This window comes from Protopterus annectens, chromosome 6.part1 (assembly GCF_019279795.1).
Source record: "Protopterus annectens isolate FY-2018-M chromosome 6.part1, PAN1.0, whole genome shotgun sequence".
Lineage (NCBI taxonomy): Eukaryota > Metazoa > Chordata > Ceratodontiformes > Protopteridae > Protopterus > Protopterus annectens.
In genome coordinates this window covers 386486463-386558551 of record NC_056738.1, presented here as the reverse complement: position 1 = coordinate 386558551, position 72089 = coordinate 386486463, and the positions used below count along the sequence as shown (strand labels likewise).

At 40.7% G+C, this 72089-nt stretch overlaps 1 protein-coding gene across 1 annotated transcript; it reads right to left on the bottom strand.

Moving 5' to 3' along the window:
• Nucleotides 1–20263: 20263 nt before the first annotated feature.
• On the bottom strand, nt 20264–47481 carry LOC122805574 (glyoxal reductase-like). Its single transcript, XM_044075799.1, has 2 exons — nt 47340–47481; nt 20264–21244 (listed from the first exon to the last, which is right to left on the bottom strand). The coding sequence occupies exon 2, from the start codon at nt 21219–21221 to the stop codon at nt 20367–20369; it is 855 nt and encodes a 284-aa protein (XP_043931734.1). The 5' UTR covers nt 21222–21244; nt 47340–47481; the 3' UTR covers nt 20264–20366.
• Between the last annotated feature and the right edge of the window lie 24608 nt (nt 47482–72089).

Sequence of the window (72089 nt, the reverse complement as noted above, 5' to 3'; positions counted from 1 at the left end):
AGATGTTCGAGTGCTAATACAGCTGCAGTCATAACAGATGGGTTCTCCTGCCGTCAGGCGGGTCCTCAGTTGGCCGAATTCCAAAGTCTAGGTCCGGCATTGGTTGTCGTCGCTTCTTCCCTAACGTCAGTGCGACAGGGGTATAAAGGAACCAGCCAACGCCATTTTCTCCAGTCTTTCTTGCCCCAGATGTCAGGTGCCCCCAGAAGGAAGGCAATACATAAATTTGTGTAATAAAGCAATGCAATATAATCAAAATACAGTAGTTGCAAGCAAATACACCATAAATGAATACCCCAATCAGGTTGTATGAGGATGTGTTAGCCTATAGGCCTGTCCCAAGAGGGGAAGGAGGGAGGGAAACCTGGACTGCAGCTGTATTAGCAATCGAACATCTACATTTATGGTAGGTACAAAACTGTACTATGTTCATCGTGCATACAGCTGCAGTCATAACAGATGGGTAGAATCCCAAAGCTAAGAAAGGGGTGGTAGGCACTAGGTGGAACTAGGAGGAGCCAGGATGCCCTGCAAGACTGCAGTGGCAAAGCCTGCTCTAGTTTTGGAGTATAATGGTAGGTGGTAGTGCTTGGAGAAGGTATGCACAGAACTCCAAGTGGCTGCTTCCAAAATATCTTTGGTAGGAACTCCTCTAAGGAAAGCTGCAGAGGTAGCTGTGGCCCTTGTGGAGTGAGATCTGATGCCTGTAGGTACAGTTTTGCCATGAAAAGAATAGCAAAAGTGTATGCAGTGGGCTATCCATTTTGAGATTGTCTGTTTGGAAATTGGCTTTCCTTGAGCTCCTACAGCCTAGGACACAAAGAGCTGTTCTGATTTTCTGAAAGGCTTTGTTCTGTCCAAATAATAACGCAGTTGTCTGTGGATGTCCAAGTAATGTAGTAATCTCTCCCCTTTGTTTTGAGGATTAGGATAAAAGGTAGGTAAGTGTATGGCCTGATTCAAAGCTACCCTAGATACCACTTTAGGCATAAAGGACGGGTTGGTTCGTAAGGAAACTCTGTCCTGATGGAAGATGATAAAAGGCTGCACAGCCATGAGAGCTTGTAGTTCTGAAACTCTATGACCTGAGGTAATAGCCAGAAGGAAAGCTGTTTTCCAGGACAAATATTGCAAATCTGATGAGGCAGCTGGCTCAAAGGGAGGCAAGGTCAGTTTTTCCAGAATGAAATTGAGATCCCAAGCAGGTATTGGTTGTTTCCTTGGGGGTCTTAGATTCTTAGCCCCTCTGAGGAACTGTTTTAAGAGTGGGTGAGAGAATAAGGGTGGACCAGTGTTGTATTCTGCAGAAATGGCTGAGGCATGGATTTTGATGGAGGAGAATGAAAGTCCACTGCTTAGCAGCTCAGCTAGATACTGTAGTATTTGAGGTAAATTCAATTTTCCAGGATTCTGGCCCTTTTTCTCATTCCAGACACAAAACCGTTTCCATTTTGCAGAGTAAGCTTTTCTAGTTGATGGCCTTCTGGCCTCCAAAATGACATCCTGCACCTCCTTGGAGAGTAGGGTCTGTTGTGATGCTAAGGAATCTTCCATGCGGCTAGATTGAGTGTTTTTAGCTGGCTGTGAAGAGTTTTGAAGCTGTGCTGAGTCAGGAGAAGAGGCATTAGAGGCAGGGTCCATGGTGGGGAATGCGTCAGGCTCCTCAGGAGTGGGTACCAGTGTTGTCTTGGCCAGTCTGGAGCAATGAGAATCATCTTTGGTCTGTCTGCTCTGGTTTTCAATAGAACTTTGGGCAGCAGAGGAAGAGGTGGGAAGGCATAAACTGTCATTGATGTCCAACTGAAAGAGAGAGCATCCACTCTCCAGGCCTTTGGATGGAAAATCCTTGAGCAGAATTTTGTCAATTGGTGATTTTTGTGGGAGGCAAAGAAATCTATGTCTGGCCTTCCCCATGCTTGGATTATTTCTGTAAAAACTTTTGGATGCAACTTCCATTCGTGTGGATCTGTCATATTTCTGCTTAGGTTGTCTGCCAGCGTGTTTTCCTTGCCTGGCAAGTACTGTGCTTGTAGTTTGATTTGTAAGTCCATGGCCATGTTCCAAAGTGACATGGCCAGTCTGCATAGGGGGTATGAATGTGTTCCTCCCTGTTTGTTTATGTACCACATAACTGTGGTGTTGTCCGTTCTTATCAATAGTTGACCTGGTTGCAGAAGGTCCTTGAAAGCTATAATAGCATTTATTACTGCTAGCATTTCCTTTTGATTGATGTGAAGGTGCTTTTCTTTTTGGGACCATTTGCCCTGAATGCACCGATCTGTCATGTGCACCCCCCAGGCATAGTCCGAGGCGTCTGTTGTGATGACTTGATTTGCTTGAGGCCTGCTGAATGGAAGACCTGTGTTTGTTTGGCATGTTTGAGCCCACCACAGAAATTCCTTTTGTAGACATGGAATTAGTGGTATTATTGTTTCCAAACTGTGGCTGTGTTGAGACCATAGGTTTTTCAGGTACCATTGAAGTTTCCTCATATACAGCTTTGCACATGGGATTAGTAAGATGCAAGATGCCATGAATCCCAGAGCCTGCAGGATTTTCCTTGCAGTCAGTCTGGTGCAATTTGCTAGTGCTCTGAAGTATTGAGTTAGTTGCCCCTGCTTCTCTGGCGTGAGGTAGGCCATCTGGGTGTTTGTGTCCAAGTTGGCACCCAGGAAAATTATCTTCCGAGAGGGCATTAGCCTTGATTTCTTTTTGTTGACTGTGTATCCCAGAGAGTTCAACAACATTATTACATAAGCCAGATGTTTCAGAAGAATGTGCTTGCTGTCCGCTTGGATCAGGCAGTCGTCCAAATAGGGGTATATTTGTATCCCTTGAAGTCTGCAGTAGGCAATTACTGATGCCAGGCATTTTGTGAATACTCTGGGCGCAGTAGATAAGCCAAAGGGCAATGCAGAGAATTGATAATGGGTTGAACCTGCAAGAAATCTGAGGTATCTTCTGCAATTTTGTCTGATTGGGACATGCAGGTATGCCTCCTTGAGGTCCAATGTTACCAGCCAAGACTCCTTGCCCAGCATGGGAAGACGCCGCTGTACAGTGAGCATCTTGAATTTTGGTACGAGTAGAAATGTGTTTAGGATGGATAGGTCCAAAATAGGACTCCAATCTTTCCCCTGCCTTGGTACCAGGAATAGTCTGGAATAAAAACCTTGATCTTGTTCGTGCGTAGGTACCTCTTGAATAGCTTTCATGTCTATGAGATCTGTAATTTGCCTTTGTGCCTCTGCCCTTTGATTGTGTGGCAGGTTTGGCATGCCTCTCATTTTTGGAAGGGTGTGAAAATGGAATCTGTAGCCTCTGTTTATAATGTCCAGGATCCATTTGTCTTTTGTGACAATATGCCAATTTTTTGAAAATAATGCCAGTTTTCCTCCTAAGGGGGCTGCCATTTGAGTCTTGCTTGGCATGCAAAGGGGGAAAGTCATTGGGCTTGCTTTCTGAATGATTGCGAGTTATCCTCACCACCTCTTTGTGTAGGATCACCAAACACTGAGCAACACAGGAACAACAATGATGGACTGAACGTGAATAACTGCTCGTATGACAAGGATGTAGACACGATTTATTCAATAACAAACACAGCAGCAACTCCTGGTTTACACGATTTATTCAATAACAAACACAGCAGTATGTATCATCTAATTATACGTATTCTTTTTTGAAAATAGATTACCCGGTGTTGGCAAAGATGGTTGGTATACCTAAAGTGCAGAAATCTATTGAGCATCCACCTTTTCAACCTATTGTGTCAGGATCTAGGTCTAAAACTTTTAATATTGGGAAATTGATTGACAGATGGCTCAAGAAAGTTTATGATAACATCCCACATATAATGAAGGACTCTTGGAAGTTTTTGGGTGAAATCACTGATGATAAATGGAGTCCAAATTTGATATATCTTACCGTTGATGTCATTGATCTATTTTCCAGTATCCCGAAGGAGGCGGGCTTAGAATGCTTTGAGAGGAGCCTGAAAAAGTATACTGATTTCTCATGGGATAAAGTGTGTTTGATTTGTGACATGATGTCACTAGTTCTAGATTACAATTACATTTCATTTCAAGGGGAGTTTTTTAGACAGACCAAGGGAGTGGCCATGGGAGCAGCCTGCGCCCCTATTTTTGCAAATTTGGTGATGGCGGATTGGGAATCCGAACATGTGTTTAAGAGTGAATTTTTTCAAGATATTGCATTATATGTCAGATATTTGGATGACATTTTTATTTTGTGGAATGCATCAGTGGAAAGATTACACAAATTCATGGTGTTCCTTAATAATACCGTAGATTTTCTAAAATTCACTTATGATTATAGCTTTAAGGAAATTTCATATTTGGATGTATTACTAAGCCATGATGGACGAGGTTTTACATCTAGAATTTATAGGAAACCTACATTTTCGAATGATTATGTTCATTATAGTAGTAATCATCCTCCATACGTATTCAAAAATGTGATCAAAGGACAATGCATACATGCAGCGAGAATGTCATCTAATAAACACATTTTGGATAATGAACTCAATGTCATCAGGGATTTGTTCATCAGTAGAGCTTATCCCGAAAGGATGGTTGTGGATGTCATTAGCTATGTACATAAGGAATGGGGAACTAAATACAAACCTCTATTGGGATGTTATAAAATGGAGAAACAGGTATGTTTGGATAAAGATACAAATGGAAGGGCATGTATACTCACATATACTCCTAATATATATATTATAAAGGAAATTTTAGAAAGATATTGGAAGACATTAACTATAATGGACTTAGAACAAATATTAGGAACAAAACCGAAATGTGTATACAAGACAGCCCCTAATATGAAAAATCTATTGGAAAGAGCTAGTTATAACAAACAAGTAAGTGACATATTTAAAGGCACATCTAAATGTGGAAGGTGCCATCAATGTAAGCATATAAACTCGGCCAAGGTTATTAAGTTGGATGACATTTGTCACACTATTATTAAATGTAGGACAGGAAATTGCAATACTAAGCAGGTGGTCTATATTGCTATATGCATAAAATGTAATTCACATTATATAGGTAAGACAGAAAGACAGCTGAAAAAGCGCATTTATGAACACCTATACAAAATAGGCAAATGTGATACAAAAAATGCGTTATATAGGCATATTCTAGAAAAGGGTGAAGACCACAGATTTGTATTCTCAATCATTGACCAAGTGACCGATGTACCTTTTGGAGGAAACTGGAAAATGAGATTGGCACAATATGAGAGTAAATGGCAAATTTTAACTGATACTACAAGACCACCGGGTTTAAATGACTTCATTAGTATCAAACCATTTCTTGCTTTAGCATAGTAGATCACAGACAATATTGCCATAAGTACAATTAGGGAAGTCAGTACCCATATAGGCAGTATTGTAGTAGTTAGCATCTATTATGAGTCATTATATCTATTTATATACATACTACTTGCACATATACATTTTTGTGATGTCAGCTTTGTTTTTGTCTATTGTTGTTAGTATTTTATCATATATATATATATATATATATATATATTTATATAATTATATTTATAATAGTATTTATATTAATATGTATAAATTTTAGAGTGGTTTTATGGATTATTTTAGCGTAGAACATTTATTTGGTAGTTTATATAATTGTATCATTTATCAAATACATAGGGAAAGTTTATATCATATGTGGAAATAATGAAATGTCTCTAATTTTTTTGGCGGACTTTTTAATCAATTATATCATTATGCAATTAGGAGAAGTGTATATAAATGAAATGGCTACTATATTTTATTGTTCTGATGAAGACTGTTGTACAGTCGAAAGCGCTAAACCAGGAGTTGCTGCTGTGTTTGTTATTGAATAAATCGTGTCTACATCCTTGTCGTACGAGCAGTTATTCACGTTCAGTCCATCATTGTTGTTCCTCTTTGTGTAGGAGCTTGCCATTGTCTGCCTCTAAACGATCCTTGGGATTGTCCTCTGCCCTTCGGGTGCCCGTATCTACCTCTTTGGGGTCTGTCCGTGGCTGGAAAGGACCAGTTTTTGGAAGGCCAATTTCTACTGAAACGTGGGGGTTGTACCTGTAGAAAATCTTTCACAGTTTGCATTGATTTAGCCTTTTCCTCCATTTTCCTTAATACCTCCTCAGCATTAGCACCAAATAATACATCCTTTTGTAGAGGGGCATCTAGTAATTTAGCTTTGACATGATCAGGCAAGGTTTGTTCCTTGAGCCAGGCATGTCTATGTATGACTGATCCTGTAACAGCAGCTCTACATGAGGCCTCTAGAGCATCAAAACCACATTGTAAGGTATGCTTACCCACTTGTTCTGCACTATGCATCAAATCCTGCAACTCCTTCAAATCTGGTTGTTCAGGTTGTGACATTTTACTTTTCAATTGTGATAACAACAACTGTTGGTATTTTAGCATATGGAACTGACAGTTTAAGGCCCTCATGGTTAAGGTAGCCGAGGTATATACCTTTTTTCCCCACCTTTCTAAGGATCTGGAATCTCTCTCGGAAGGTAATGGATTTTTAGCAGTGGAGGCCTTAATTCCCTTGGGGCCCTGTGAGACGGTTTCTGGGTCAGCAGCATGGCTTTTGTATAGAAATTGGTGTGAGTCAGGAACCCTGTAGTACCTGTCAGGCTTGACTGGGGCTGTAGGCAGAGAGTCCGGGTTAAGGCAGGCATCCAAGTAAACATAATCTAGGATGTCCAAGACAGGAGGTATAGCCAGAGGCCTGTGCTGAGGTAGCAAGAGAAATTCCCTAAGCCTTTTCTTGGAATCTGAATAATCTTGGCCTTCCCAGTGGAAGTGTTCCCTTAAGGTATGCAAAGTTTCCCCAAATGAGTAATCCTCTGGGGGGGATACAGAAGGAATGGACTCCTCCGCATCAGAGTCTTCAAAAGGCGAGTAAGAATGTTCTTGATCATCAGAGTGCTCTGAAATAATGGAGCCCTGATCAGAGGAGAGGGATTCTTCCTCCACTCTGGGCCTTTTGTCCGGTGGGGGTTGAGAACCCCTGATAAGAGTAATTAAATCCTCAGCCATTTTAAGCATCTGTTTTTTAGGCATGGGGCCTGGAGATGGGCCCTGTGTAGCTTGTCTCCTAGAATGCATGGCTGCTTTAGACTTAATGAAAGCCTTGATGGAAAAAGAAGAGGAAGGTCTAAAGACACCTTGAGTGAAGGTAGACCTGTCTACATTTTGAGGTTCAACGCCAAGAGTAGCTTCGTATCTGTAGTTGGGGTGTGGGCTGAGGAACCTGCGACCTCGGGCACAGGAGACACTGCCAATGAAGTGTCGTCGGTAGTCAGAGGCTGCGTAGGTGCCTCGCTGAGAACCGGACCACGTGTAGTCAGCTTTGGCGTGGTGTCGGTAGAGGCCGCGGACCTCGTGTGTCGGTCCTTATCTTTGCGTTTTTTAGACAGAACTGGAGTCGGAGTATCCGACGACATAATATAGTTAAATGTTTTTCCAAAATAATGCTGGGTGAACTCCGCCCGATGCTTAATGGTGCGTTTGTTGAATGTAGCACAAAAGCGACAGACCGAGACGTCGTGGTCTGGGCCTAAACAAGGTATACAGAGGGAATAGAAATCCTTATGTGGTATTTGCTTCCCACATGAAATACAATTATTAACTTTGTCTGACATCGATCTGAGGCAAGAAAAGTTTCCCCAATGGGGTACTTAGCTTTCAAGAAGACTTCGGTTTCAAAATTTTCGTAATTTCAGGAGCTGGCCGATCGGCACTTGCGAACTGCTTCTGCTTCGGGCACCGCACGGCAAGAAAGACTGGAGAAAATGGTGTCGGCTGGTTCCTTTATACCCCTGTCGCACTGACGTCAGGGAAGAAGTGATGACAACCGACGCCGGACCTAGACTTTGGAATTCGGCCGACCGAGGACCCGCCTGACGGTAGGAGAACCCATCTGTTATGACTGCAGCTGTATGCACGATGAACATCTACATACAGGAGAGTTACGAGTCTGTCCTGAGTGACACTGGGACTTTGTGGATTGACTGCTACGTCAAGAAAAAATAAAAGCTTGAGCAGATTCCCTCTTGTAAAACAGATCTATGTAAGGCGGTGTAGCAGGAAGTCATTCATCCAGGTAATGAAAAATACTGTAGTCTTTGGTAAGCTGAAATTACTGACATGCATTTGGTGAACACTCTTGGGGCTGATGCAGGAGCAAAGGGGAAGAGTCCTGAATTGGCAATGACCCTCTCCCATAAACAAAGTGTGGAAACCTCAACTTTTTGCCTGTCCTGATAAAGATGCAGGCATTTTGAAGATACAATGAACATATCCAGTTTCCCTCTGATAAGCAACAAAGAATGTACTTAATTATACAGCTATTCAAAAGTTTCTGTTTTGGAATGACAACATTTAGTCCTTGAAATCTAGAATGTACCAGAGCTTCTTATTTTTCTTTGGCACTAAAAAGAATCTAGATTAAAGTCTTAAGCATTTCTGCTCAGAAGATATAGAATAATGGAAGGTTACTGGACAAGATAAACTCAATGAAAATTCAACTTCCCCTGGACTGTTTTGAACATACATCAGCTCAATTGCAAGATCAGAGTGAAGTAAACCATGGTTCATCTTTACTACACATTTCATTTTCCAATGTCGTAAAACCATGAAACTACAATATTGGAAGAGGAGTATGAAGTCCATGAAATGGGGGTGAAACTTGTACCCACCCTGCAAAAAAGAATGTTTACCACTATTCACTCACATTTGGACCACATGCATCTTTATCCAGTTTGTTGCTTCTAAGGAGTTACAATTCGATGACATGTAGTGAATCTATTATAGTCCATGGGACCTCTTGGAGGGGTATTTTGCTTAAAAGCTTCAAGACTACCTTTCTTACTACTTGTTATTTAGGTGGTGTCATTTTGGGCAAGGAAAGTCACAGACTCCAGCAAAGGAATAAACAGCATTGTGCAACCTCCAGATATTGTCCTTCTTGACAACCTAGGGGTGGTCCTCCAAGTTTCACTTACAAGGAGAATCAGCTTTTGACTGTCTCCAGAGTTGGATAACTGGGCAAAGCCTCAGAATGTCTGTGATCTACCCTCCTGACCGGTGATGATAACCCTAACCTCAAAGTCCATGACACTGCTGGAAACCACAGTGCAGGGAATACTTATTTCCAGCACCCTTCTGTTGCTGCGGACCACACTACAATTGTATCCAGCACTAGCTCCTCAGCATCCTGGCACAGGTATGCTGGAAAGTGTGAAATTTCATATTCACATCAGTGATGGCCTTGCAGTTCCACTTCATATGTTTAGGGGCTAGGAGACTTCAGGTTCAAATCAGAGTGTCCTCTAGAAGGGGAGAGCCCAGAAAGGTTGCCTTGGTTTTCTCCATGAATTGTATAAACCAGAGTTTCACATCACAATTGTTTTATTTTTTTGTTAGCTTAGTTAGGCAGGGAGAGCAGGCAAGTATGTCAGCAGAGGTGTATGGCAAGCTGACAAGGAGCCAGTTGGCTGAGATGTGCCAGACTAAAGGACTAGTGCATGCCAACCTAAGGCAGACATGATTGAAGCTTTAGTCACAGCTACATCACAGGACAGCAACCAGGGGGACAATCAGACTAGCCTTGGGAAAGTACAACTCTCAGAAAATGGACAGCTCAACCTTTCCTCAGAGGACTTGAAAATCCATTTGGAGTTAAAGAGACTTGAGCTGGAGGCCAAGTGTTTGGAAATAGAAGCAGCAGAGACACTGAGAAGTTTAGAGACAGAGGAAAATGAGAAACTGCAATGCCGGAAGGTTGAGGAAAATGAGAAAGTGCGATGCCTGGAAGATGCGGAGAATGAGAGGCAAAGGCAACATGAAAAGGAGATGCTGACTCTTCGCCAGAGTCATGGAGGTAATGGGGAAGGGAGTAACCGAATCCCAGAAGCAACAAAGGTCAGCAAATTTCTTCCATGATTTACAGAGGGGGATAATTTTGATAGTTTCATTCATATGTTTAAAAGGGTATGCAAACAGTATAATGTTTACCAAGGGCTCTGGGTACGGTTCCTGACACCCTTATAGGTTCATAGGTGTTTACTAGGCTAATGGACCACAAGGGTCTTTTTAAGCCGAGTCATGCATCTCAAATCTCTGACACCCTTGATAAGTGTAGACATGGGCCTGGGAAATGAACCATTTACAGGTTACCTATTTGCATTAGAGACAAAGGTGCCAAACAAGGGATGAATTTCCAGTTTCCCATCCAGTTTTACAAGTTGCACTTGAATTGGGTTATGGAGGAACTCTGCTTCACATGGATGGACAGCCTGTTCCATAGACAGGGTATTCTCTGGGATACATACCTATCTCTCCAGCAGTTCTTATTTATATCACGGGCAATGTTTAAGTCTTTAGAATGAGTAATTCTGGTACTGTTTGTTTTGTGAATATGCAGGAGGTCCGTCAGAATGGGGTCTGCCAATGCCATGCATAGATCTCCCCTCAAAAGCCTGTAGGAGACAGAATACAGGGGATAGGGCCTTGAGGCAGTCAGCATAGGACATATTACTTATGCCCTGTATTCTTTTAGAGAGGAACCTCTGTGGACATTCTAATTGTTGGATATGCCTGGTTATATACATACCAAAGGGGGCATTGTACTCAATGATCGGCATTCATCAGACCTAATACTGTGGAACAATGACTTCCTTGGACTTAGATGGTACATCCAGGGTAAAGCTGCAACTGCAGCTTCTAAATTGTCTGATACTGATTGCTTACGTCAAAATGTGTTTGCTAGAATGCTTTAACACCTGAAGCTTATAGAAAAAAGTTTTGTGAGCATAGACACAAGGCAGATGAAAGTGTGTGTGAATATATTGCTGAACTAAGTACTTATTTTCATATGTGGGTGAGTAGATGGCAGGTCACCACTTTTGAAGGACTGGCAGACCTTTTGGTGAGGGAACAAGCCCTTAACACTTTGCCTGAGGACATGAGAATCTGGTTAGTTGATAGATAATGCACAACTGCAGATAAGTTGGGGAAGAAAGGAGACCTATACCTAGTAAGAAGGACATCACTGCACAGGAAAGGGACACCCAGTGCTGCTCACTGGTGTAAGGGAACCCATGGTGGACAGCCCAGACTGCCCCAACAGAATCCGCCAGTGGCACGGGAAGCCACTAGTCCAGGTACACATCCAGGACCAAGAGTTAAATGTTTTAAATGCAACCAGTGGGGCCATGTAGCATATAGATATCCATGGAGGCAAGGTGGGGTACAAAGGTGGGAGAGCCAGTAAGTGGGAATGACAAAATGCCAGCAATAAGCTGTCTCGAGACAACAAGGGTACCAAACTACCACAAGAGGTTATATTCTATCTTAGTGGATGGGAAAGAGGTCACTGCAAAGACAGGCACAGCCTCTGACCTAACCATTGTGAAGTCTGCAATGGTTATAGAGGAGCACTACTTGCTTGGGCAGTCTACTCCAGTCAGAGCTTTAGGAGGGACCCCATTCCAAATACCTTTGGCTAGGGTTCACCTTGACTGGGAGGGTGAAAAGGAAGTCAGTAAGTAGGTGTATTTCAGAATATCCCTGCAGATGTCCTGATAGGGAATGATTTTGATAATGCAGTACCTTGTGCGCATGCTGTGACACGCAGTCAGGTTTGGAGACAAGCATGTGCATCTGGTAGTCTGTAGGAGACCCAAATAGACCACACACTTGCAGCCAGGACTGGTGAGCTGATTACTTCAGGAAGGGAGCTACCCTGTAGCAGTGAGACTGAAGGTGAGCCACAGCTGCTTGTGGGTACTGATGTTCCCTTGGACAGGGTGACTGCAAGGGCAGAGGTGGGCAGTAGCAGTACCCAGGCTGACAGTGAGGCACCACTGTCAGGGAATACCAGACTTCCTGTGGAAGGGGAGCTGGGAAGGGTTACTGAGAGAGTTGAGACTGGCTCAGCTCTCAGATCCTACATCACAAGGCCTAAGGGAGGTAGCTAGTGAGGCACCTGATTCTCAAGGGAAGGGGGAATCTGTATACTGCGACAAAGGATTACTGTACAGAGAGTGGACCCCTGGGGGAGGGCTAGAGGGTGAGAGCATACAGCAGTTGGTAGTGCCCAGCGCCTACTGTCTGGCACTTCTAGCCATAGCCCATGATATTCCCTTTGCAGGCCACATGGGCATAAAACATATAGAGAGGTATTATGCAGAACTTTTATTGGCCTGGGATTTCCAGAGATGTAACAGGGTTCTGCAGGACCTGTAAGCAGTGCCAAAAGGTAGGCAAGGCAGGAGACAAGGTGAAAGCCCCTTTGATGCCTTTGCCTGTGACTGAGGAGCCATTTCAGAGGGTAGCTATGGATATTGTGAGGCCTCTGAGTATCCAAAGTTCCACAGGGAAAAAGTATATCCTAGTGATAGTAGATTATGCTACCATTTACCCTGAGGTGGTGGCTCTGTGCTCCACTGAGGCAGAAAAGGTGGCAAATGCTTTGTTAGAGATTTTCAGCAGGGTAGGTTTCCCAAAAGAAATACTGATTGACAGAGGTGCCAATTTCATGTCAGACATGCTGGCTTGTCTGTGGAAGTACTGTAGGGTGAAGCACTTAAAGACCACCCCATTAGCATTCCCAGACTAACGGTCTTGTTGAGAGGTTAAACTCTACACTCAAGAAGATGCTACTGGCATTTGGAGACCAGTTTAAGAGGGAGTGGGACAAATATTTGCCCCATCTGTTGTTTTCTTACAGAGAAGTGCACCATGAATCCACAGGTTTTTCACCCTTCAAGTTGCTGTATAGGCATAGGGTAAGATGACCTCTAGATTAGATATGAGATGAGTAGGAGGGTGAGTGTGAATCCCACAAGGATTCTGTTGTGGCATATGTCCTAAACCTCAGGACAAGGCTCAGGGAACTCACGGGCTTGGTCCAGGAGAACCTGGCAGATGCCCAACAGCAATAAAAGGTATGGTATGACAGGAATTCTCGAGCTAGAGAGTATGCTGTAGGTCAGCAGGTAGTGGTTCTCATTCCTGTCAGACACAATAAGCTGCAGACAGCTTGGGAGGGACCCTACAAGGTGGTAAGGAAGGTCAGTGATGTTAACTACATGGTGGAACTGCTAGGCAGGAGGCAGGGGCACAAACTGTATCAAGCTAACATGATGAAACCTTATCATGAGAGGGAGGCCCTTGTGCTGAGTATTTGCAGTGGATGGCAGGAGGAGTCTGAGGGGGATCTGGTGACTGATATCCGCAGTGAAGCTCGGACCGACACCTCACTGGATGGGGTAGCAGTGTCCCCAGCAGCTATCCCCTACCCAGGTTCGGGAAATCCACGCAGTGTTACAGGAATATGGGGGCATGTTCACTGGGAAACCAGGGTGCACCCACCTGGTGCAACACCATGTGGATACAGTGCCCCGAAGGCCTATCAGGCCCCTTATAGGGTGCCTGAGAGAGAGTCAAACAGACTCTGAGGGAGGAGATACAGGAAATGTTTGAACTAGGAGTAATTCAGGAGTCCAGCAGTCCCTGGGCCTCCCCATTGGTGCAGGTACCAAAGAAAGATGGCAGCACCTGGTTCTGTGTGGACTACAGGAAATTAAATAGTCACACAGAGTCAGATGCGTACCCCATGCCTAGGACAGATGAATCCCTACAGCAGCTGAGTGGAGCTAAGTATCTTACCACCATTGATCTTACCATGGGTTACTGGCAGGTGCCCTTGACTCCCGGTGTTAGATAGAGTTCAGCCTTTGTGACTCCCTTTGGCTTGTATGAGTTCACAAAGATGCCCTTTGGGATGAAAAGTGCCCCAGCAACTTTCCAGAGGCTGGCAGATCGTATCCTAGCAGGAGATTATGCCCTTGCATGCCTAGATGATATTGCCATCTACAGCCATTTCTGGCAAGAGCACCTTCAGCATGTCAGGGAGGTGCTGGGCAGACTACAGAGGGCAGGGTTGACCATTAAGCCCAACAAATGTTGAGTGGGTATGGCAGTGGTCTCCTTCCTGGGACATAGAGTGGGGAGTGGTAAGAACAGGCCAGAACCTGCCAAAATGGAAGCCATTCACACATGGCTTGCCCCTGTTACCAAAAAGCAGGTGAGGGCACTCTTAGGGACAGCAGGGTACTACAAAAATGTTTGTCCCCAATTATAGTACCATAGCTGCTCCCCTCATAGACCTGACAAAGAAAAACAGGCCAGATAAGGTAGTGTGGACAACAGCATGTGAGCACCCATTCTAGAAGCTTAAAGGAGCTTTGGGAGGGCCCCCTATGTTAGCCAGTCCAGATTACAGCAAAACATTTCTTGTGCAGGTGGATGCTTCAAACCATAGGGTGGGGGCTGTACTTAGCCAGGTTTCCTCAGAGGAAGAGTAGCAGTTGTATATTTCAGAGAGGAATGCTATGCAGCTGTAGAAAAGGAATGTCTAGCTATAGTGTGGGCACAGCAAAAACTTCAGCCTTATCTGTACAGAAGGAAATTCACTGTAGTTACAGACCACAATCCCTTAACATGGCTACATTGAGCCAGCCAGAAAAATGCCAAGTTACTAAGGTGGAGCCTAGGGATGCAAGCATGTAATATGACAGTGCAGCACCGCAGTGGGGTTAGCAATGCCAATACAGATGGGCTCTCAAGACAGGGAAGGGGGTAAGGTACTCCCAGATAGGCTCAACTCTCTCAAGCAATGTTTCTCAAGGATCACTTGAAAAACTAGTTTGAGGTTTTTTTTTTTTGGGGGGGGGGGGGCTGTTATGCTGCCAACCCAGCTATCTGGAATTTTGTACATAATTCTATGTCATTTGTGAATATTGATATGATTTATACAGAACTGTGTCATGTACTGTGTTTTATGAATGTAACCACAGCATGCTGGAACATAGAAAATTTACTTACAAAACTTCAAAAAAAAAAAAAAAGTTGAAATTAAATGCTTTATTATGTGCTATAAAAGTTAGTTTCAATAAAGCAAGGAGACAGGATGTCTAGCGCTAGAAGGTTTTTCTATTGTTTTGGACAGTAGTAGTTACTAGGTTTAAAATGTAAAAGAGTTTTATTGCTTTATGACTTCATAGCAGCTGCACAGGTCTGAGAGATATGTATTTCTCACACAGAGATGTAAATTCTGCTAAGTTTCTATTTAGCCTGGGAACTAAAGCGGGTGACAAAAAGTGATGTCATCCAAGCTAACCCAGCAGTAATATTTGATACTGGTTTAAGAACTTTCTCAGAGAGACTGGGCATTTTGTATTTGACCTGGAAACATTCACTCATCATCACATCTTCACTTGCTTGTAAGTAAGACTCAGGGTATAGTATCTCTTTTATATATAGACAGGAATATATTAAAGATTAGTTTAGATGTTTTCTGTATATATTTGAGACTGTCCTGCAATGTTGTTTTAAAAAAATTCCTGTGATTTTGAACTCTGAAGTAACTGTGTTTGTTTATTGAGTATTGTTTTGTTCTTTTATTATTAAATATATTTAAACTTATCTTTGTGGCTGATATTTGTGAAACATATGTAAGTGCTTAGAGTACTTGCATATGTATTTATTGACACTGTACAGGCCACTCCTAAACAGCCTTGCAAGTCTTGGCCAAAACTACCATTTGGATAATAGTAACATTACACAGTAGGATTGGACACCCTTTGTAAGGGCCTTATAGTAGCTGATAAGGAGGGGTTGGTGGCACTAACTACTTTATAGTCTGGACAGAAAGGGGCATAGCTAATAAACCTGTGCCAGCCTTCCCCAGGTGTGTGTGTGTGTGTGTGTGTGTGTGTGTGTGTGTGTGTGTGTGTGTGTGTGTCAGCTACTTGGGCAGGGACATGAAGCACTGGTTGGACAGACAGGGTGCTGGAGGTCTTGGCTTGGCCCCTCAGCTGAGATCTTAACCCTATAGCTGTGCCAGTGGGGAGTCTTATTGGGTATCTGGAGAAAGAGGGTGAAACCAGCCCCAGACTGACTGTGATCTCTGTGTGCTCTTAAGGGAAATTGTACTTTACAGTGTGTGTACTTGTCATCCTCGCAATGTGTACGTCCTCTAGCTGTTGCCAGTGATGAGGATTGAGGCTCCTTGATTACTGGGCCATTGCAGGGAGATCACACAGAGTATCAGTGTACAGCATTGCCAGAATCTGCTACTCTACCTGTACTTTTTATTGGGCTGAAAATTATATGCTCCAGAAGGATGCCTAGGATTCAGCCTAGGACACAGTTGCTGGAATATAATCTTATCCTTCACAGCAACTCCTCTGCCAAATACTGTAATTCAATCTTGTATAGTTCTTTGAAAATGCAACACATGGGCTATGTAGTTCAGTGTCAGCTGGTAGAAAGTGGTGAATGAAAACATGCTTTTCACATCTGTCATGCCTCCTACTCTGGTAGATGGACAGCTGGGATCTGGGGTGTGGAAGCCTTCTGCAGGTCCACAGAAAAAAAAATGTAGCATGTCTGGTACATCGATGGTGGAGGCAGAGGTACAAAAACTGATGTTTTCTCAAAGAGACCTCTCTGACTGACAACTGTAAAACTAACATTGGGTGAATGGCCATCGGACAGGTCAGTGACAGTGTCAGTGGTGGTAAACTGGAATTGAAATAACAGCTGTCTATAAAAGGCCTCTGGACACCCTGGGGGGACCAGAATACATACCTAATCTACCTCAGCAGGGGAAAAGTCAGAACCGGATAAAGGAAGACAGCAGGAACCTCCTGGAGTACCAAGACTAGTAGCTGCAGTCCTGGAAAAAGAGTCAGGATTCATAACTCTTGGGGGAAGACTAAGAAGCTGGAGGTGCCCAAACCCAAAGAAAGTCTCCAGCCAAAGACTCCAAAACAATGTTATAGAGAAAAGTGACAGAAACAGAGGTCTGATCTCCTGACTTTTAACTTAGGAAAGGCTGGGCTCAAAATCTCAAATGCACATGAAAACTGCAGAAGTCCAAGAGGATTTAGAGTACCTGTGACAGGTGCCAGACCTATTCCTTTACAAATATAAAAATTATATCCTCCATGCTTGCTGACCATCAATTTAAATCCATGGTCACAGTTAACCTTTTTATTCTCCCCTTATGGGTTGACAGCATGGCTGCAATGAGACTATCATCCAGGTCATTGTGTTGCTTTTTTTTTCTTTATGTCCAAAGGTCCCACTGATGAATATGCAAAGGGACAGTGCAAGTGTGTGCAACCCACTTCCATGAATACACCTACCGCACAGCCTCACCTCCTTAAAAGGAGATGCCCCTCAGTCCATTTACAGTCTCTGCTAGGGTCTATAGCCAAAGTGCACATTCTGGGATAACCTTTGGCCTTCAGAGAAGAAAGTTTTTTTTCCCCTGAAACAAAGACTTTGAACATTCATCTATGCGGGCACTTGGCTACATTAGTGACAAAGGTGAACACAGAACAACTGGCCATGCACAAGTCCCATACTGTATATTTACTCTGCCTATCTGTGTGTGTGTGTGTGTGTGTGGGGGGGGGTAGATTTCCTTGCTGCAGATACATTTGGCTCTGAGACAAACCATCCCGGGAAAAGGGCACGTCTACGCCTAATGAATAAGGAGTGGTGGGGGAAATGTACAGACACAAAAAGAAAACACAGACTTTGCAAAGACAGCAGAATAAATTACAACTGTCACACACACTGGAGAGTGAAAATTATTTGAAACAAATTACTAAAGCAATTTTATGGGTGCATATAGCTTTCTACAGTGGTGAAAGATGTGGCCACGAAAGGAAAGACTGCAAGATTTTGTCTACCAAATGGTCCAAACGTGATGCATAGCCTTACAGGTAACTGAAGATGGACCTTTTATTACTAGATCAGCATTTTCTGTGTGACAGGATCCTCTCACCCACATCCACCCAAATTAATGAACTCTGACCATACTGCATGTTGGGGGAAGGGCCACTGTGCTCACCTATTCCATTATGGTTACGTTCAGTAAAAACTATGCAAAGTTTTCTTTCACTAAACTCAGAAACTCTCCTTCCACTTTTAAAGTTTACTTATAACACTTCAAGCCAATCTCTTTCACTGTCAACTTTCTAGTATCTAGTCAGTTTAAATATCAGTGACTGAACTTAATAAACTATCCACATTGACAAGTTATACAATTTAAATATGAAACTTGTGACCTAGCATCAATACACTGCTTTCACTACAATATCACTGAAAAAAATCAGTCTGTTACTCCACCTTTTTAAGTACTATCCTCACATACTGGCTTGTTAAAGTCAACTTTTTCTACTGTGATTTTTCATTTGGTGCCGTGTCTGATTATCAGTTCTTATTCCTGTTTCTCCAGTTCAAAATATTTTTCTCTTTATTACAGACAGACAAGTTATTGTCCTAGGAAAGGTGTATATATACTTACCATGTTTTAGGCTAAGGTTTATAAAGGCAAAAGTTCAAACTACGTTGAAATGACACAGGCACCAATAAGATCTATAAATTCAATGGGTACTTCGACTTTATTGATCAAACATGAATTAATTTTTTTCATTCTGAATATCAAACGATTCCTGACAAAAGAGTGTAAAATAATTTGTTAGTATGTTGAAGCATGGGGATGCTAGCCAACTGCTATACTGATCAAGTCCAACACTCTACAGTAAAGTCACTTTTCTAACACTCCTCCAGGAGAAGGAGAAAGAAAGGCCAGTGAATGACTAAGTATGGCACCACCAGGTATTCAGTAACAGTAAGACTGAAAAAAAAAACATAGGTGCTTAAAAGTCTTTCAGCACGAGAATTATAGAAGCAAATGTTTTCATCACTAACATGTCATGTAGGGGAGAAAGATGAAACTTGAGTTTATAAGTTAATGCCGTGTCTGAACCTAGAGTATGATTTGATGTGGCCACCCTACAATACATAAAAGGAAAGCAATGTACTAAAATATGAGTACTAACATAACCAAGACACAGGACAGGTAAGACACAGGACTGGTTTGTGACACAACACCTACAAAGCCTCTAGAACCAAATTCCTTTCCTCACACAAGAGCGCAAATCTGACTGAATGTACTAAGAACAATCCTATGATGACACACGATAAAATACAAACAAAAAAAAGCTGAATAGGTTTTAAACTTCTTAATGACCTTGGGTTTTAAACTTGAACTCTCTCTTCCTAAACAGAAAAGGAATAGTCACCTCAGTAATATGAGGGATGGCAGGAGGAAAAAAGAATCACTGCAGATTTACTAAAATGAAAACAACCTAACCATCCACACATCACGACCAGGCTAATGCAACATGGTGAAAAACAAACGCACTGAAACAAGGAAAACCGCTTATTTTCATCATCATTTTCTTTAATTTTAAATGTCAGTAACACTGCTACAAAAGCCACTATGCAGACTCCTTTGGGTACACTAGTTTTATCTTCTTATTTTGGAAAAAGTATAGAAAATCACTAAGCAAAAACATGTCTTTATATCTTTCCAGTCATAATTATTGCTATATACCGCAACATATATTCATACACTACGCACTTTTACCAGGGGAAACTTTTTTTCTATTTAAAAACAGATCAAACAACTCCATATATTCTCGTTACCACAAAGAGCCTGCCACAGATATTAGTTAGAAGTTATAACCAGTACACATATTGTAGACCTTACACAGGAATAAAAAACAAATGCTGGTTAAAAGAAATCAAAGGAAAACTGCATTCTTACATACTAATCTGTCATCTAATACACCAAAAATAAAACATTAAACATGACATTAAAACAAAACCTTCCTGGCTACAACTCATGTTCTAAAGCACTTTCTTATCTGAGTAAGTGAAATGGACCTTCTTGGATCCTTCTTAGCCAAGTCCCAGACCAAAACAGCAAGGATGCATACAGCAAGCACAGATGATTTAGAGTGGTTAAATCAACCAACAAGTTTATGGTAGGTGAGTAAATCAGACAACCTAGAGAAAAACTTGTGTGGCTATGGGAAGAATATGCCAGCTTCGTACAAAGACTCTAGGTCAGGAATGAGACCCACACATTGAACTGTGAGGCAAATACCAAAATCACAGGGTCACTGTGCTGCTTTGCTACAAAAGAGAGAGGAAGAGATAAGGAAAGGCTACATATAAGGCCAAGGGAAAAACCCTCCCAATAGAGTCAGTAGAGGATTACAGCACAGACACAATCATGACAAACAGCTTACTTTTTCTTTCGAATAAAATGTACAAGAACGACTTGCAGCGTGCCATCAAGACTATAAAAAGTAATTTAATGCAATCTTAAGTAAAAACAAACTTCTTTCCAACACAACTTTGCACAAAGACCCTCTACAGTTCAAGTAACTGTCTATGCAACATGAGTTGGATCCCAACAGTATCGAGTGCCAGAATGCAAGCTACTTATTGTATTAATATCTTCTTCAGATAATGAAAAGTCAAATATCATAAAATTTTCCTTAATACGTTCTGGATTACAAGATTTAGGAATAACACCAATACCCTGCTGTACTGCCCATTTTAGTAAAACCTGTGATGGTGTTTTTCTGTACTTTCCTGCTACTTTGATTATCTGTGGCTCAGAAACAAGTTTTCCTACACCGAGAGAAGAGTATGCCTGAAGATGGATTCCAGCACTGCTACAAAAATTCAACAAGTCTGTTTGAACAAGCAGTGGGTGATACTCTACTTGGAGAACGGAGGGCTTAATCCGACAGTGGGACAGTAACTCATTCATGTGCTCCACCGTGTAATTAGAAACTCCAATAACTCTGAATTTTCCACTTTCCTTTAATTTTTCCATGGCTTGCCAACTCTTCTGTCTATGTAACTTGTTATCAGGGTCCTCACTTTTCAATCCCTGCTTGCCAGGCCAGTGAATAAGATACAAATCAATATAGTCACAATCTAATTGTTCCAGACTACGCAGACAAGCAGACTCAGCTTCTTCTCCATGGTCTTGTGGTGCTAATTTGCTGGTTACAAATATATCTTTCCTGGTAAGGCCATGCTTGGGTAAAAGCTCTTTCAAGGCCTTGCCAATATCAGCTTCATTCTGGTAAACAGTAGCAGTATCAAATGAACGGTAGCCGGCCTGAAAAGCGGCATCCAGTACCTGGTAAACTGTGCTATACCCACGAACTCTGAATGTGCCCAGTCCTAGAATTGGCATATGCACATCACCATTCAGCTTTATGGTCTGCATTCTGGTTTAGTTTTTAGTTCACACTGCAAACAGAAAGAAAATGGAGAATAAAACAAATAGTAATTAAATACATGCACATTACAAAATGCTAGGTTATACTAAGCTTTAATATGAAGTAAGAGTACAAAAAAAAAATCACAAAACAGTCGATCACAAGTAACCATTAATGGTTTTCCTCTATTCAGACAAGCATAAGCAGTTATCCTTACAACGTACGAAAACATAGCTGTACAATACTTCAATACACTAACTTCTGGAAATGTAGTGCAATGCATGTGTGAGGAACAGGAAATCTTTACTTGATAACTTAAGAATACAGTGATGCATTCTGAATGACTGACAGCATTTCTGAAAATGTCCCTAGCATGCTGAGTAAAGAGCTCCGTCAAACCTGCTGGCATTCTAAGAACACTGAGCACTTAACCTGGCAAACTCACTGGACAGAAGTGTTCCTTCAGAGGGGCAACCTGGGAGTAGTATCTGATTGAGTGACTTGATCATAGTCACAAAGTAGGCAAATGGAGGCAGAGGGAAACAAATCCTGGACTACAGGGAGTAACTCAACAGCTCACTGACAATCTTCTGTGCCAACTAACAGATGACTTTGTTTAAGTACTGGCCAACTAAATCAGATTAATAATTGGTTTATCATGGAGGCAGACAGGGGTAAACGACATTTTGTATAACAGACAAGACCTCAGATAGTGCCTTGATGTTTGTTTTCCTACAGGAATGCAATTATAAGCTTTGAGCAATAGAAATACTTAACTCAACAGATTGTAAACATTCTTCTAAAGTTGCTAGTTTTGAAATGTCTATTTTAATTAACATGTGGAATGACCGTGTCAATAGCAGAATGTTATTCTGACAGATTTAAGAATACAAGTGTTTTGTGGAAAACTGCATTTATCTTACAAGAAAAATGTATATTTGATGAATTCTCTATTTCTTGGAAAACTTGCTTATTCTGGAGTATACTGTGGTCTTGCTTGAATCCTTCAGAGGGCTCACATTAATATCAAACAGGAAGGAGCCTTAGACCTACAAAAACCTATTATGTATCTGACCTGCTTATATTTATTTTGGGTTATTAAAAGCATCAGCAGCATACATTTGTAGGTCAGTTATTATCAGAGAAATAAAGAAAATTATGGGAATGGATAAGAGGTTTATTTGCATAGGTAGGAAAGAAGATGATGGATATTTAGACACAGATGAAGAAACAAACTGCACAAGCTGGATACTGACGGGATGCCAAAAAAACAAATAATGGTACGCCACTATCAACTATCTACAGAGTTTTGAATGGCTATAAAACAAAAAAAAAAATAGATGTGAAAATGTGTAAGAATGACAGGATTTTTGTAGCACCATTTATATTAAATAAACAAGATAAGGCACCCATGTTATGCAAGGTATGTGAAGACAGTGGGTCAGCTTCAGGAACAAGATGATCTACTGCACATGGCACTTTGGGCCACATAATGGAACACAAAGTCCTGTCTGATTCACAAGCCCCCCTAAAGTGTAATGGGGCCAGATAACTCAAGACATCTTCTACAATCCTGCTCCGCTGTGTCCCAGCTACTTATCCATTATGACAATGAGCCCACTACCCTATGCTTCATTACTCACAAACTTGTCATCAGTGATGTATGCACTGTGGTCTAATGGCCATGGCTAAAATATGCCCTCTTCCCCCATTAGTGTGTCAGCAGATTGCACTGAGAACATGCTACCACTGACACACACACAAAAATATACATCTCCACTGCACACTAGAAAGATTTCTACCAGCAGGAGTCCCATACAATGCAGGTGAACCTGCTCACACACAATACCTTGTCACCCCCCCATGATACAGGTGTGCTCAGCCCACCCACTTCTTGCACAGCACTGGATCCCCTTATTATTACAACATGGTAAAGATCCCAGTGCCACCTGAACACTGAATGACCAACATTCACATTGGTGGTGTACACAGTTACTGTATGTACCACATGCCTTACCATACAGTTCTGTAGCTACTTACTAAGGCAATCTATACAGTCAGTAAATGCCTTCATAGCAGCACTCTGTAATGTTGTCAGGTTACACAGAGCTCTCTGTAGTCCCAAGCACAGTGCCTGGTATGTATTAGCTTAAAAAGACACTCCTGTGTCCCACTAAAGAAAATGGGACAGTTAACTGTGCAGCTTCTGGGAATTCTGCAATTCAGTTTTTTGAATCACAGAATTCCACTGTAGTATTCTCTGGCCAATGCTCAGAAGGCACTTCTACTTCTGCCCACTATCTGGGTAAATACCAATGCCTGTAGAATCTGTTATACAGAAGAACCACAGAACACGGTTTTCTACAGAAAACACAGAACAGGGTTTTCTACAGCGTCAGTGTATAATACGTTTGGAACACAATTCTGAGAAAATGTATAGGTTCCTCACAAAGAAAATACAGGGTGTAAACAACATGAACTATGCAGACAGACTAAAAGCCCCATTCCTTTACTCTGTCTCCTACCGACTGTTAAGAGTGACCCATGCCTGACCCATAAGGTCCTCACAAATCTCTCCCCAATGGAGCTGCTACACATCCACAAGTCAAACCGCATGAGGATCACCCAATCTAGGGATCTAAACTTAGTCAGCGACTTCAACAAAATATGCTAGAGACAGATATGTGTTTCACAGACTGCCCCTTTTTTGGAACAGGCTTCCCAATCACATTAAGCAGAGCCATTCCCTGGCCCTCTTCAAATGCAGTCTGGATCAATGGACGGGGAATCGCAAATTCACACCTGGGGTAGTGGCTATGTCCCTAATGGGCAGGGGCAATCTGTAAGAAACTCAAGGCAGAGGAACAAATCCATGCCATCCTCTTGCCCCTAGGGCTAGGCATGTAAGAGCCCTTAAACCGCTAGCCTGGTAATTTCCTATGAACCTATAATTAGAACCTTCATATCAGCATGCTATCACATGGAAAGTCTGATATTAGAGACAGACCAGTTAGTGAGGAGTTAGACAAAATTGTTTTCTTGTAGCTGCTCTATAACCTAACTTCTTCCTTTTCCTTATATGATAACTGAATTCCTATACTTTTTGCTACTAGTGACTGATGATACTTTCTCCATATTTATTATTTTTTTTCATCACTTGTTGATATTGGTACAATAATAATGAGTAATATATCTCTGTTTATACCTTTCTGCTTGGATTCATTTGGCAGCCAACTAAATTCCTGCTTTAATATATATTTTCTACATATACTACTGTAATCAAACCAACTAGATTCCTGCTTTTATGTATAAATTGATGTAATCACTATGCGTAACACTTTCTACTTCTGTACTAATTAATGTTTAATTTTTTTTTCTGTATCTGTGTTCTTGTTGGAGCTTTTCTCCCCAGGCCTCCACTGAAAATGGGCTCTTTTAGGCCTAGTAGACTTTCCCAATAAATAAATGCAATAAAATAAATAAATTATTAAGCATGTGGTTTGTTTGAAAAGGAAGCACTGAAGAAATTAAGTTTAGTAAGAAACAGGATTTCATTAATGTACTAAAAATACACATGGTTGTGGCAAAAGTACAGGGGGAGTTAAATTTTCATTACCTGTGAAGTTAACTTTTGATACCTTTGATGTTGGAAATGTATGTATTTATTGCTTATATACATTCTATATGCAAATATGCAAGGCATTTATTTTAAAACATTCCTACTGTTTCTGACAATTGACATGACATCTTCTACATCCACCTCAGATACATTGAACTCAGGAAGACAAAAACTTCAGTTTAACATCCCAACTGATGGACAGTAGACACATCAGTGAAGCATCCCCCCTTTATGCCACACTGTAGTATCAGTACTGGATGAATGAATCTAAGTACCTGGTGTGAGAACAAAATCCATAGCCTTCTGTCCTTCAAACATGAAAGACATGTGTGCTGCCTGTTCAGCCAATAGAACAGTCATGAATCAGCTGTAAAAAAACACTTAACATCAAGAGAAGTCAGTTCCTGTTATCTTCTGATAATGCCTCATCAACAAACTTTTATTAATCCGTATCATTGTTTCCCGTCTCTTCCAGCAAGATACTTCCCTTAATCTTTAATATTGTGACGACCCACCACTGCCAACCAGTAATCAAGTAGCCTCGATCCTCACCACTGGCAACAGTGGGAGATGTTCACTGACAGAATCACACACACACACACACACACACACACACACACACACACACACACACACACACACACACACACACACACACACAATTTCCACATGCAGCTCTCTGCATCAAGTGCAATTTCCCTTAAGAGCTCACAGAGACCATAGTCCGGGGCTGGTTTCTCCCTCTTCCTCCAGATCCCAATAATATTTCCCACTGGCACAGCTATACAGTTGAGATGTCAGCTGACTGATCAAGCTAAGACCTCCAGCCCCTTCTCTGTCCAAACAGTGCTTTGTATCCCTGCTCAAGTAGCTGACACACGCACTCTTTGAGGTTTGACTTTTACACACACACACACACACCCGAGAAAGGCTGGCACAGGCTTACTAGCTATGCCCCCTTTTGCCCAGACTATGAGGTAATTTCCACTGCCACCAGTCACTCTTTATCAGCTACTTTAAGGCCCTTAACAAAAGGTGTCCAATCTTACTGTGTAATATTAATATAAATGATAGTCTGACCAACAGCAAGGCTATTAGGAGTGCCCCACACAGTGTCACCAAATAAATATGCAAGTACTCTCAAAACTTAAATATCTCTACAGAGATCAGCTACAATGAAAGGTTTAAATATATTTAGTAAATAATAAAAGAACAAGACAACACTAAATATATATTCACAGTGACAGTGTTCAAAACCACAGGAAATATTTAAAATAACACTGCAGAACAGGCTCACACAAATAAAGAAAAACATCTAAACTAAGCTTCACTATATTCCTGACTGAATCTAAGAGAATTTTACTATTCCCTAGTAACTTACTTCATTAGAGCAAGGCAGATGTACTGAATGGGTCTTCTTGTTGTCAGGTCCAAGACAGAATACAGAATGCTCTGTCTCACTAAGACTTCTCAAATTAATATCTAAAATATTACTACTGGATTAGCTTGCAGAATGACAATTTCTGGTCATCTGACTTCTAGTTCCCAGACCAAAACCCCCATTGCTAGAAGCTGGCAGCATTTAGCATCTACCTGTAAAAATATACAGACAAGGGATTTTGCTCAGATCTTTGGCAGATGCTGGAAGTCATAAAACAACTGCATTTCTTCACACTTCAAAAGTATCAATTAGTTAATTTCAAGAATAATACAGAAATCTTTCTAGTACAGACTGTGTCTCTAGCTACATTGAAAACTTGAGAGATAGCCTCTTTATTGCATAGCCTATAAAGTAATTTAATTTCAGATCATTTTCTAAAGTGTGCTGGACTGAGGCTAACCCTCCAATTTCCTCTGTTAAACATATACATTTAAACAGTTACAATAGTGCAGGTACATTTCTGTTCTCTTCCAGTAGGGCACATTCTGGTTACATTTCAAACACAGTACTCTACAAATACCTTTTCAACACACACGTCTGCACAAGCAGTTTGATATACACGACATACAGTTCTAATACATTTGTAACACAAGCATCTTGTATAAATCATTTTGATATTCATCAATGACATACAATTATTTACAAAATTCCAGCTAGCTGTGCTGGCAATATCCCCTTTTATCACAAATATATATATTTTTTATTATTACATCACTGGTGTCTCCTCATGCTATACTGTATTCTATAGTCAAATTTTATGTATACAAATTTTTTTTTTTTTTTTTTAATTACAGCTAAACTATCTGTTTTGTACTATGTTATCTAACTCTCTAGAGCTTTTCTCAGGCCTCTGCTGAAAATGAGTATTACCTAGTCGGAATTTTCTGGTAAAAAATGTCAATAATATTCTGCTCCAACTTTTGAGGCTATATATATATATATATATATATATATATATATATATATAATTATGTATTGGATGTTAGTGCTTTGTATGCATAAATGAAGTGTTAAGAGGGAGAACATTTAGGCTTTCCACAGGCTATAAAGTGTGTGACTGTAGTAGGTGTCTTTTAGTATTTGTTAATTTTTCTATGCAGAAAATGGTGTAAAAGTCTCAAAGATTGACTGTGCCATTGGTGTTTGTAAAAAGGTTGTCAGTGCTTTTTCATTCATTTGAAAAAGAAGGAGATGGCTGTGGTACAAGCCAAGCTCGGCCTACTCACTCATCAGCTTATTACAGAGTCCCAACCAAGGTGGGGTTCAAGGCAAAGGATGATGGAGTGAATTTCAGAACAGGAAAAAGTCATAGCCCAGGTCTTGGGGTCTGAGAAGCAAAGTTGGCACTTCATACCAACATGACAAGGCAGACGTTTTGGAATCAGTGAACAAAGCTGTGAAACCACTCCAAGACTTCAATGACACCCTGTCTGGTGGGGCTTAGGTCATTGTCTCCTACCTCAAATGTGTGCTTCACTGTCTCCTACAGCCAAGATGAGGGAGATACTGAACTCACAAAACAAATAAACAACATACTGGATTACCTTCATGAAAAATATAGTGACCCTGTCACAGATGAACTCTTGGACATGGCCTCACTGATGGATCCCAGGTTCCAGACAGCTTACATTGATCATGACAACGTGGAACAAGTTAAGAAAACAGCTGTTATGACGCTGACAAAACCACACCATAGCCTGGCCCATCTCTGCAGGTGCACCAAGATGAGGAAACTCAGCCTGAGCTGAAGAAAAAGATGTTAGCAATGTTCAATAAGTGCCTCGTCTTCCTAGTCAGAGGCAGAAAAAAAAATGAAAATCAGTTGGCAGTCTACTTGCTGCCCCTGACACAGACCCAGAGACACATCCACTTCAGTGGTGGAAGCACCATGAAGCAAATGTTCCAAGACTCAGTAATTTGGCCAAGAAATATCTCTCCATCCCTGCCACAAGTGCCCCATCACAGAGGGTCTTTAGTGTGGGGGCATAGCTCTCAACCTTCCATCTCCAAAATGAGGAACACCAGCCCTCATAATGTGGAACAAATACACAAAATGTGGAACACATACTAATGGCTTACTAACAATTTCAACTAGGAAGACCATAAGCCATGCCTCAAACTAGAGGCAGTTGACAGGCTTGTGTTCCTTGCAAAAAACATGTAAAGGACTTTGTATTTACACTTTATTAATCCTTATAGGGAAATAAATTCATTCTTTGCTTGAAGCAACATAATATCTGTGCTCAGGGACACAAGAGTAGTAGGAGGAGTAAGACTTCAAACATTTGTCATACTGACTTATGACTATATGCATATGAAAGGTTTTCACCACCAAATACCACTGTGAACATGTGAAATGCAAGTCATGTGGACTGAATGACATGGACACTTAAGCAGCACTATGACTAGTGTGAGGGGCATACCTCAAGCCAATGGCAGGAGACATGCTTGTTTGACAAAAAAATAAAAACCTTTAAAAGTCATTAAAAGCACCTCATGTTTCATTTAGCTTGCACTTTGCAAAGTACAAATGTTTTGTTTGGAAAAGTCTTTTATAAATTATTCAATACACACAGACATACACGTTACTTCAATGCATCTGAGAGTCACAGAAAGAAGTACGTATGTCTGTGTTTGTTTGTGCATATTCACCTGACAGCTCTTTGCAGTTTTTGTCTTCAGAGAGACTGGATGTAGTGCTGAGTTTGCACTTTACCTGTGAACTACTAAGAGCAGTGAGCATCACTCAGGGAACAATCCCAGTTCTAACAGCACTTCCAGAAAGTTTTGCTGTTCTTAAACTGTATGTTTTTATACACTGTTAAAATAAAAAAAAAGTATTTGAATAATGTCTTTTCTTTTCTGAATAAATACGTTTAGAAAAAAACCCTAAATCAGAATTGTAAATTCTGTGTAGGTTGAAAAACTGGAGATTTTATTTTTAGGCCATATCGCCCAGCCCTAGTTTCAAGCATGTTTCCATCCAGATTTGTTATGCTAATCTCATCCTGATCCTTATAATTTATAATCTCACGTGCAACACTGAACCAAAGACCTTATTAAAGTTGAAATAAACCACATCCACATGCACCGCCCTAGCCAATCCTGCAGAAAACCAGTCAAAAAAGAATACCAAGCTTGTCTGACGACTCTTATTTGCCATAAGTATAGCATACTTATTACTGGAGCTCATCATCTACTAGGAATGAGTCTACAATTCATCTCGACACTTTTGTTTTAACCGATTATGCTAGAAAGCCAGTTACATTATCAACAAATACTTCTTCCGGTGTCAGATCTCCTGAGTGTCTTAATCATAGGTTTCACTAATACTTTAGTCAAGTTCTTCAGAATCTTTGCCTGCAGCCAGTTCTGCTGGTGTAGAGGGATAAATCTCTGACTACGACTCAGGTGACTTGAGTTTAATTTGTGGTTTGGGTACCTGCAACTGCTGGTGGGGATGGAAGAGGAATGACAAGCCATTGCCTAATCTCCTCTTCCAAGGGGGAACTACAGGGGTGTGGCTACTTCACAAGCGCCAATGGAGATACAGTAGCCTTGAAAACAGAGTCACTGCTTCAGCTTGAGATGAGATGTGCCACCATGTAGGAGGGGGTGATCCCCTTATGGCACCACTGCACTGCCTCCAAGGTGATACAACTCAGCACACCAGTGGGAGGTAAGACTTACAGGAAAATCCTCCACCACACTTTAGAGTATTACAACTCCTTTCCTGGCACTATCACAGTCTGAGGTGCAAGGTGGAAAAAAAACAGATGATCTATTCATAAGGAGTTGGAGGCCTCATTTTATGTTGGGCTCCCCAGAAGGAACACCTCTTTCCCAGGTATAGGTCAAACTGTGCATATGTATGAGGCATGTTGTAATACATTGCACAGTATACAAAAGAACGCTTGTGCTTGGCATCACCGAACCGATTTGTTCCCAAACCATAAACTATATATATAAAAATGCCCGACATACATGGAGCTCCAAAACAGCAGACTGTGTAAGACCACACATCCACAGGGGGACAGAGGGAAGGTGATCTTGATCAATCAACTGGAAAAGTAAGAATATCTTGCATCTAATGTTGAGGGCCCTCCCAAAGGATGAGCACTTGGTTGGTTAGAATAAGGAGACAAACAACTGGTTTGTCTTCTTAAATTCCTAAACCCATGCACTTATTTCAGCTAAATCAGGATCACACACTGTATATCTATGGCATGAAGGGTCCTCTCTCACCAGTTTTTTGGGACTGCAAAAAATAAATAAAATAAAGGGAAGCTGATGGAAACCTTTGAGTCCACCTTCAACAAAGTGAAGGACAGGAAATGACCTACAGGGATAAGGAATGATGATATATTTATTTATTTATTTATTTTATTTTACATTTGTTAACCGGGAGAGTCCGACTGGATACATGTCCATTTTCAGCGGAGGCCCGGGGAGAAAAGCTCCAGGTACATAACAGACATATGAACATTGTTAATGCAAAAAAGGAAGATAGTTGAGTTCTAAATACAATATAAAGATACATCACATCTTGGGAAAAAAATAACAGCAGCATATAAAAAAAAAAAAACATAGGTCAGTTACAAAGGCGAGGCGCCTTGTTAAAAAGCGGTTAAGGATAGTGAGGTAAGAGAAGGGTAAATGATAGTGGTTAATCAGGTTTGGAACAGGGACACTGCCAGAGAGTATTGAGATGGGGTTTAAGCTTATTTTTGAATTGTAGGAGTGAAGGTTCTGAGGTGAGCATGGTCGGTAGGGAGTTCCACATTTAACCTACAAAGTTTGAGAATAGAGAATCCCCAGCAGAATTATTGGCTTTGGTAGTTTGAGCTAAGATCTTATTGGAGGAGTGTAAAGATTGCAGGTTAATATAGGGGTGAATGATGTTTTTCAGAGCTGGTGTTTTCTCTGGGTGATACAGTATCTGGTGAGCCATTTTGAGTTGGTTGAAATGGAGTTGGCTGGAAAACTCTAACCACCCTAGTTGCTTCAAGTTAGTGCAGTGGTGCGTTCTAAAGGTGGAATTTGTGGCAAATCTAGCTATGTGATTGTAACAAGAAGCAAGTTTGTTAAGGGTTGTCTTGTTTAGGTTTGTAAAGAGGGGGGAGGCATAGAAAAGAGTTGATAGTAGGTGTGTGCTGGCAATTGTAATTTTAGCGTGAGGAGTGAGAAAGTGTTTTACTTTATAGAGAGAGCCAAGCTTTTTATTGACGGTTTTGATGGTAAGATTGAAATGGGTGTCAAATTTAAGGGAGTTATCAATGGTAACACCTAATAGCTTTGTGTGAGCTTCTGGTGATATAGTGATTCCATTGGAGGATGTAATAGAGAATGTGGGGGGAGGATGTAATAGAGAATGTGGGGGGAAGAGTCTTGTTAGTGGGTGAGAAAGTAAGTAGTTTGTTTTGTTGGGGTTGAGAACTAGTTGACGACTTGAGAACCATTTTTCTATTAGGTTGAAGGTGTCTTGGGTTGAAGCAGTGAGGTCTGCCAGGTTGGAGGCAGTGTTGATGATAGTCAAATCATCTGCATATTGAATGCATATAATATTTTACATATTATATGTAAAAATGAAGGAAAAATCACATTGCAGCAAGAGAACTACCTTTCAAAAGTCCTTAATTTTATCTGGAAGGGAAATTTACTGCCAATTTACATGAGAGAAACAGAGATTGTAGACATTATTACTTCTTGGGGTTCTTGGCCCTTTGAAAAGGATTTATGTAGTCTTTCTAGCTTGCTAAGATATTTGATGAGCTGTTTGCATGTTGTGTGAGTTGTGTGTGTACTTTGAAGCTATGTACTAACCATGTTTACTTTACTTTATTGACAGGGCGATACATTTAGGATAGTGAAGCACTAAGAATATTTAAAAGAAATGCTACATCTACACCTTGACCTCTGTGGGTGCTGCTAATTGGTGTTAGAAGTGATTATGCAGTTGAATGAAGGGTATAACGACAAGTCGAGAAATATAAACAATTAAATGTTTGAATAGGAGTAGTGATGTAATGAATGGAATGGATGCCAGCCTTTGTGCTAACTGCAGGACAAAGCTTAGAACTGGTAATAATAAATGAGCTCTGATCCAAGAACTGCAAGATGCTTTATGCAAAAAATTAAAATAAGATGTGTTAAAAGCATATGTATAGTGGGGGCATGATAATGGGCATGTAATGTCAGTAAGGAAAATGTAATTAAGGAGACAGAGAAATTGAATGTAATCAGGCTTGTACTCTGAAATAACAATGTCAAGTAGGTAACGGTACTTGAGCAAGTAAAATGGTTTACAGTTGAAGTCAGGTTTGAACGTGCTACTTGGAATTATGCTCTGGAAGATTGACAGTGCCGTTTTGAAACTACTAAGATAAATATAAGATGGATGCCTGGTAAAACTGTGGATGAAATGGAGGCTGGAACATATAACTAATAAGAAAGTTTAATAATAATACACATATTCTGTGCTACTGATAACTTAAAAAACATTACGTTATTCTGCCTAAAAGATGAAATAAACTATTCTTAACCAAAAGAAAAACCTTATTCATTTCAAAAGGTAAGATTTCCCTCTTACTCTGTTTTCTAGCCTCTGAAAGATCTCTAGAAACCAGAGGGGGAATAAAGCTAACAACCAGTTGCTTCGTAAGAGACTGCTTATCTTGCTGCTGCCTGAGCACAATCAGGAGCAGCCTTAGGTCAACTGGTGCCCTAGGCAAAAGGGCTCCACAGCGCCCCCCATACTACCTGGTCCCCCATCCTAGTCTACCTACATGGAATAACTACTGGAAAAGCACCCCTACCAGAGCGGCGCCCTAGACAGCTTCCTAGTTGGCCTATGCCTAAGGCTGGCTATGAGCACAATTGATTCAGGTGCCCGTTACTCATGTGCTATTGCTCAGTGCATGTAGTAATGAAATGCTGGTGCATCAAATGTACCGTCTGTCAGCCTCTCCAAGCTCACAGACACACCACACTGTAAAAGTTCTTTACTTCTCACGGACTGTTCCTTTCTCTGAGATGCAGGGACCTTGGCATGAGAATAATAAATTAAAAGGGGTCTGCTGTATGCAGGAAGGTGACCTGCCTTGCACATTTTTGCAGTGACTTTCTTTCTGGTCTCATTGCCTGTAACTAACTGTACAACTCCAAGTTCACATTGTTTGAGTGTATGTATATTCAAGCTATCGGTTACATGCAATATTTGCCAGGTAGTTGTAATATTAGCTTTTTAGTTTTAAGGAAATATAACAGATTAAAAAATGTATATTAGAAATGAGCATGCCAGCCACCAAACTACGAAGACAAGTAAAAATAGTGTACTGAACCCACCATCTTTGCGGTGACAGATACTGAGAGGTTGATATGAAAAGGCAAAACATTAATAGCAGGAACAGTTAAGACTATGTCAGTCAATATACTGAAAGCAGACTTCAAATTATTTATCTCATAGGCAAATTAGAAAGTATTGGAGGTGTGATGGGGAAGAAAAAGGTAACTTGGACCATATGTAATGAGCTGGCAGAGTTTAAAAATTCCCTATAAAGTACTCGGTCAGAAATATTTTTATTTAACATTTGTTGACCGGGAAAGTCCGGGGCTGTAAATAAGGAAATTATTCTTTTGAACTGGGACACAGGATCTGAATTGCCTAGATATTGGGCCCGATTCCAAAAGACTTGCTCTCAGTGTAAGTGACTTACGTTTGTATAAAGCCAATACATAATCAGGCTTACAGAGGGGATCAGATTCCAAAAGACTTGTTCTCAGAGTAAGTGGCTTACTCTCAGAGCAAGTCTTTTGGAATCTGGCCCATAGTAAGGCCTCTTTAAAGTTAAATTCTGTTGGCTGCAAAAAAAAAAAAATTAGAAAATGGAAATTAAAGTCTAAACCAACTGTATGTGAAGTAAGGAATACTATAAAAGCGATAAAAGAACTGGAAGAGGGATTTTTAGAAAAGGGAATAACCAAATTACATATAGATAAATGAAATTATTGGACAATACATGCAGAATAATGTTGAGGAGGAAGAGGGAGGTTTAATGGAAGGCAGAGGCTGAGCAAATTATCTAATGTTGGACTGATGATAGTTATAAAAGAAAGAAACAAAAGATAAGTCATGTATTATGTATGTAAATGGAAAAAATGCTAATATAGTTTCTTTCAGTTAATGTAAGTTTACCCATGTCTTAAGTGATAATTTAATAAAGATGTTTTAAAAAAGGGGACAATGAGAATAAAACGATTTGACTTTTATTTCCTTGCTTTTAATTACACTTTGACCTGAAATGTGTAAAAAATGCACTTGCAACCTTTTGACATGACATTTTGTGGCCTAGTGTACAACATACAAAACTAAGCTCTGATAAAACAGGAATCTTTGTATATCTTGTATGTGTTATCAAATTGAAAGTACAGTAGCAGACTAGAAATACTGGAATCGGAGGAGGACAGTAAATGTCCTTTAGTTTGGGAATCCAGTAAGAATGCAACTTAGTACAAACCGCTTCCAGGTCGGGGAACCCCAGCTACTATGCAGGTGACCAGAGTTCACATAATGGACTACGTACATAAGAGGAAAGACAGGAAAACTAGAATTGAGCAACTGGAAGTTAGCTCTCCTATCTAGGGTGGCTGGATGGAGTGCTACTGCTACAGGATCACTCCTCTGGTGACAAACAGGAGCCTAAGAAACTACGTGGCTCATCCTGACAGAGACATCATGCCTAACTTAAGAGAACTAATGTGAAGACACCATAATTGAGGCCAGTGCTGCAACTGCAGTGCACAAAACTACTGAAGGGGTCCACTAAGGCACAGGAGACAAATTCAAAGTATTTTTATGATACACTCATCCACAATGCCACGCAACAGGATTGGGAATCAATGAGTAAGAGGATGATAGGAAGGAACACTGATAACGGGGAAAAGATATGACAACACAGTGCCACACTACACACACCCAAATAATACTTATCTAACAGGCTACTTCACTATATTCTGGCAACCTCGGCCTCCCTCTTTGGTTTGACTCATGCCCTATGTCTGGTCCAACAGCTTGCCTTACTTCTGTTCTACTTGTACCCAGCTCTCATTCTCAATTACATCCAGACCTCTCATCTTGTTTCTCTCTGCCTGCCCCAACATCCTTTACCCTGCCTAACTAGGCTTCAACAAATGTGACTCCATTCCATGATATTCCTACTCCAGAGACACCTGGCACACTGTAAGTTATACTTTACAGAACTAACTATCTACAGATTGCCTCATACAAGTGCTTCTCTGACATGGTATCTACTACAAACTAAGCAATCAAGTGAACTAGTATAACGATCACAGGCTGACACTACCAGCTTCTATGTCTAATGCAGATCACGCAATGTAATAGGATCATAGGAAGTTACTAGGCTATTGGCCCTGAGGCCCTTATAAGCCTAGCCAAGAGTTTGGCCCATGCATACACAAATCAGCACCCAATGCCCCTATCCAGCAGGGACACGGGTGGAATCCCAGGGATGTATTTTCTATTTCCCATCCAGTTATCCAGATTGCTCTTAAAAAGGGGTAAAGAGGTACTCTGCTTAACGTGGAGAGGGAGTCTATTCAATAGATGGGGGAGTCTCTGGGACAGAAATCTTTCCTGCCAGTAAGTCCTACTGATGTCACAGACCAGGTTGAGGCCGCGTGTGCAGGTTACTCGAGTGGAGTTTGACTTGCGGATATGCAGCAGTCCCATCAAGGCGGGGTCCGAGATCGCCTTGTATGCCAGACAGAGGACACCTCTTAGGAGTCTGTATGAAACAGAGTAGAGGCATAGGGCTTTTAGCTGATCTGTATATGGTAGATTTTTGAGGCCCTGGATTCTCCTGGTGAGCAACCTCTGTGGTCTCTCCAGCTGCTGCATGTGCTTTGCAAGGTACATGCTGAATGAGGCGTTGTACACAATAATGGGGCCTTATAAGGGAAGAATACAGGGATGTTATGACCTCCTTGTCCCTGGATGAGATACCCTTACTTATGAGGTGGGCCATGTAGAAAGCTTTCCATACAATGGAAGCAACATGGTGGTCAAAAGTCAGGCTGCTATCAATCTGGGTGCACAAATCCCTCACGACTGACTGCATGCTTAGAACATTGTTATTAATGTAATAATCTGTGGGGACATCTCTCTCCCCAAAGGGAATGATGATGCACTGTTTTGTATTCAGCTTGAGGCCATGTTTCTGGCACCAGTCATTTGTTTGGGCGAGACCCTCTTGGAGGATGTCCACATCACTAGGGGAACTGATGACTGCTCCCAACTTGCAGTCATCTGCAAACTTAGGTCAGCCATAGCCCACTGGTTTTGGCCTGTACCTCAGAAACATATATCCCAAATAACACGACCGCACCCTGCGGTACACCACTCGATATGGGTCTACTGCTTGAGGTGGCTTCCCCTATTTTGACTAGGTGGGTTCTATCAGTGAGCCAGTTGGCTACCCATCTGGTAACATATGGATTGATGCCTAGTTCAGAGAGTTTATCTATTATGCCCAAGTGGGGAATAGTGTCGAAGGCTTTGGCCAGGTCAAGGTAGGTGGTGTGCACAGTCTTCCCCTCATCCATGGCTTTGGTAACTGTCTCAAAAAGGTCAGCCAAATTTAACAGACATGACCTCCGCCTTGACGAAGGCAAACTGTGTGGGATTGAGTGTTTGGAGGTTGCCAATGTCCTTGTTAATGAGGTCCACGATAATCTGTTCCATAGCCTTGCAGATCAGGCTAATTAGGCTGATGGGTCTATAATTTCCCGGATCAGTGGACACTCCACCTACGTGTAAAGGGATAAACCCCAAAAAACAGGTCCAAGCAGTAGTAGAATCAACACCAGGATTTAATAGAAACTTAATAAAAACTTTAAGCGCTTTTCGTTTGCTATATATGCAAACTTCACCAGAAGTAAAACCATTAAAAATAAAAAAAAAATTAATGGTTTTACTTCTGATGAAGTTTGCATACACAGCAAACGAAAAGCACTTAAAATTTTTATAAAATTTCTATTAAATCCTGGTGTTGATTATACTACTGCTTGGACCTGTTTTTTTGGGTTTATCAGTTATTCGTGCCGTGGAGATTTTACGTGTAAAGGGATGACAGTGGCTGTCCTCCACTCAGCTAGGACAAAACTGGTACTCAGGCTTTGGTTGAATAGGGTGCCTAACGGTGCTGCAAGTTCCTGCCCGAGTTCATGTAGGATGCAGCCTGGGATGTTATCAGGTCCCATGGAGGCTGTATTTTTTGCCTTTGAGAGAGCAGTGATGACCTGATCCCTAGATATAAGGGGAAGGGGGCAGGTACTGGGAATGTCCTGATTTACTGATGGGGGACAGAGGCATGACATTTTTGCTGAATCTGATAGCCAGCAATTTTGCTATATCTACGGCATTTGTATATGTGGTGTCTTTGACCATCAGTTCTGAAAAAATCTGGGTGCTACCTTTGAGATCAGGGACATAGTGAAGAAGGCCTTATGACTGTCTCTAGTAGATGTGGCCAATATGGACTCGAAGTTTGCTTTGGAGGATTTCACTAGTGCTCTTATTTGCTTATCTTAATAGATGCATTAGGCCTACAACTACAGCAGCTTAAAATCTTAAAAGGTACTACTCGACTGTCTGCTTACAACTGAACTACTGCTTAACTTACCAATGCCTTTATGAAGGAGTTGGTATTTGACTCTGGTTCAGTTTGTAGCATGAAAATATTCCTGGAATCAGTTCATTTATTTGGTTAGAAGCAAATACTCACTCATTTAAACTTTCTCAACTTACTGGTAATTCGGTAAGCAAAAGTTATAGAAACTACTTTCTCAAGATAAATCTGGCAAGTTAAAAAAACAAAATCTTAGCATACTACAAGAATTACTAACATGATCGGAAATTAAGTTATCAATATTTAAAGTGGTCCTGAGTTCACTTGAGTTCTCAGCAGAGCAGTACAGAGGCTTAATAGCAGGTATGGAGATGTAATTTATTTATTTTATTTTACATTCGTTAACTGGGATAGTCCGACTGGATACATGTCCATTTTCAATGGAGGCCCGAGGAGAAAAGCTCCAAATTACAGATACAAGCAATAACAGTAATAAGCACAGCAGACTATAAGAAGAACAGCAATTATAGAGGTGATACATTATTCATTCTTAACTAAGACAGAGTAGGAATTATATTCACATAGGAGAAAAAACATAAGAATTTAACAGTTTTTCATTAATTATGGCACTAGGGTAAACAGTAGATACTTAAAGCAGCCCTATGGAATACACAAGTTTGCAATATAGCATTTTTTAAATAGTTAAATATTATGTAGTATTCTACAGATATTGGCACACATAGGCATTAGTTAAGAGAGTATAATTGACAGGGTGTCTATGGAGATTAACCTGGGTTAGTGCAGGGGCAGAGCCATTGGTTTTTAAAATATTGTTTAAGGCCTTTTTTAAAGAGATTGAGAGCAAAAGATTTAAACAATTTTAAAATAAAAAAAAATCTATTATCTAGAAAGATTGCAGTAATTATACTAGCTAAATAATTATCCTAAAGTTCCCTGTTAAATAAGTGAAAAATGTAAAATGAAAGTTGGGGTGTCTTGCTATTTATTAGTATGACTTCTCACTAGTACTCTGTTAAGGTAGTAACAGGCTGTGTGGATATGCTTTAAGTATCTGAGACCAGTTGCTCGTTGCTTTCAAGGCAAACGCTAGACATCTGAATAGAGATTGTGGGGAGCAGCAGATGCTCTAATCTTCATGGATGTTCTTCCTCTTGCAGGTCCATATATTCTTTTTCTTTATTTGTCCTGGTATGACACCAGATACATCTATGGGAAGTGGTAACAGTAGGGGTGGCTACACTATTAGTGTAGCCATTGTTTACTTCAGTTTTGCTAATTGCACATCACTGGTGACTGCCAGGACTAGCTATCTTGGGGGGGGGGGTGCAGTACTTGGATGAAAGCAAATGACAGTTAGACATAGTGCAGTGACAGTTGCCATGGTTAGTACTACAGCAACTGAGACCATTTGTACTTTTACTTTCATTCTAAAAGCAGAGGGGGTGCACAGCAAGTGACCTTTTTTTGGGAGTAGGAATGCAAGTTATATGTCAATATACTGGGCAGTTACACTATATGCCTTGTCTAGGCCAGTGTGAGTCTATTTGCAAGATGTTGAAATTCATTACTGAGGCTAGTAGGCCATTCACTTTCTTCACAATTGCACAGAATATGTGCACAGAATGTGTCCATCTTGTTTTGGGTAATGCAATATATGTAAAAGCAGAGAGAAATTAAATAATGTGCATCTGACAGCAACAAGCTGAAATACTTTACTATGGTCATTATTTCTTTGACTTTTCCTCACAGCTCAACCAAAGGTGTCAAGAGAAGGTGGTCATCTTTTAAGGGTAAGAGTGAGAAACATTCTGTATTAGAAAGCATGTAGCAGCACAACCACTGTTGAATAAAACTTACATGGCTTGGCAGGAAGCAGTAAATGTGCCAAACAGAAGTAAGCTAAAATATGTGCGCGGCCCTTCTATATTCATTTTCTTCTCAATGAGACATCAGAAATGCACATAATGCCAGCAATCACTTTGGGTGTAGGCTGTTTACAGAAATAAAGGGCACAACACAATCACTGCTGAAAGATTACTGCTATGGCTTGCTGAAGACCAGCAGTGTGTCTCAAAATAATGTGGCCATTATATTTACAGGACTTCTTCACAGTCAAAAATGGTACACCTTCTCAGAAAGGGCATGTGCCACAGTATACGTGCAAAATCATTCAAAGCCAAAGGTATTATTTTTAAAAACATAAGACACAACCTACGTTTTAGGTTTCAAGTATCTAACAATTTCAACAACCTCCACAATACAATGAAGAAGTTATGTACTCACCATAATGTTCCATCTGAGTAGTTGCACATTTGTCTTCAGCCTGTGGGTTACGGATCTGTATCGGAGCCGAGCTGGCAACTTTTGCTAACATCAGCTCCGAGCTCCAAACTCATAATACACCTCCACTGCCTTCCATCCCCAGATCGAGTTTGCTGAGAACCCGACCGGAAAGATATACTTGTGATCTATACTGCAGCCCGTAGGCTGATCATGCGCCAAGGTCTGGGGAAGGAGGGAAGGACGGTTGAAGACAAATGAAGTACATCTACTCAGATGGAACGTTATGGTGAGTACATAACTTCTTTATCTGAAGTAGTTTATTTCATTTGGTCTTCAACCTGTGGGATAGAGTCCCCAGCTACTAAACTCCTGGGTGGCCCTCATGGAACAGAACCAAAGGATGCTGTTCTTCTGGAAGTCAAATCCAATTTGTAATGAGAAATAAACGTATGAGATGAGGACCAAGTAGCTGCAGAACAAATATCATCCAAAGACACTCTAGACCAAAAGGCCGCAGACATAGCCATGGACCTAGTGGAATGAGTTTTCACCTGACCTGGAGGAGACATGCCTCTGTCCTTATAGACCTGCAGGATGCATGAAGAAATCCATCTAGCTATAGTGACCTTGGAGATAGGTTTCCCCAAAAAAGGGTTTATAAAAGGATACAAACAATTGATCAGATTTACGGAAATTTTTTTGTCCTGTGTAAACAGAATCATAACTGTCTATGAACATCCAACATGTGGAATTTGCATTCCATCTTGTTGGTAAAGTTAGGAAAAAACACAGGTAAATTGATAGTCTGATTGATATTGACTGGTTATGCCACCTTAGGAAGAAAGGATGGATTGGTTCAAAGGGAACCCCTACCTTTGTGAAAAATCATGTACGGAATTTTGATGTACAAGGCCTGTAATTCTGAAACCCTTCTTGCAGAGGTAATAGCCACCAGAAAAGCTGTTTTCCAAGATAACAATTTTAGATCTGCAGTTGCAGCCGGTTCGAGAGGCAGAGCGACCAAAGCTTGAAGGACCATAGCAAGGTCCCACAGGGGAACAGGATCTTTGACCGGGGGGGGGGGGCGTAACAAAAAACTGCCTTTGATTAAGGCTTTACAGAGTCTGGAAGAGGCTAAGGAGGCAGAATTCTCGCCCACATGAAAATGAGAAATGGCAGCCAACTGATCTTTGATAGTAGAAGAACTAGCTCCATGTTGAAAAATATCAGCTAGAAAATCAAGAATGGTGTAAACAGGAGCCGTGAAAGGGTCTAAACTCCTTTGAGAGGCCCAGAAAGAAAAACGTTTCCACTTGCTGCAATAAACCTTCCTGGTCGAAGACTTATGAGCAGCTACCAAAATAGATTTAACTGAGGAGGATAGTCCGGGAGTCCTAGCAATCACGGGAACTGGAGCAGCCAAGCTGTGAGCTTCAGGCTGTCCAGACTCGGATGAGGCACCCCTGAATGGGGACTCCCCCGGCAGGGGGGTTCAGAGCGAAAAACTTGCTGCACTTCACGTTGGAAGGAGATGTGAAGAGATCGCAGCAAGGCTGACCCCACCCACTGAAGATCTGTTCCGGTACTGACGGATTCAGAGACCACTCGTAAGGTATCAGAATGGTTCGACAGCCTGTCCGCTAGGATGTTGGACCTTCCCTGAATGTGCATTGCGATGAGAAAGGGACCGGTGGAGATCACCCATTCCCACATTCTCATGGCCTCGTGACAAAGGGGGTAAGCTCTGGTCCCTCCCTGTTTGTCGATATACCAGACCACTGACATGTTGTCTGACTGGACTGCAATCATTCCCAGAGGAAGAAAGGCATGAAGAGCCTGCAACGCTAGAAGGACCATCCTCATCTCTAGGACATTTATATGCAAGCTGGTCTCTATGGGGGACCACAGGCCTTGGACTGTCCTGCCCGAACAATGCCCCCCCACCCGAGTTGGGAGGCATCCGCAGTCACTGTGGTTTGAGCCGGGGCTGGAACAAAGGGTCATCCCTCCAAAATGTCTGGAGAGCTCATCCACCATATGAGAGATGACCGACTCGACTGAGATGAATTGGATATGTCAATGGCAGTTCTAACAGAGACCACTGTACAGCTAGAGTCCATTGTAGAATTCTCATGTGTAACCAAGCACATGGGAGAAGAGTTATGGTTGCCGCCATCAAGCCTAGAGTCCACAACACCGATTCCGCCATTGGAAGATGAGAATGGTAGATCAGGGAGACATGCATTCTTAGGCTGTGAACTCTCTCCGAGGTCAGGAATATTTTACACTGAAGAGTATCTATCCTGGCACCAATGTAGTCTATCACCTGTACAGGATCTAGGAGAGATTTGGATGTGTTGACTGTAATCCCCAAACACTGGGCAAGTGTCAGGAAATAATCCCTGGTTTGGGAAAGTACATGTCTAGTTGGATTAGTGAGAAGCCAATCATCCAGGCATGGATAGACCTGAATGCCCTGAGGCCTCAGGTGAGCTGCTACAACCACCATCACTTTGGTAAACACCCTGGGTTTGTGGTGAGACCAAAGGGTAGGGCTCAAAATTAGTAATGATGGACTCCTAACCGGAAGTGGAGGAACCTCCTGGAGCTTCTGTGCATTTTTGTGATAGTAAGCATCCTGGAGGATTAAAGAGCACATCCAGTCGCTCTCTTGCAGGTACAGCATGATGGACTGTAATGTGACCATCCGGAACTTCTCTTTGGCAACTGACAGGTTCAGGGTAGATAGGTCCAGAATGGGCCTTAAGTCCTCCATTTTCTTTGGCACCAAAAAGAACCTGCAGTAGAAGCCCAATCCGGACTGATCTGGGGGGACGGTTTTGATGACTCATTTTCCTAGCAGCTTAGAAATTTCCTGTGCTGCTGCCTCCCTTTGCATGGGTGGTACATCCGGGAGGTGTCTGGGAGATATGGGGGAACCCACGAAGTGGATAGAGTAGCCTCTGGATATGATTTGAAGCACCCAGCGGTCCGCTGTTATGGACTCCCATGCCGCTGGGTGCAAGGACAATCGTCCCCCGACAGGATCTAGAGTAAGGCAGTCGGGCAACCCCTCTGGGTTGCTGCTCGGGTCTCTCCGAGAAAGGTTCTCGAGACCCGAATCTCCTCGGACCCCCTCTGCCTCTGGGCTGTTGTCCATTCTGTCCCCCTCTGCCTCCGGGGGAAGAAGAGCCCTTGAGTGTCCCGGGAATACTGTGACTTCCGGAACCGCATCTTCTTTTGCCCTCTCTGGTTCTGGGAAAAGGACCTTTGAGGGTTAGAGAAGCAGATCCTGATGGCAGACTGTGTCTTCCCATCCTTCTCACTCTGGACTAATGTCTCCTTGATGGTCTTACCGAAGAGTGTAGATCTGTCATAAGGGGCATTGGCAAACAACGCCTTGAAGGGTTCAGAAAACAGACATAACCCGAGCCAGGCGTTATGCCTCATGGACATGCCGACCCAGCCACTTCAGCAGCATGGGAGAAGAGTTGCATGGACGTGTTAGATAATGCTTTTAAAGTGGCCATCCTCATGGAGAACGAAGCCTTGTCCTCCTCGCATGGGGGAGACTCCTCCAGCTCCTTTACTAGGTCGCGTTGGAGTCTGGTGACTTGGGCCAAGTAATTCAGCACCCTAATCGAGAAGGTAGCTGAAGCGTATACCCGCTTCCCTAGGCGGTCCATCATCCTTGACTCTCGGTCAGGGTGGTGGACCGAGGAACTCTTCTGGGCAAGTTCCTTCTTAGTGGCCGCTGCTACCACCATGGCGTCCACGGGGGAGCTCTTATTCCAAGATGGCCTATCTATGGGGGGGGGGGCTTAGGATTTTATCAGGTCACTTCAGAATAGGTTCCATGGTGTCCGGTTCCTTCCATGCCCGCGAAGTGACCAAATCCACCAAAGAATCCATGGGAGAGGACACCCAGGAAGTAGACGGGCCCGTGCTGAAAGCCTCCAGGAACACAGACTAATCAGAAAAAGGTTTGGGGGCAGACCATCCTCCCTGCTGGCACAGGATCTCCATGATGTCTCCAAAGGAGACATCCTTGAGAGCTGACTTTGGGGAACCCTCTCCCTCATCTAAGTCAGTTTCCTCGGTGAGGGACTCGGGGGAATCCAAGTGCCTCCTCTTGCACATATGCTTGCGGGGCACATCTCCGGTGGGGCTCTCCGGGGGGCGCTCGCAAGCCATTTGTTCCTTGGGGGGAACTGTCTGGGGCTCTTCGAGCATGGGCTGTCCCTCTGGTAAGACAACTGGGACCATAGACAGAGCTGAGGGGGTCTGGGAGGAGTCCAAGGGGGCGGTCAGGGGTCTCGATCTGATGGAGAGAACTCTTTCTACCACATCGAACGCCAAAGGATAGCGAACCTTCTAAGAAACCTATAAGGAGATCGGTCTCCCCGGGTCCGACGCCAGAATCGGAGCTGGGCCCAAGGTAGAAGGAGCTCCGAGGGAGGGAACCTGGACTGACAAAGTTGGAGCCCATGAAAAAGGTTCCACTCCCTCGGATCCGACACCCAAGCTCCAGCTCCAAGAGTGGCTTAGATCCACGCTGGTTGGATTTGAAATGCTCCAGGCAGCTGTCAGCGTCAAGGAAGCAGGTACCATCGGCACCGACCCCCTGACTAAAGCCAACCCCAGATTTGAGTACTCTGAACCCATAGGTCGGATCGGAGAAGGAAAAATGGGTTGAAAGAAAGGAAGCGAGCTCCCCCCCTCCAGAGGGATGGGGGTGGCAAGACCCCCATCTGGATTTGTGTACAAATAAAGCGCCTTATCATCTTATCCAGATCCATATCTGACAAGGAACGGGTGGACAGTGACAAGGCCACGGACTCCGACCTGGCAGGTCGGGGCACCGAGGCCCAAGAGGCTGGACATGTCTCCTCTGGCTCCAGGGAGAACCTCGGAGACCGGAGCCGAGGGGAAGCGAAGTCCGGGGACCTCTTCCTCTTTTCCCTCATCTTCGACTCTCTCTCCCTTTCTCTACCTCTCTTCTGCTCCGCTACCACAGGCTTTGGTGCAGGAGGTTGAGTCCCAGTCTGGGAGGGAGGAGAACCCAGAAGAAGAAAGGAGGGAGAGGCAGCCACAGCAGCCGCTGTGACAGAAGCCAAAGACGAGGAAAGAGAGAGTTGGAAGCAGGAAGATGACCTTTGAGGGCCAACTTGGCATTCCTATCCTTTAGGGAGCAGGGATTGAAGCTCATACAAATATTACAATCCACACTCAGGTGGGCCACACCCAAGCACAAAACACAAAGAGTGTGGCCATCCGCTGGGGATAGCTTATGGCCACACTCTGTGCAGCGCCTGAAAACAAGATTTTCAGCCATCCTAAATAACAGAAAGATAGCCTTAGAAAAAAACAGGGAAGATCTAATAAACACACACACACACACACACACACACACACACACACACACACACACACACACACACGCACACACATCTACAGAAAACACGGAGGGCAGGGAGGGGAAACTGCTACCTACACCACAGAACAAACTACTCTAACTACCTAAAAACCACCACACTCTACGCACCAAGCGAGGGGAGGAGAAAGGGGACCTATACTAACCTAACTGTAGAGAAACTTAGAAAAATTAACTACTTACAGAAAGTTTTAAACCCCCTGCTAGTTGGAGCTCAGAAGACACGATGTGAAACAAATTGTGGCAAACGAGATGTGGGGATGGAAGGCAGTGGAGGTGTATTATGGGTAAGGAGAGGAGTTTGGAGCTCGGAGCTGATGCTAGCAAAAGTTGCCAGCTCGGATCCAATACGGATCCGTAACCCACAGCTTGAGGACCAACTGAAGTAAACTACTTCAGATCATTAGATAATTAATATGCTGTTTCCAGAATGTTGTGTCTTTCGGCTTTTCCCGGTTAGGGGTCGCCACAGCGGAACTCCGGTCCGCTAATGACTGGCATTAGATTTTTACGTGCCTAGTTACCGGCCCTGACGCACAACCTTTAACGAAGGTACGCCCATTCACGCAATATATACATTAAATTATTATCCAGTGCTAAACAAATATACCTTATTATTCTTACACATTACATGCGATACATACTGCCAAGTAGTACCACAACATGCCCTGCAAAACTCAACTTACCATAATAGTGTGCAGAAAAAGACAAAATCCTGTTTTGGCATCATTTTAAACAATTTATTTCAGTTTTTACACATTTTTAGAAATTCTTTCAGTTTTTACTCAGCAGTTTTCAACTGTCACAAATATACTTCTGCTGTATAGTAAGAGGACTGATACAATGCACCCAGGACTGACAAGAGCTACTACAAAGTTCAGCTTACTCACCATGTGCTTGTAAAACATGCATTCCAAAATTTTAAATCCTACAAAAACCAGCAACAGAACTAAACTGAAAATTAAAACAATCTTTATGGGCAGTATATGCTATTACTTAACTTAACGCACAGACACATGTCTTATTCTATACAGTAAGCGGGGCTCATACTTCCTATCCAACAGTACCATAACTTGCATTAACACACTTCTTGATGATGTGCAGAAATACAAAATATACTTCTGTTTGACTCTTAAAAGTTAGGTTTCCAAACGACTCAATAAATAACACTGACCGTGGTAAGAAGGATGTACGATTTCCTGGGAACATGACATGTAAAAAATGCACAATGCTGTGTTGAAGACACAGCTGTATGCTTTAACGGACCTATTCATTTGCTGGTAAGGGATTAATGTGGAAGCACCATCCTTCACTATGTTACTCTACGCTGCCTTCTGGCTGATTCTCGGTTTGTCTGCAAACACCACGACTGCATTTTACTGATAACAGTTTGCTTTTCACAAATTCACCCAACTACAAAAGTAATACTCTGGGAGGGGGTCTGGCATCATGCAATGTTGTGAGTGCAGAGAACTAATTCATTTTACTATGCAAACTGAATTATGCTTTTATAAGGCAAACTGCTTTCCTTTGCTTAAATTCAACTCATTCTTAAAGTAATAGACTTTTTATGTGTGTCATTAAATGTGGCACGTTACTCGTGCCAGCGATTAACCCAACTACATGAAATATTTTAGACAGTACCATGAATCTGGGAACCAAACAAAACCCTTTATTCCTTACCTATACAGGCATATGCTGTGACCGTGATAATAAAATATAATACAAATACCCGCACCGCCAAAAGTAAATTAAATAGATAAACAATTATTTCCAGATGTAGCACAGGGTCGGGCTTCTTCTTTTCACGTGACACGCGCTGTATACTTAACTAACCAATTACAACCCGCGTTTTTTGCGGGCGGGTTGTAATTCTGCTCCCCCCCCCCCCCATTTTTTGTAATAACGTACTGTAAGTACTGTAGCTACCAGTACGTATGCACACATACACATATAATCATATACGTACTCAAACAAAAAGAAATGTTTTCCTACAATAGTTAAAGTAATTATTTTGTCTCTGAAATACCTTATGGCTATATGAAAGGAAACAATGTTTTGTTTTAGCAAAAATGAAACCTAGTTCCTTGCACTAGTTATGTGCATGGTTTGTCCTGAATATCTCACATTTCCATAGGAAATGCCAAACTTTGGGCATCTGAAAAGGTGGCAACCCTAACCAATGGGGTAAAACCATGCAGCACGCAAACGCAGAGCATGAAACAATGAACAATATTTAACGCTTAGCTGTCCAGAGTTTTGCCTCAGATTTGGTTTGTTCCTTTACCTTATAAAATTCGTGTTTTTTGGCAAATTACTGAGGATTGAAATCACTAATAATGACACAAATTTGAGTTTAAGAGTTTATATCATTCAAAAAATGCTTGCTGTCACAAAACCTCATTTTCGAATATTTGTTTATGCAATATTTAAATATTGTCCTTATTCTTGTGCATCCCCCCCAGTATTGTAGGCTTTATTCAGATTTTTAGTGCTAAGAGGTTGCGAGTTATGAATGTAAACGTTTACATTAAAAGAAAGGTAAGGAAAATAATAATCAAATAATAAGCTTGCTGAGGAACAGCCAAGCTTTTAGGGAGCGCAATCGGAGCTTATGAGGAGGGGCAAGCGATGACTGGTCCTTTAACATGTATCCTCTGAAGCAATTTTACAGTTAGTGTGAGCAAGTTGTACGAAGCAAGAACCTAATTATGCTTTGCTTAAGTATAGGAAAGTTGCTGGTGCACTGTGCATGTTGAAAGACTTAGCAAGGGGGTATTTTGTCTGCAGACAGTGCATTTTTATCTTTCTGAGACTTTTTTTTTTGCTTCTCAATGTGTTTGTGTGTGTTGATTGGGAGGGGTGGGTTCATTGCCCAGGGAGGAATATGGGTATACCCTAAACTTCACCGATTGGGGACATTGGTCAGGGTGGCTCCAACCTAGCTAGATCTGCTGGAAGGAATGCCATTGTGGAATACCCAGACTCCCAGCACTTACTGGGATGGACTGTAGACATCTGAGTCTGCCTGTCCCATGACTGTGCAGAACCATGCACGCGTCCAGAATGGAATGCAGCGAAACCACCAGATACAGCTTGGCAAATAGTGGCATTCACATCTTATTAATGTTATACACACCAGATGTAAACTTGTGTCATAATGAGCTCAGTGGTTCACAACGATTTGATGAAACAAAATGTGTTGAGGCTTTACCACCTTAATGGACACCATGCCCATTTCCCTTGTAAGCGCTCCTTAAATTACTTTAGCAGGATGATATCTGCATAGGCAGCATACTGCAAAATGCAAAGGATGTGACTATTGTAGGTCATCCATGCATTCAAACATTGTTGCTTCTGTACAAAATGGTGCTTGAGGATGCAGTGCCAGTGGAAGAATGCAAAGAATGACACTGTGTGGCTGGAATGTCTTTCTCTTGGCATGCACCAGGCACACTACACATGAGCAGACATTCTTGTGGGTGGGTCTTACCTTAGATGGCCCTCATACCTGAGAAATACTCAGCTCCATGGAGAGATGTGTTGTAGAAAGCTATACATGTGCTCTGAAGGGACTGCTACACTGTCCAAGTCATTGCCCTCACCTACAGACATTTACATAATTTTAGAGATGGTGTCTAATTGATTATGTTCAACAAACGTGGCTGGCTGATATTGCCATACTGTCTGTCAAACTGTGTGCACTGGCATCAGAACCTATGTACATATTCTGTGACAGGCAAGCAGCTTTTGTAGTGATGTCTGAAGAAGCAATAAATGTTTTAACAGACTGTTATTTGGAGTTATTTGCTGACAAGTTCGTTATTCAGCTGATGGTGCACTCTTTATTTTCTTTTTGTACATGATTCTGACCTTTGAATAAGAGTGCTTTACCTGGCAGACTGTGTTTTTCTCCAGCTTTTGTAGTGACATCACATTTTCCATGAATACCCTCAGGTCGCACAGTGTGTGTACCAGAGCCATAACCACCCTCTCCACCATGCCCACCTTAAATGTCTGGGACAGCATAGAACAGTGTAATCTGGACTCCAGTGGCACCCCATAGTGTTACACCATCCTAGACATATATAGGTATACACATAGATAGACATATATAGATATACATCCTAGGCAGATATACCCCAGGGATTACTTCAGTGTCACTGCTTGACAGAGGCACAGCAAAATAATAGGCATAGTTTTCTTCAAACTAAAGGGGTGGCGAAAGTCACATAACTATGGGCTAGGCTTATAAATGCCCTTGGGCAGATAGCCTAGTATGAACCTATGAACCTAGAGTGTCAAGAGTCAAGGAAGAATTAGATTGTTTTAATCCATGGACTCTGCAAGAACCAAGTGATGTGATTATAGTTATGAAATTGCTGTTGATGCCATGAATATGTGCAGTTTTCTGTGAAGACTGAAGTAGAAAGCTTTCCAGAAGAAGCACCCTACACAGGAACTAATAGAGGTATGCATAGTACAAGCTTCTGCATGTTTACTGATTTGCCTTTCTGGACCACTGATCCACCTGTATACCAAAAGGACACACATGTTGCAGAAATAATTATGCTGAATTATGACATACCTGGTTAAAAGCTCACAGGCTCACATGATAGTGCTATCCAGTACCATCTGTAGTTGTCATATCTTTCTGTCAGTTTGTACAGCTGGATGGAGGCATACAAAAGTTAGCCACACACACACACACACACACACACACACACACACACACACACACACACACACACACACAATCTTACCCATAGGGTTAAACATGATGAGAAAGGCACATGAAACTATTAGTACTGTAATGTACAATATGTGCTAATCTGTGTCCTGTCAGTGAAATCCAGTCATAAACACTCTATGTTGCTGTGTGCATGCTCATGAATTGGACTCCTGCCCCTTCTCTTCAGTTCATGGCAATACACTGTCTTGTCCAGCTTGTTACACAGGTCAGTGAGCTGTCACTTCTATAAGTGTATGGTACAGCTATGGTATTCCACACATTTCATGACCACTGTTATCTGATTTTGGAACCTGTCATGTTGAGTGCATTGGCCTTTCCTGACAAACAGTTGTAAATCATGTGTTTGACATCCTGTCTGTAAAACTAATGTACTTTATTAGCTCTTCTAGATTTAATTTCTGTATTTCTGGATACAGGTATTAATATATCAGACACCTTGTGTAAGCATGAGGCCCTAGCGATATATTAAAAAAAAAAAAAAAATATATATATATATATATATATATATATATATATATATATATATGTGTGTGTCAAAGGAAAAATATACTTTAAAAATGATCAAAACACGGTAGGTTCAGGTTAAGGCACTTTAATCTTGCAGCAAGGAGAAAAAGATGTGCTATTACAGAGTTTGTCTAACTAGAAACAGGAAATACTTTCATTTTTATACATTCTCTAACTAGTCATGGCCTACCAAGCTGACGTAACAGATTACCACCTTTTTCATCATCATCTGTTGACCATCATTCCCATGAATTTCTGCTGATTTATCAATTTTTATGTGAAACTTCCTGAGGAAAACAACACGGCCTTGATTACTCCCAGTTAGATACATGTTATGTTACCATTCAAGGTACTATGGCTAATTCAAACACAATGCTAGCAGTTCATTTCTCTAATAATCCTTTGTCTACTTTATCTCTAAGTTACTGCAGCTGCACATGTTCTCATGCTTCGAACAGAGCTGATTGTCTAAAATCATTACATTTACAGAATATAGTATTCTTCATTCATTCGTTCCTGACCTAGCAGATTAGCACCTGCTTCTCAAGTACATTTCCAAAAGGCATAAACATGAATATTGCTGTGCCAGCAGTTACTAGGTCAGAGGGCATCTTGCAAGCTTCAGAAAGCATACTGCAGTTTTCAAAAAAGCATCTTTTCCAGTCTCATATGAAACTCAATTTATATATAACACAGTGCATGAAAAATAGAATGAAAAGCGTATTAATTAATTTGATTATTAATTGGCATTAAGCATACACACATTAATACATATGTTTCTAACATTTCCCTCCTGTTAATACTTTTTAATTATATTTTCAAAAAACAATAAACAGTTTGCTTCTTTTCCTAACCTCTTCCAACCAGGATTTGCAGTTAAGAAAGTCATTCAGTTTAAACTTTTATGAAAGTGTTTCACATTCTAGCAGCTCTTCAAATTCAGTACTTTGATACATAGTCTCAGTTACTGATATATCTATGAATTATTTGATTAATTTCTTCATGCAGGGGATTCCACAACAAACACAAACTCCTATTAGGAGTAATCCTACCCCAATGGCAATCAATATGTTCATTAGGATGGACCCCCCCCCCAAATACATTCTGGAAAAAGTCTGTCAGAGGGTTTGGGCCTGGTTTGGTCATGGCCGACACTTGCTGAATCACCTCGAGATGATCGTTAATCTCATGCTGATGATCAGGAATAAATGCACAGCATTCTTCTTTGATTAAAGCGCATATCCCACCCCTCGCCGCTAGGGTGAAGTCAAGAGCCATTCGGTTTTGGAGTACTACAGTTCTCATGGCATTCAGTTCATCAGTTATCAGTTCAAGAGCAGAAAAAGTCACATTACTCATTACTTCGGGAAGTTTTGACAGTTTTCGCAGCTCCCATATCGATTTAACTGCACCATATGCAGGTAATATACCTGCCCAGGATATGACAGCATCACTCAAGTCCATGTGCGCAAGTTTGGTTCCCACATTACGATGGTCTTTCCAGCCCGCTTCGATCTATCCCACTGGATTCTCAGGTTTCTTAACAGTCTTTTTGGTCACATCTCGGGTATTTCGAATATTTCCCTGAGGCAAAACTGCTGTGTGTCGAATGGCCGGGACAAGGTACCCAAAAAACAACTGCCAAACCAATTTTCACGTAACCATTTATATGCTTTTTACCACACACAAAATAACAGTCCTCTACTTTAGTTGTTACTTTGTTAAGAAATGACTGCCCTGCATGAAACATTTTCCTATCTATTACAGATAACTGTTTAAAAAGTACAGGATTACGTTGTACCTGATCAAGAGTCTTATGCATAGATTTCAAAAATGAGTCATAATCTGTAATACAAGATCCACTTAAATCATTTGTTTTTTTTATAACATTTATACTGTACCCTGACATTACACTTACTCCATCCCACTTGGATGGTATCATTTTTTGTAAAAACATACAATTCCTTTTGGTGTTACAGGCAAATACAGTGCTACCTTATCATGTGCTTTAATAGCAACTGTGTCAAAAAACACATTTTCCCAGGTCTCATTGACCCATAGGGGGATAGCAGCCATCAATAAACCCCCGTATGCTGTTGGTATGGCCGTGCAGACCCAGCAGTTCGAAACATTAAAAGTCTCAGCATACACACGTATAATTTTTTCACAATTTCATGGTGGCAACAGTAATTTTCTTATAGGGACTGTTTTGGAACAGGTTTGTGTTTCTGTATATCAAAATGTGAATATTAAACCACTCTTATTACGTAAAGAAGCTATGTATATTTTAAAATTTAAAGCAATGTCTCCATTTGGTCTGAATGAAGATTTTAATTGGAAAGTGCTGCTTAATTGATTGCTAATTAATAGGATATTATGTAATTAGCACTTGTATTTGAGTATATATTGGTACATGTTTTTTTATGATTCATACTCCTTGAAGGCTTTGGCCGAGACGTCAGAGAGTTTTATAATAAATCTTTTGGTGGATCCTTGTGGCTGTTGTTTTTCTGCAGTGTGTTCCTGGTTTTCCTGGTTGTTTTATCCATGTCTACTGATCCACAGCTTCACCTGCCTCGAATTTTTCGAGATACTATGGATGGAAGCCAACTTTCTTTGGACAATTTTTTAGCTAATACAGCTGATAGAGGTGAGCGACAAGTTCCTCATAGAATTGGGACTGAGAACAACCCTGTTTGGGAGAAATGGGATGAGGACAGGCGCAAGCAGTCTTCCAACCCATTCTCCAGTGTTGGTAGAAAATTGCCACTAGCTGTTAATACAGAAAACAAAATGCTGTTCGACGAACTGGAGAAGAAAATGTGGAAAGAGACTGCTACTTATTTTAATATCTGTGGTTTACAGAAATATTTAGAAACTGAAACCACGCCAAGGGGTCTTAGAATTTTCAAGGACCCCACTACTCCGTTTGACTTATCGTCTGATATAGATTGTGCTTTTCACAAGAGATGGGTTTGTGCAGCCCACAAATGTGTGACCGAATGGTTACACATTTTGGTAGAGCGTGACCAGCTTAAACAGAAAGAACTGTGTACAGAAATAAAAAAACTTTGTGCTGATTTGACAAATAGTGTTCCTGTTTCTACTCTTGAAGAGTTTTTGAAACAAACTAACTTAAAGCTGAAAGATTATGAGGTTACACTGATCGATAGGAAAAAGGGAAAGCTATTACGTGATTTACATGATTATGAAACTAACAGAGCTTTCATTTCCAGAGCCAGTCGCAACAGGGGGCGCAAACAAGTTAGGTTTCAACAAGGGACTGATAGTCATCGCCAGTACAACTCTTTAGCGTCGGAAGGCGGTTTTACTTCATTTGAAGAAGATAACATTGATTCTGATTTTCCATCACTTCCAGCAGCTCAACAAACGGACAATTTTCGCCAAACTTTTCGTGGAGACTCTACCTCTTCATTTCAGAATGCTCAAGGACAGAAGCGTTCACGTGAACAGTTTTCCAATTCATGGGGTCACCGTTTTGGACAGGGGGGATACACGCGAGGTAAATGATGACTATAATTTTGATAACAATTCTGTTAACACTGATGAATATGTTATTAATTTATCAGGCTATGTGTTTAACGATGTGGAAATGTCTGTTCTTAACAGGGGGTTGAAATTCATTCCCACTGTGGTTACAAGGTTACATGATATCCAGAAGGATGTTTATTTATTTGGTAGAAAATTGCATCTGAAATATTTTTTTAAACACAACAATGAGTATTTACAGTCTGCTATGTGTGATGATAGCAATAGTAGCTCTTCAGATAGTTTTCATTCGTGTGCGTCAGATGATGTAGCAAATGCTTATTGTAAATTTGCTACCACCAGTGTTCCTTCTTCCAACAGTTTTATTCCTAATAGCCTTAATGTTGATGTATGTCATTGCATCAATCTGATTAACTATTTCACTGAGGTTACTTATAAAGATTTTATGTGTAACAAACAGAATATTGATTATAATATGCAATTTGTTGAATGGCAGGCGCTATTGGCACTTGGTAGGAAGAATGAAATTATATTTAAGCCATCCGATAAGGGTAACAAACTAGTAGTTATGGATTCTATTGATTACCTGACTATGTGCATGGATCATCTCAATGATACTATGACCTATGAAGTAATAGATATAAGTGTGTATGTTACATCTATTAGTGAATATACTGAACTTATCAACAAAGGTGTCAGACTAGGGTATTTTTGCCAAGCGGATGTTAAGAACAAATTTAAAGTAGATGGATGTTCCATGGCTTTATTTTACTGCTTGCCTAAAATACATAAAAATTTGACTAAACCTCCAGGTAGGCCCATAGTTTCAGGTTGTCATTATTTCTTGCATAACCTTGGAATTTTTTTACATCATTTTCTTACACCTTATGTGACCAAGTTACCATCACATATCACAGATGTTTTTGATTTTTTAGAAAAAATTAAGAATGTTGATTTGAATCATAATATGCTGTGGGTTACCATTGATGTGAAGAGCCTGTATACCAGTATTAGACATCAGTTTGGTATAGAAGTCATCAGGTTCTTCTTAGGAGATTCCCCAGCTACGGAGTATATAGTTGAACTTATTCATTTTTCTTTAACTCATAATTTTTTTGAATTCAACAATACCATATATCATCAGTTACAGGGAACGGCTATGGGGGCTGCATTTGCCCCATGTATGCTAATCTTGTTATGGGTTTGTTTGAATTGGAAGTTATTTATAGACATAATTTTTTTCATACACATGTTATTAAATATTTTAGGTATGTTGATGATTTGATATTTTTAGTTGATGGCAATAATTCTGCTATAAAGGATTTTTTTACGGATTTAAATAACAATAGGTATATGTTATAATTTGATGGTTTGAAGGTTGGTACTATTGTCCCTTTTTTGGATGTGGTATTGGATATTTCTGATGGTATTAATTTGGTGACTTCTCTAAATAGAAAGTTTGAAGGGGGGTTTCAGTATGTACACGGCACTAGTGGCCATCCCCCGTATACATTAAATGCTCTCCCCTATGGGGAAATGTTAAGAATTTACAGGTTATGTAATAGATCTGAAATATTTCATAAAGAATTATGTTCCATGGTGGAATCATTTTCTGCTCGAGGGTATAGCAATAAAATACTGAGTAATAGCTACAATAGGCTTTTCAATAGTAAAAAAACAAATTGGTTCTAAGTTTCCTGTTATTTCTGGGTCTCACTTTAATCTGGATGATAGATCTCAGGAGGGAAGAGAGACTATATATTTTGTAACAACATTTGGCTGTTTCACTATGAAATTTATTGAAATTGTCATTCAATTTTGGAACTACCTGTGTTCCTTGAATAGTGTTCAGCCTTGGTTAAAGTTAGTACTAAAATTTTCCTACCGTAGGGGTAAAAATATCAAAGATTTTTTAGTTAAAAGTAAGTTTAGTTTACCCCCAGTTGTTATGTATCAAGAAATTGACAAGGTAGGTACTTACCCTTGTGGTAAGTGTAAGGCTTGCAAGTTTATTGTACCATGTTTTCCTTTTATTAATAATATTAAATTTAACACCAAACATTTTTTTCATTGTAATTCTGTAGGTGTTATTTATTCATTACAATGCCCATGTAAGAAATTCTACATTGGGGAAACTAAAAGAGCATTTAAAGTGAGGCTTCTAGAACATATCAGGGATATAAATAATGGGAATGAAGAAAGCCCTGTAGCCTTGCATTTTTTCACAATTTCATGGTGGCAACAGTAATTTTCTTATAGGGACTGTTTTGGAACAGGTTTGGTTTCTGTATATCAAAATGTGAATATTAAACCACTCTTATTACATAAAGAAGCTATGTATATTTTAAAATTTAAAACAATGTCTCCGTTTGGTCTGAATGAATATTTTAATTGGAAAGTGCTGCTTAAAGGACAACCGCGCCCTCAGACTCAAAAAACATATTAATTTCATCATGGTTTGATGTTTCCTACATTTTAATAGCACTCTGAGACTATTTTGAGCTTTTTAGATATTTTTAGATGCAATTTCTGACTCTGACCACATGGGGTCTGGCATATTGAAAAAATTCAGACTGTTTACACTGCCTCAAATAATGCATTCTGGGATACTTAGTCTCCAAAAAATTGCATCAGATCTGCCACGTTTTGCCTTAAGCTGCTGTCAACTTCATTGACTTAACAGGCATTCACTGCAGTCTTAAAATCCCCTACTTTTGGTTAAAATGTTATCCTTTTTCAATGACCACATAAAACACAAGCAGAGCAAATGCTACAGAACACAACTGAAAGGCGCATTTTCTAGCCCTTTCATCTTGGAAATGCTGCTTTCTTTTGTGAAGGCTGAAATCTAGTTCTTCAAGGAATCTCCTCCCACTTCACACACCTTCCCTAGCTGTCAAAGAGCCAAGGGTAATTTGACCCATTATCTGCATGTGATTGACAGCTCGTCACAGCAGGTGACCAGAGTAATGTACTGTTTGCTTGTCAGCCTTTTCCTCCTTACACTGGGAGACTTTTTTTTGTTGCACTACTCCTGTCAAATTTAAAACCAAGCTACATAGCACTGGCAATAATCCCTGCTTTGCAAAGCAGTCTGCCACTTATTTTCCCTTCCTGTTTAAATAGCTAACAAATGATGCACTCTAAACTTGAAATATTTTAGACTTGCATGACAGCACCCACATGCTTTTTTGAGTCAATATTTAAAAAAAAATTATGGTAGTGCATACATAACACGCAGACACACTGCTTTACTTCTACAATGATTTAGATTTTACATTTTATAGCAGTGTACTAACCAAGCAGAGAAATCTGGTTCAAAAGCAAGGATAAATTGATCCTGAAATACCTATGAACCTCAAGAAATTAGGACAAAGCCATACATAGAAGTGGGACAAAGGCACAAACGGAAAAGTGCAGTCTGGGTCTGAACTGTCTGCAAACAGCTACAGTTAACTTTGAGTATGTGTCTACCTGTTTGAGCCAATATTCATTTTCCCCTGAGAGCACTCTGCTTTGGCTTGTAAGCAGCCCCCCCACACACACACACACACACACACACACACACACACATTCCACTTTCTCTTATTCCTTCTGTTAGCAAATAGTATCCGCCATAACTCATCAAGCATTAAACATAACTGGGGAAATATAAACCCTGGATCAAAATGAAAATAAGTAGGCTAAGCTAAAAATGCAGCTGTGAAAGCGTGGCACCCTTACAAACAGAAAAGATTAACTCCACTAATGTGCAATTAAAAACTTGGGAGGACACAATATCAGGGCTAGGAGGCATAGAAACAGGGACAAATTACATTTAGGATACACTATTAAGAAGTAATAAGACTTACCTTACTTATGAAGTAGCAAAACGCTGGTGAAGAAGAAGTGCTTCAATGAATAGAGTCGATTTGCTAACACAAAGGCACACAGCACCTAGTCCATTTATTAGGTTAACAGTGGGCTGGGAAGGCAGTGTTGACATCACAATGTGGGAGGATCACAGGGAGTACAGCATGCAAATAAGGCAGTGTTTACGTCACTTTGTGGGAGGAAACCTCCCAGGATCTTCAGCAAGAGCTATGGCAGATGTGACATCATTATTTAAGAGACGACTAGACAGTTTTCATCTTGGTTTTAAAAATGAAAGTCAAACAGTACGGAAAAGTATGAAGCCTAAGCAGTAAAAGAGAATAGTGGATTTTTTTTTAAAGCTGCGGTTATGTTTTTTTGAGGCTGTATCACATAACAGGATTTTAGGGAGACATCAGGTAGAGATATTTGATTTGATATCCCATTGTTTTCCTTTAATTGATTGCTAATTAATAGGATATTATGTAATTAGCACTTGTATTTGAGTATATATTGGTACATTTTTTTTATGATTCATACTCCTTGAAGGCTTTGGCCGAGATGTCAGAGAGTTTTATACTAAATCTTTTGGTGGATCCTTGTGGCTGTTGTTTTTCTACACACATGTAATTGCCTGATAAGTGTTAAAGTTCGGATGCCAGTCTATGTTTGGTTCATTATGTCTAATCAGTTCAACTTTTGTGGCAGGAAAAAGGAGTGGCCACAACAAAAAGAACAGTGTGATTAGCATAGCTATTAAAATGATCATACAAGTTTTCTGAGGTTGCTCAATGTCTCTATTCACTCTGTACCTGGTCATTATGTTATCGTTGTACAACAGTAACAAAGTTTTTGTCCAATTCAAAGTTCTTAACCAGTTTACAGTGCGTCAAATGAATCCAGGAAGCTCGCTCCGTGATCTTGACTGCAGTGGGTGTTGACAGTAGTACCTGGTACGGTCCTTCCCACTTCGGAGAACTCCAGTTCTTTCGCTTCACAATCTTCACCCAGACCCAGGTGCCTGGGGCTACTGGTGCTTCCGATTTCGGTTGTTCTTTATCTGAAACAGAATTTAACTGCAAAAGTTTGTTATTCAAAAAACGCCTCATATACCTTGCAAGTGAACTGTCAGCCTCTTGCTCTGCAGACATGAGAGGTTTCCACTGAGGTGAATAATATGCCCTCCCAAACAAAGTTTCAAAAGGAGTTAATCCCTTTGCGTTTGGAACAGTTCTCATGCTCAACAGTGCTAAAGACAAACAGTGCACCCAGTTCTTTTGGGTCTTGCTCATCAACTTCCTAAGCCTACTCTTCAACACCCCATTATGCCTCTCTACTAACCCTGCAGATTGGGGGTGGTAAGCGCAGTGATTTTTTAACAATATTCCAAAATAACGACTAAGTTGCTGTACTGTTTGGTTCACAAAATGTGTACCGTTATCACTATAAATCTTTTCCGGTATGCCAAATCTGGGTATAATTTCTTTAACAAGAACCTTTGCAACAGTAGCTGCATCTGGATTTCTAGTTGGAAAAGCTTCCACCCATTTGGAAAACATATCTATAATGATAAGGCAATACTTTTTATTCTCGCATTTATTCAGTTTTATGAAATCCATACAAATAGTATGAAACGGATACGGTGGTGTAGGGAAACTCCCTTGCTTAGGCTTCAGTGCCTCTTGTGCATGATGCTTGTTACAAACATGGCATGCTGCACAGAAATTTTTTGTGTAATTTGTAAATCCATAGGTTGTAAACACTCGATTCACTAACTGTACCATCCCCCCTGTTGAGACATGGCTCAGCCCATGGCTCAACAAAGCTGCATATCTAAACAAGTTAGATGGCAAAATTGGTTTCTTTTCCTTGGAGATGTACAGTCCCTTTTCAAGGATTGCTCCTTGTTTTATCCACTTCTGTTTTTCTACATTTGTAGTAATTGTCTGCATTGTTTTTAACATTTCTAAATCTAAAGTCTCAGAGGGTTGTAATTCCTCACTCAAAAGAAAAGCTTCTGAGGCTGAAGCTGCTTGCTTCGCAGCTGTGTCAGCCCTTGCATTACCTTTTGAAATCCTGTCCTGTTGCTTGGTATGAGCTATGCATTTGCAAATAGCTACTTTTTGAGGTAACTGAATAGAGTCTAATAGATCTAAAATGAATTGCACATGATTAATTGGTTTACCAGTAGATGTTATCATTCCTCTATTTTTCCACTGCTGCGCATAAACATGTACAGTAGAAAAAGCATAGTGACTGTCAGTATAAATGTTCACTTTCTTACCTTTTGCTAAGGTACATGCCCTTGTCAAGGCAATCAACTCTGCTGCTTGTGCAGATAAATTGTGTGGTAAAGATTTTGCTTCTAAAGTTTCAGTATCAGAAACGACTGCATACCCCACTAGGATCTGTCCTGTAGGACCACTTCTGCACGAGCCTTCCACATAGTATGTCACCTCGGCATCATCCAAGGGAACATCCGTAAGGTCTTGTCTAGGTAATGTCTTTTGCTCAATCTCCTGCAGGCAGCAGTGCGGTTTGCCATCTGCAGGGGTTGGGAGCAAGGTTGACGGATTCAAAGTTGTGCATCGTTCAATTGTCATATTTGGTTGGCTCAACAGTATAGTCATACAGGAAAGATGTTTAGCAGGAGAAAGATATGCTACTTTTTCTTGCAGTAAAATAATTGTGACTGCATGAGGCACTCTCAATGTGAGAGGGTGGAATAACACTACTGAGGCCGAAGCCTGCACTGCCATCGCAGCTGCAACTACTGCTTGTACACAGTGGGGCAGGGACCGCACCACTGGGTCTAACTGTGATGAATAGTAAGCTATGGGGTGTTGCTTGTCCCCATGCTGCTGTGTCAATACTGATGTCATATAACCCTGCTTACAGTCTACAGTTTGAAAAAATTGCTTATGATAGTTTGGTAATCCTAAAACTAAGGATGATGCTATCAGTTGTTTCAGCTTGCAGAAAGCTGCTTCTGCTTCTGGTGTCCATTGTAATAAATCCTCTGCTGCCATCGGCTTTTTGAATATTAAATTGGCCAGTGGAGCAGATTCCAAAGCATAATTTGGTATCCAACTCCGACAAAAGTTAGTAGTTCCCAGGGAGGACATTATTTCCTTCTTGGTAGTTGGTCTAGGTGCTTGCAATATTGCTGTCTTTCTATCTTCGTCTAATATTCTACCTTCTTTGGTTATTACATATCCCAAGTACTTAACTTGTTTTCTCCAAAGTTGCAGTTTGTTCTTGTTTACTTTGTGTCCTTGAGTAGCTAAAAACTGTAATAACGCTATGGTGTCCTCTTTACATTCTTGCTGGGTGGGGGCTGCCAGCAGAATGTCGTCTACATAAAGTAAAATCTGACTACCTCTCGGTGGGATAAATCCCACCAGGTTGCTTGCCATTTCTTGTGCAAATATTGTCGGAGTTTCACAATATCCCTGTGTAATCTTGTATATGTATACCGTTTCCCCTGAAATGTAAATGCAAACCAATATTGGCTGTCAGGATGTATCGGTATTGAGAAAAATGCATTACTAATATCTACCACAGAAAAATACTTTTGCTGAGGCTTTAAATCATTCAGTAAGGTGTGCGGGTCTGGCACCGTTGGTGCCCTGGGTATAACTGCGTTATTTACAGCTTGTAAATCTTGGACCATACGCCATTCCCCGTTTGCTTTCCTGACAGGAAATAAGGGTGTATTACATGGTGAATCAGGAGATTCTATTAACACTCCTTCCTTAAGTAAGGCTGCTATTATAGGTTTGATTCCTATCTCTGCATCCTTTCTCAAGGGATACTGCCTTTTCTGAGGTCTAAATGCTGACTTTGGCATAATAGTAACTGGTCCTGCTGTTCGTATAAGTCCTACATCTGATTTCCCTGTTGACCAGAGAGTCTCTGGTATGTTCCGCAAGGCTTTTTCCTCTTCTTCCAATAAGAGTAATACTCAACTATTCTCATTAGTCTGTGAGTGCACAGCTGGGTGTGTCTGTGTTATCCAATTCAATTTCTGTTTCTGTACTCCTTGTTCAGAGAGTTCTAATTCTGTCTGCTTCTCCCACCTTGTGACTTTTTCACCTAAGTCTGCCCATTTCAAATTTCTATTCTTAGTTAAGCTAACATGTGGCAATCGATTAGATTTGTAAAGTGCTAAAAATTCCTGAGGCAAAGAACAGTTTACTACACTGTTTCCTTCTGTGTCGCAGTACAAATTTCATAACACTAGTCTGTTCGTGTGGTTCTGAAACAATTCCTGCTCATAATCTTTATCAGGTCCTGGTCTATTACAATAATATAGAGTACAATGCAACAAATGCTGTTTGTCAATGTCGAGGGAGGGGGGGACTTACTGATGGATACATTCATCAGTTCTTTGGTTACTGCCACTGGACCAGTCGTAACTAAGTCCTGGCTGTATCAATAATATGTCTCACCCTCCGGTCGCACTACAGAAGTATCCATTTGTCACTGTGCTTCCATACCCTGCATGGTTGGAACTACGACTATGCCAAATATCTGCATTAAGTCTCTACCCAAAAGGTTTACTGGGCATTTTGCAGAAACTACAATCTTACTTCTCTGGGTCATTCCTGAAACGGGGTCTGTTATCACTATGTCATGGGAGAGTGGCTCCCGATACTGCTGTCCATTAGCTGCCTTCACTAGTATATAATCTGGTGATTCTGAATCTTCCGGTAATTTGGAAGGGTGTATCAGGGTCCGTGAAGCCCCTGAGTCACACAAAAATTTGACTTCCCTCCCCTCTACCAGAAGCGTCACTTCTGGTTTTGTATCTGCTAAGTAAAGCTCTAGGCTCAATAAGGCTAAGTCCAAAATTTCATTTTCTTCAATGTCTGCAAATTCATGTACATCCTCTACCCCTTCTGTCACATCCTCTGCCCTTGCTATCACATTTGCACTTGTCTTTTCCTGTTTATTTTCATTTAGTGATTCCTGACTATCATATAGTCATTCCTCATCTTCCTTATTTTCTGTAGTCACCTTCTTATTTAGCCTGCAATCCCTTGCTAAATGTCCTTTTTTCCCCGCATTTAAAACATTCACCTCTTTTCTTCCTTTCTTCAAAATCTTCTGATCGCTTGTCAGATTGTTTATTTCCCTGGGTATTTTTCTTACCCTTTCTTCCAGTTTGTACTACAAATACTTCTGACCCATCTTCTGCTGAAAATACTTGAGTTTTCTTTTTCTTTTTACTATTAAAATGTCTCTCTGCATGTCTAGCATATTCAAGTAATGGCTGCAGTCTACTTGTACGATGATCTACCATGTGCTTTTTAATAAAGCTGCTAATGGGAGTTATACTACCCTTCAAGAATGCATTCTTTAGCTGTTGTTCATATGCGGAATCTTGTGTCTGGTTTTCTGGTATCTGCATTCCGCAGTGGTTATTAAAACACTCCAATAATCTAGCATAATATCTATCAACTGTTTCACCTTCTTGTTGAATGCACTGATTAATGCAAGTCCAATCAGCCCTAGGCTTCCACTTTTCAGAGATTCGGTCTGTCAGATCTTTCACTTTGCCATCCAATTCTGCATTAGTATGTGGGAGTGGTCTAAGCTGTGCGTCACGAGGATTCCAGTCGCCACTGATCATGTGCCAATCTGGACCTACAATTTGTCTAACTACTTTTTCTACTTGATGAAGTTGATAACTATATAGTATTTTATAAGTATTTGATTTATTATGACTTATATATATATATATTAGATTTATTATTAATGTGATGGACTAATATTTGTATATTTATCCACTTAATTCTATATATCTAGTTGGATAATTTGCATATGATTGTATACAATATATAAATAGTCTATAAACTAATACTTAATTTTTAATTTTTATTATATACATAATATACATGTTTTTATGAATAGGTGAACTTATTTATATATTAAGTTGTGATATGGATTTATTGCTGACATAGGCTGTAAAGCCCATATAGTTTAAAAATAAATTTTTTTATGCTTTTTTTTTTTTGGTTTTTTTTTTGTGTATTTTTTGTATTGTATAAGCTAAATCTACATTACACTTAGTGGTTGTACCTATTTAAAAACTGCTTTTACACTTTTTTTTTATTTTTTTTTTTAAATGAATTAATTCTGATGATTGATTTGATTATTGATGATTAGATGTTTTTTATTTTTTTACTTTTTTTTTTTACTTAACTTATTGTAACCTGATGAGAGCCGCGCCAAGGTGCGGCGCGTCTTCTCTTTTCTTTTTAAAATAAAACTTTTTCTACTTCTTCTCCATTCAAATGGTAACTTAATCTCATACCCTGTAAGTCTTCTAAAAATTTTAGAAAATTCACTTTCGGATGGGGAATTCCCTCTGTGGCTTTCCGGATATCTTCCGGTGTCCACGGTCTATAAACTAAAAGAGTTGGATCCTGTCCTGCCTGTCCTGCCTGAGGATTTGGTACTTCTATGAGTGGACATATCTCTTCCTCACTCAATACCTTGTGATTTTCTATTTATTTCACATAATTCAATCTCCCTTCTCAAGTTGCGTGTTCGAGACCTTGTCTCGATAGGATCCCTGACAAACGGTTTTGATGCTGTAGAAACAGCTGGATATAGTGGAGGTGGATCAGCTTGTCCACTCGCTTCATATTCTGGTAAGGGAAGCGGAGGGGGTGAAGGAGGGGCCGTTGCTATTACCAAGTTATCTTCTTTGTCTAAAAACATCGTTTTTGAATTCTTTATCTTTTGTTCCCTGCGATTTGCTTCCTCAAGCCACCTATGCACCTGAGGGACTCTTAATTGTCGTTGCTTTTTTAATTGACCTTTTGCGTCTGTTTTTAGTTGCCTGACAAGTTTAATAAGCGCAAGTTTATCTAAATTACCATTGAAATTATACTTATCAACCCATTTTGTATAATACTTAACATTGTTGGTACGCTGTAGTTGCATATATTTCACGTCTTCAGTTAGGGGTGGGTCTCGGGAACTTTTCGTAGACTGATTTCCCATTGTTGCCTTAGCTAAGCTGTAAATTGTTACGTAACCCTTTTTATCATGTGGTACCACAGTTCTATACCTTTTCACAGTTTATCTAGAATAACTGCCTACCTATTCTGTTTCCCTGATCTATGACAAAACAATAACCCCTTTTTTGTCCCTGATCTGCACATGCAAATCTTCCTGACAAAAAACAGTTCTGTAATTAGTCCCTGATCTTAAAACAGAAATAAGGTAATTCCTCCTTACCTGACCCTCCGTGAGTTGATCCACCAGATCATTGACTCGTCCTCCAATCCCAGATCAGAAACAGTGGCCGGCCTCTTTCGAACGACAATTCATTCGGAGGTCTTTAAAAACAGAAGAGCCGATTTGGTCTCTTCTCCATACGGATGCATGCCACTGGGCCCAATTCTGACCTAGGCCTAGAGCGAGAGATACTTTCCGGTCTGTAGGACCAAACTGTCAAAGGAAAAATATACTTTAAAAATGATCAAAACATGGTAGGTTCAGGTTAAAGCACTTTAATCTTGCAGCAAGTAGACAAAAACGTGCTATTACAGAGTTTGTCTAACTAGAAACAGAAAATACTTTCATTTTTATACATTCTCTAACTAGTCATGGCCTACCAAGCTGACGTAACAGATTACCACCTTTTTCATCATCATCTGTTGACCATCATTCCCATAAATTTCTGCTGATTTATCAATTTTTATATGAAACTTCCTGAGGAAAACAACACGACCTTGATTACTCCCAGTTAGATACATGTTATGTTACCATTCAAGGTACTATGGCTAATTCAAACACAATGCTAGCAGTTCATTTCTCTAATAATTCTTTGTCTACTTTATCTCTAAGTTACTGCAGCTGCACATGTTCTCATGCTCCGAACAGAGCTGATTGTCTAGAATCATTACATTTACAGAATATAGTATTGTTCATTCATTCGTTCCTGACCTAGCAGATAAGCACCTGCTTCTCAAGTACATTTCCAAAAGGCATAAACATGAATATTGCTGTGCTGGCAGTTACTAGGTCAGAGGGCATCTTGCAAGTTTCAGAAAGCATACTGCAGTTTTCAAAAAAGCATCTTTTCCAGTCTCATATAAAACTCAATTTATATATAACACAGTGCATGAAAAATAGAATGAAAAGCATATTAATTAATTTGATTATTAATTGTCATTAAGCATACACACATTAATACATATTTTTCTAACAATATATATATATATATATATATATATATATATATATATATATATATATATAATAAACATGTTGCTAGGTAGCTCAAATGTTTACTCACTAGTGCCCAAACCTATCAGATTGCAGGAATTATATCCTAGTTTACACTGAGTCTTTAAAGTTGTGTTGCATTTTGCCCCACCACATAATGACTTTGGATGGAATTGTCAAAACTCACACATGAATCTTTGGGTTTTGCACACCCTTGCTGCCTTCTAGAGTTGCATTTCACCTAGTATGGGCTGCTTAAACGTTTCATTAAGTGAACTTGTGCTGTCCCACCTATAGTACTGAGGCTCCTGCTTAGGTAAACCTCATCACCAAGAGATAATGGACCTCAGAGGAGAGCAGATTACATATATCATGTGGATGTCTCTGTATTTTATTTTCTGTTTTAGAAGGCCAGAACAGTGGCATTTTGTACCTACAGCAGAAATTACTGCAAGACTTAGATCCACATATATTGTAAATTGCATAACACTGATTAACAAAATCTGAAAATAACTTGAATCTACTTAAATTAATTTCAGTTTCATCTGCAGATTTTCAGTCTGCAAGCTCTCTTCAATGAAAAAAAAATCACTGTTTACTTTTTGTAAATATGGATCGGTGTTCTGAGGGCAGGTGTGATACTACAGTTAATAATCTGATGCATAAATTAATTTCTAGTGATCACTTCTCAGACTAGGGAGATTACTCAGCAGTAAGAAGGAGCTCACAGCCTACATGGCAAGAAAACTATAACTAGTCTACAGCTAACATCCACTGCAGGAAAGTTTAGAACTGACAGAGCAAAAAAATTACAACTACAGATAACATCCAGTGCAGGAAAGTTCAGAGCCCATGCCCACAGAGCAAGAGAGCTGCAACTACAGCTAACATCCACAGCAGAAAAGTTCAGAGCCCACTGAGCAAGAGAGCTAAAACTACAGCTGGCATCCACTGCAGGAAAGTTCAGAGCAGAAAGAGCAATACAGCTACAACTACAGCTGGCATCTACTGCAGGAAAGAGCAGGTGAGCTACAACTACAGTTGATATCCACAGCAGGAAAGTTTACAGCCCCCAGGGCAAGACAGCTACAACTACAGCTGACATCGACAGGAGGAACGTTTACAGCCCACAGGGCAAGACATCTACAACTACAGCTGACATCCACTGCAGGAAAGTTTACAGTTCCCAGGGCAAGACAGTTACAACTATAGCTGACATCCACTGCAGGAAAGTTTACAGCCCACAGGGCAAGACAGCTACCACTACAGCTGACATCCACTGCAGGAAAGTTTACAGCCCACAGGGCAAGACAGCTACAACTACAGCTGACATCCACAGCAGGAAAGTTCCGAACCCACAGAGCAAGTGAGCTACAACTACAGCTGACATCCACTGCAGGAAAGTTTACAGTTCCCAGGGCAAGACAGTTACAACTATAGCTGATATCCACTGCAGGAAAGTTTACAGCCCACAGAGCAAGTGAGCTTTAACTACAGCTGACATCAACTACAGGAAAGTTCAAAGCCCACAAAGAAGAGAGGTGCAACTACAGCTAACATCCACTGTTGGAATTTGGTTGTAAGTGACAGGTCTATTTTCTTCGGTCACCACTTTTAAAGCTTGGATTAATAAATTAATTAATTAAATAACTTGCTTGTTTTCTTGGATTGCCCACTAAACATTTACTGCATCAAATAGTTTGCACATTACTTCTCCAATTTTATATCTTTTTTATTGACATACATTGTGCATTGTTGTTATAATCTGCCACTTCTTTCTTGGGTTGTATATAAAAAAGGTCATTGATGATCAGTATTCCCAGCCGGTAAACAAAAGGAAAGAAAGAACTTTTCTTTCAGGTTCCTGTGAATTTGAGAATGCATAACTATCAAGATTACATTGCTTCTCTGCCTTTTGGCTAAGATCAAGTGAATGTTATGACACTTTAGTGCCATCTTGTGCTTAGTGTATGAATATATGAATATACAAGCTAAGTTTTACATAACAGGAAAACATACATTTGTGCAGCTCCCCCCCCCCCCAAAAAAAACAATTGTAGTTCAATAAAATTATAAGTAAACTGGCCGCTTATACTCAACAGGCTAAAGCACTGAACTCTGCATAAAATGTGACATTCGTCTGCAAACTCTACATGAACTGAGTCAGGTTATCTAAAAAATACTTAGAGAATGTTACCTTAGAAAATCTGACTGCACAACTAAGACTCAGTATTCTAGCCTCTCAGAAGTTCTACGAAATTGCTCTGGAATATCATTGTAAAATCCTGCTGCTGTCACTCATATTATAAAAAAACTGTTGAATTTTGAAACAAAAGAAATATACTTGCTTTGGGTGGGCATTTAAGCTTCAAATATGCAAATGTAGAACTGTAAAGTTGTATATTTTTTCTTCCTGCTGCCTGGTAATCATCAGTTTTCTCTGTTAATTGGTTCTCCTTCACCCCATGTATAACAGCTTGTGAAGTAAGTCATCATGCATGCAGCCACTTGGTGTTTTTCATGACAAGGCCAACCCCTGTCCCTTTCAGCTGATGTGAGCACCTATGTCATTGCAATGATGTAATACATTCTTCCCTTGGCATGTGCATCCCCCCCCCCCCACACACACACACCTTCTAAGAGCTGCTATCACTGGCTTGGTATTGTCAAAGCTCACATTCTCCAGTCCTGTTGTTATTGTGAATGTGCATGCCTTTGCTTGCATGGGAATAATTGACAGACTGGCACTGCAATATCCCTTCACCAGGATGGACAAGCCAGCAAGGGCTATTTGCTGCCACCTTTCCCTCCCCTGCCCAGTGCTTCCAGTGCCCATGCTGCTAATTAACCTCAGGTTTTATGGATCAGAGTCAGGGCTTTATCCTCTAAACCACAGACGTAGGGCTGTCTACCTGTGATTTTTGCATATGTTTTGATATATGTTTATTTGTATGCTATTTATGTTATTCCCATTCATTATCTTTGTAGACTGTGTACATTTTCTTTATATTGTGTAAACCTTTGAATTCTGCTCTACAGCCAGAGTAAGCTGTTTTCTTATTTTTTCTATGATAATTGGTCAGGAGGTTATCCCACTTTGACATCAGGGTCATCACATGCAGCCAAGTGTGCAGAGTACTTTATGGATTGAATAAGAAAATACAAGGTAGTAAGTCTAGTGTTTAAGACCATTTCTTAGCCTTTGAACAGGGTCCAGGAAAAAGTGAGTTTCTGCTCAAAAACAAGTAAATCACACTGGTCTTTGGAAGCTAATGACAGGTTAAAGCAGTATTGCAGTGTGCAGCACTGTGTAGAAGTTGCTACAATTTTTTAGGGCTGCTTTTAGGCATATATTAACCAGTGTTTGTCTGCCCTGTTTTGTTGGCTTCTTGAACACTCTACTTATTCTGAAAGTGAGGCTTTTCAGTTTTCCTCTATTGTGACCTTTTTCTTTTTACCATATTTTTGCATTGTAGAAAGATGAAATCTGTCCCGAGAAGAGGAAGCTGAGATGCAGGTGAGAATGACCTCTTCTGAAGTGTCATTTGAGCCATTGGCCTGGGAGACTGTGGATGTGGTGAGGAATCAAGGCTTACCATTCTAGATGGAACAGAGTAGTGGAGAAATTAAAGAAGGAAATAGAAACTGTTGGATAATTATTGAGGGCCATTCCTTTTAAGTTCAGTGTTCGAACAGCTATATGATGTTACCTGCTGGGTTTGATTAACATAGCAATGGCACAGTGGCGCACTCATTCTTTCCGATACCATGTCACTTCTGTCATCACATAGTCAGATGTTGAAAACCCACATTGGCTGACTATATGGATTGCCTGTTTTACTGGTATCTGACTTTAAAACTGCTGTTTGACTGCATCAATTTTTGGATTTTCATCACCCATCCACCCAACTCTTGTTGTCCTTTTAAACTTGGTGCCTTTTTAGTTGCCTGCTCCTATTGTAAATTGGAAGCCCCTCCCACTGCTATTTCTACTGGACACTGATATCTCAAACTGATAAGGCACTCCCATTAGACTGTTAAAGCTCGAGTTACCTCTTGTTTTATATAATTCCATTTCAAATAGTGCACACTGGAATATTCAGAGTGTTAATCTAAAATGTGTATTGTTATGTTTTCTGCATTTTCCTTGTTTTAACCAAAAGTCAACTGTTTGCTTTTTTACTTGGTCTGGGACCTTAGTCTTGTGGTATCATTCACAATAGTGGGAGAATTGTGAGTTGCTGCAGGGTCTGAGCTTTCTACTCTTTTTTTACTGTTTGTATTTTACTTGGTATGAGGGCCTTAGTATTGTAGTAACCCACAACAGTGAGAGAATTGTGAGTTTCTGCAGGATCTGAGACTTATTTATTACATTTCTATTACATTTCCCACTTGCATTTTACTTGGTCTGGGACCTTAGTCTCCTACTATAACTCACAATAGCAAGAGAATTGTGAATTGCTGCAGGATCTGAGCCCCATGTATTACATTTCTATTGCAGTTTTTTCCTGCTTGCCTTTTACTTGGTCTGGGGACCTTTGTCTTGTAGTATCACTCATAATAGTAAGAACATTGTGAATTGCTGCAGGATCTGAGCCTCATTTATTACATTTCTACTGCATTTTTTCTATTTGCATTTTACTTAGTCTAGGAACCTTCGTTTTGTAGTATCACTCAAAATAGTGAGAAATTGTGAATTACTGCAGGATCTGAACCCCATTTATTACATTTTTACTGCAGTGTTCTTCTGCTGGCATTTTACTTGGTCTGGGGACCTTTGTCTTATAGTATCACTCATAATAAGAACATTGTGAATTGCTGCAGGATCTGAACCCCATTTATTACATTTCTACTACAGTGTTTTCTGCTTGCACTTAGTCCAGTATTGTAGTATCACTCAAAATAATAAGAGAAATGTGAATTGTTGCATGATATATAGAGGAAGGAGCATAAGGTGATGTACAAGAGTGGAGGAAGATGCACACAGGTGGATTATATCCTACGTAGGAGGGCCAATCTAAAGGAGATTGGACACTGCAAAGTGGTGAAAGGGGAAAGGGTAGTTAGGCAGTGTAGAATGGTGGTCTGTAGGATGACACTGGTGATCAAGAAGAGGAGGAGAGTGAGGGCAGTGCCAAGGATCAAATGGTGGAAGTTGAAAAAGGATGACTGTAAAGTAGAGTTCAAGGAAGCGTTAAAACAGGCAGTTGGTGACAGTGAAGAGTTACCAGATAGCTGGGCAACCACAGCAGAAGTGGTAAGGAAGACAGCTAGAAAGGTGCTTTGTGTGACATCTGGACAGAGGAAGGAGAACAAGGAGACCTGGTGGTGGAATGAGGAAGTACAGGAGAGTTTACACAGGAAGAGGTTGGTAAAAAAGAAGTGGGATTGTGTTAGAAAAATATGTATTAATGTATATGTTTGGTGCTTATTAGAAGCTAAAAGGGTTAACACATTTCATTCTGTTTTACGTACAGCTTAATTCTGTATGAAATTATAGGATGCTTTTTCAAACTGCAGTATGCTTTCTGAAATTGCAAGATGCTCTCTGACCTAGTATTTGCTAG

Coding starts and splice junctions, on each gene's coding strand:
- LOC122805574 (XM_044075799.1), bottom strand. CDS start 21,221: ATGCAGACCATAAAGCTGAATGGTGATGTGCATATGCCAATTCTAGGA.